We start from the raw sequence: 65,906 nt of genomic DNA, 5'->3' as shown, positions 1-65,906 counted from the left end.
CCGGTTTTCATAAATTACTACTTCATATGTGTAAAAGTCCCATCTGAGGCTACAGAATCAAAGATCCTTGGGCAGAAGATCAAGCCAGATCTGTGCTTCCCCAGGGAAGAGTGCCCTAGGGCACTTCTGTCACATGGGTCCCAGAGTCTGCCTAGCAGGCTTCTGGCAGAATCACGTGCATACCACTTTGCTTCTTGGGGAGGCCCTTGCTAGGGCAGCCATCTTTTTCCAGGCCTCCAGCTGGGAGAAGTTATGCAGGGTCTGGCAACAGGCACAGTGTCTGTAGGTCACAAGGTTTTCCTCTGGGCCTTTTAGTACTTGTTCCAGCTTCACTTTGTGAACATCAGATTTCTCCCTATACCTGCTTTTCCCACTTTCTCTGCCAACATACAAAGCAATTTTCTGCATTTTTATTGGTGCCCACACTGTTCATTCCACTTGTCCTCTGATCATATAGCACCTTGCCCACCCTCTAAAGCACTGTCAAATGTGATTCCCTGTTGTACTCGATTTCCTTTTTCTATCTGCAGACTAGGTGAAATCTGTGAAGGCAGGGGCTGGGTCTTCTCCAGGGCTCAATGTGGCCGACATATACTATGGAGGTTAGTATTTAAGTAAATGCAAATCTTTTGATGCCTACACATGGGCTCCAAGGAGCTTCAAGTCCTGAATTCTAAGTGTCACCTCTAAATCCCTGTGTAATCTTGGTTGCTGAGCCTCAATAATCATGGCCTTTGGTTTTTCCAGAGATCAAAGCTTAGTGAACTTAGTGAAATTCCTTTCTGCTTTGTAAAGTACAGAGTTATTTCTAAATATGCTGTGAACACTTGTGCATTTGAGCTGAGTTCCTGAGTCTTAACCAACTGCCTGGCTCCAGCTGGACTTCTTACTGAATCTCAAACATACTAAGTTCACTCCTGGGTTAGGGCCTTCTACTTGCTACCTCTTCTGAGAAGGCAGATATCAGCCTTAATTTTCAGGGTCTAGAGCAGAGTCAAAGTAGTGGATTGCAAGGAAACAACAGTTTCCAGGACAGTTAAGAAGAGATTTCACTGTTCTATTACTTCTTTTGATTCTCTTTATCCTGATAGGTATGTACTATTATTATCCCCATTTTATAGTTCAGGAAATTCAGGTCCACAGGAATTAACTAGCCAAAGGTCTTACAACTAATGTGTAGCAGGACCAGGATATGAATACAGGCAGATTTGGATCCAGCATCCATCTAATTAACCACAGCTTCTCCTATGATTTTTTTAAATACCTTTATTTTTATGTGGTGCTGAGAATCGAATGTAGTGCCTCACATGTGCCAGGCAAGTGCTCCATCACTAAGCCACATCCCCAGCCCCCTCCTATGATTCTTGGGCTATATTAAAGTTTAGCATAGAGTCTGGCATGGACTGGATGTTCAATAAGTAATAATTATTTCTCCACTTTCTAGACAATTAACTCTACAAATCCTGCAATTCAACCCTCAGAACCAAGCTGACAACCCATCCTATTCCACCCTGCCAGAGCCTGGTGCTGCCACACCCTGACTGAATGTAAATTTGAGGACTTTGGAGTAGGATTCTCTGTGTTCCCTTCCAGGCTCCACCATTTTCTGGCTCTGTAAATACAGAAACGTTATATAGAATCTCTCCCTGGCTTTCAGTTTCTTCACTTATAAAATGGGGACAGTGACAATTCCTATGTACTAAAATTATTATGGGAAATCAGTGAGATAATACAATGCATTATACTTTCTACCTTACTTACTCTACAAAAATAGGGTTCAATAAACTAGAAATTATCATTAGGGCTTCTCAATGAGAAGCCATTGTAAATACACCCTCAAACACCTTTAGGGCCAAAATTGGGACCACATGAACTCAGTTTATAAATAAGCTTGACTGGGTTAGAACTCAACTGATTCCACTTAGGATCTATCAGACAGGTACTTCCTGGAAGTATGGTGGCTCAGGGGATGATCAATTGAGTCAGAAAAATCTGGAGTTGCATTCCAGCTAATTTCTTCTCAGGGTTCTCAATCCCTAGCCCTATTTTGTCACTCAGGTCTCACCTAGTTGCTTAGTGCTTAGCTAAATTGCTGAGACAGGCTTTCAACTCGTGATCCTCCTGCCTCTGCCTCTGAAACCGCTGGGATTACAGGTGTGTGCTAGGGCGCCCTGCCAGGGTGTGTTTCTTTATCTGTCTAATGGGAAGTAGGAGAAGTGATTAAAACCTCAGGTTTGGATTCAGAAGGTCATGTGACATTCTACTCCTTGCTCAGCCTTAGATGAACTATATGACCCAGCTGACGTTATCTTGGTGAGCCCAAAGAGTCTTATCAGCACTTCTCAGGGTGGCTGTGAGTATTCCCCAGAAGCATGTGTGTCTGCACTCTGGACACTGTAGCTGTTAGGATATTATATATGAACGGTTAGGAGCTGAGGTCTGGAGTAAGAAAAATAGGCCTTTTCAAATTCGAGCTCTGACATTCCTCTTAGTGAGATCTTAGGAACAATCAGTTTCTTCTCTCAGCCTCAGTTTTCATAACTGCAAAATGAGAATAATAACAGTAAATACCTGTTAGAATTTGCTACAAGGATTCAGTCAGACGATGTAGGTAAAGCATTTAAACCCGGCCTGGTTCAGTTTAAGTGTAGAATAAGTGACAAAGATATTATACAGTCGACCCCCCCCCCCCGCCCGGGCCTTGCACAAATTAGACAGGAATTCTACCACTGAGCTATTCTTCCAGCCTTGATTTTTTAAAATAATCTTTTTTACAATGCCAATTAATTTTCTCAAATATTTGAGGACTTGAAAATATGCAGACTCTTCAGGTTCAGATCCAAATCCAAAAGACAAAAACAGAAAACCTTTCATTTGTAGATGAAGCAAACCAGGCAGGAACCATGTGACCACATCAGACCCACAAGATCAACCCTACTCAATAGTGTGGCTCAAAGGCTGGACTCTTATCAGAACAGGGTTCAAGCAATGCTCATATTCGCTGTGTGACCTGAGACAAATGACTTCAGCTTTCTGAGCCTCCGAGGTTAAACCCGCATAGCAATAGTCTCCCTTGCGGGTTTTTTTGGAAAGATTCAACGAGATGACGCGCAAAGGGCGGCGCGTGGGAAGGGCTCCATAAAGCGAGTTGCGGGTGCTACTACTACCACCGCGACGATCGCGACGAAGGTTGTACTCATTGAGGTTTTTGCTCCCTCTCGGGCTGGGAACTCCTCTCGGGTGTCTCTGTCGCCACTCAAGGCTCTGGCTACTGACCCAGGTCCTTACGGTGTTGCCCTCCTCAAGGGGGTCTTCTTGCCCGTTCCCATTCCTCCTAACCCTAGTTCCTCTAGCAGCCGCCCGCAGGGAGGCGCCCGCAACCCTTTGCTGAGCCCCTAGCAGAGCTCTAAAAACGGCCTGAAACCGTTGGGCCCACCTCCCGCTCCCTCCTACACGCTGATCAATCAAGAGAGAAGAGTGAGCCTTCGGACCAATCAGAAGTGGCACCGGCAGAGCAATGCCCGCCTCTTTAAAGCGCCCTCGCGTCTCATTGGATGTGTCGGAGGGCAAACTCTAGACGGAGCCACTTAGAAGAGACTGGTGCCAGCCAATCAGCGGTGCAACCGCAGCTGGCTGGTGCAAGAAAAGTGCAGTCAGCTGGCAGCGGGAGATTGGCGTGGTGCGAGCTAGAGACTTGACAGCATCAAAAGCTATGGCTAGGCGGAAGTCCTCTGGCCATTTAATGTTGGGGCAGCACAGCGGGCTACGGTGTGGTGGACGGCTGGTACCTGCAGTACATAGTTAATCCTGGCTCTGCAGAGAGTCGAGTCAGGGAGAATTGTAGTGAGAGTATCTAAGTCAATCACCGGTCAAGGTGCTGTCCAGTCTTGTGTCTTTCCTGCTCCCGAATACTTCCGGGTGAGGCAGGGTGAGTTGTGCAGCCAATCGCCAGTGGGGCAGGGGAAGAGGCGGGAAACGGGAGCCACCACCGGCTTCTGAATCCTGGCCTCCCAGCCAATCAAACGTGGAAGCAGCCTACACACCCCCTCACGCTTATATAGAGTGTAAATCTCCACAGATTGTAGGAGGTTGAGAGAAAACTGAAAGGGTTTGCAAACAAGAGCCACGTAGGCCTGTAATCCCAGCGGCTCAGCAAGCTGAGACAGGAGGATCGCGAGTTCAAAGCCAGCCTCAGCAACAGCGAGGCTCTAAGCAACTCGGTGAGATCTTGTCTCTAAATAAAATACAAATTAGGGCTGGGGATGTGGCTCAGTGATTGAGTGGCCCTGAGTTCAATCCCCGGTACCCACCCCCCCACCTCCCGCCGCCGCCAATAACAAAGCCACTCAGGATAGCAGGATAAAAGCAAGAAAGGTGGTGGTTTCTCTAAGCTCTTGCCCAAAGAGCCTCAAGGTTAGTCTGGTGAAGGGGGTTCAGGGCCCAATTCACAGACGGTGGCAAAGGGCAAACTCATAGCCCATCAACTCTAGCGATGGGCTGGAAGACAAAAGAGATCTCAGTCTTAGAGTCGCGAAGCTTAAGCCCCTGGACCAGTCAGAGTCAAGGATCTGCTTATCCGCCTGAGCTCCACAGCCAATCAGCTTCGAAGAAGTGGCGCCGTCCTAGGTGCCTCCCAACTGTTTAGTGCTCTCTTCCCGCACGAGCCAAGAAAGAGAGCGCGGCTGACGCTGCAACCAATCAGCGCCCGCTTCGGGATCCAGGCTCCTAGAGTCTGGGCACTAGCTCTTGGCCTCGCGCTGCTCAGCTCTTCCTAACGGTCACTCGGTCACTCGGGCTTACGCTGCCCTGAATGGGGAGAAGGAACAGGGTCTCACTCAGTTGGTGAGTGCCGTGGATTTAAAAAAAAGCAAAAAATCCTTTTTCTTTGGCCTTGGACCTGGCACTTGGCAAAGCTGGAGTCAGGGGACTTAAGTGTCCCCTTTAAGGATCGGAAGTGAGGGTAGAGAAAGTTGGTTCCTTTGGGCCTTCCTCTGTCCTGGAAAGGCTCAACGTGGGGGGTTCTGGGCACTTTGGGACCTAGGCTGGGCCAAAGTCAAGCTAGCATGCCCTCTTGGTCCATGGTCCCTGAGGCCAGCCTGCATTTGTAAGTGTGTTCTGGGGGTTCTTGACTTTGAAGTATGGTGTCTGGACAGTGAGGAGTTGTCTGGAGTCTCTGGACTGAATGTGGACCTAGCAACTGAGAGTGAAGGCCTGTGGTTTTTCGAAGATTATGTAGTCACTGGCCAAAAGATGAAACTAGTGTGTACTTGGGAGGTTTTCTGGGGTTTGGGGGCCCAGCCTGGGCAGGGAATGAATGTTAGTGAGGTTGACAGTCCACTGGGAAATTGTCAAGGGTCATTATTGCGCCCAGGCTGTGCTGGGAACCTGTGGTCCCAAGGATTTCTAGAGGGTTTCTGGACTGTGATTTGAGGTTCTCTTGGCAGACTTTCCAATATTGGGTCTGGGTTGAACAATGTAGCCAGGAGATTAGGGAAGAGATCCTCTGCAGGTTCTGGGAAGGAAGCCTCTGAATCCCAGCCAAGCTGGTTGCCCTGAATGAATTATTATTGCCCTGTGGTAGCTCTAGATACAATGGGAATAGGTATTGTTTGGGGCTTTTCAGTCTCATCCCCACTCTTCCCCAAGTTCTTTCTGGTCATTTCCAGAAGATATCAGGTTGTAAGAAGAGGCAGGTGCAGGGGTATTGTCCTAGAAGATAATAAGTGTGTGAGATAGTCTGATCTTCAGGAAATCACCCAGGTTGTCTGTATTAATCATCTTTTTATACTCATGGGGCATTATGTCAGTATCTAATTTCATTCAGCTTTTCAATGGTGGTATAGCTTTCAGAGTACTTTTGTATACATGGATGGGAATGCAGGGGGTAGGTAGTATATGAGTGGACTTCAGGGATCTGTTGGTCCCTGGAAATTAGAGGAAAATTTGTATAATGTGTGTATGGGGGGTGCAAAAAAGGGTTCTAAGGATAAGCTAAAGGAATATTTATCCCATTCAGGCATGGGCTTCAGAACGATCTGGAATTTCTTATCATTTGTTCATATGTAAAATGGTATGAATGTCAACACTTTTCTAATGTAATGGGTTGGTCCTATGGCTTACATTCTCAATTGGATGGAGCCCCCACCCCAAGAGTTTAAGACCAATTTGAATAAAATAGGTTCCCGTATTATTTATGGGGAATGGGCAAAACTGTAAATATTCCCCTATTCTTCCCACATTTGATATTGGCTTACACCTCATGGTGTCTCATATACTAGTTTGCACATCCAAGCTTGCTCTACATCCCCCATCACACACAATCAGAACCCAAGGTGCGAATGTCAGACACACAGTTCTCTCCTGAATGGACCTGAGTTGAGGCCCGTGTAGGCCATGAATGCCCACTTTAGTGTCAAATTTCAGGCCCTGGATACCCAGATCATGATCTCACGGCTGGTGGGGGATGCTTTCAGTTTCCATGTGGACACTTCCTAGATGCCCTTGAATTTTTCAGCTTATGGGAAAGGACAAAACCAAAAGATATCAGAGCTGGGCTTTCTGCCTGAGTTTAAGTACTGGTACCAAGTACTGGGTACAATACTACTACTAAAGAATAGCCATCCACTATGAGAATGCAGTGGACCCTAAGTTTCTGGCTTCAAGTCTAGTTTGTTTTCCATTTAATCCACAAAAGGTGCGCTATGGTCTCTATGACCTAGATTCAATTTGCCTGGGTATGACTATATATGTGGTTCTTGGGTAATGTAGTGCACCTGTTTAAAGGAAGGAACAAATTCACCCCATTGTGTGTCTTCTCTGATACATGTTGAGCACACTTATCTAGAAAGAGCAAATATCTTGAAAGTTCATGTTGGATTTGAATAATTGGCCTTTATCTATATAAAAGGCCTTTCATCACCTTGAATTGTGGAAAGAGGTGTGTTTCTGAGAAGAATTTTTCCTAGTAGAGTTTTTCTAAATTGAATCTTGTTCAGCTTGGTTTGGGGAGTGGGATCAATATTTAAAATAAGTGAGATAAAGGGAGAACATTTGGCTGGGGATATGGCTCATGGGTAGAGTGCTTGCCTAGCACACATGAAGTCCTGGGTTTGATACCCAGCTCTGGAAAAAAAAAAGGTGGGGGAGAACATTTTCATAAAACAAATAATTATCCAGGGCATTTATTTATTTATTTGGTAATGGGAATTGAACCCAGGGGAGCTCTGCACTGAGCTATATCCCCAGGCCTTTTTATTTTTTTGTTTTGAGACAGGGTCTCACTACATTGCCCAGGGCTGGCCTCAAATTTGCCATACTCCTGCCTCAGCCTCCTGAGTTGCTGGGATTACAGGCAGGTGCCACCATGCTCAGCTCCAGGGCTTAGTCTGATGATCTAATTTTAATTATAGTATTTAAATAGAATCAATATTTTTATTGCTGTGTTGACATTGTTACATCAAGCTGGGTTGTGCCTGAACAAGCTTATGATCCAAGATTTCTGGAAAGTTCTGATTTTGCAGCCAGGCGAGCACTGAGCACTTCACACATTTTCCCCTATTGTCTCATTGGTCAAATCTATCAGAATAAAAACTACCAGACTTAAAACTTGACTTGGTCATCTGAATATTGAAAAGAACAGAAGCAAAAACCATACCCCTTTTCCACAAGTTCTTTTCCAACATGACCTACCCTAATATTTCCTATCTACTCTGCCATGATACGGGCTCATGTCCTCCTAACCTGCAGTTTCCTTCCTCTATCCCAAGGGGACAATACATTCTTGTGATATCTCTTGAGTGTCACCTACTGAGTCAGCCTGGGAAATGGAAGGTGGGCAAGGTTTTTGAGACCAGAGAGTGGAGAACATCCAAGAATAATAAATCAGCAGTGTCCCTACCAAGTCAAAGTGCTATTTGCATCTGTTGTCACTACTTAGTGCAGGATGGCTTAGACTGCATTACCAAGAATGTAGGGGGGAGAAGCTGGGCATGGTGCCACATGCCTGTAATTCCATCTACTCAGGAGGCTGAGGCAGGAGGATTGCAAGTTTGAGGTCAACCCTGGGCACCTTAGTGAGACCCCGTATCAAAATACAAAATAAATAAATAAAAGGACTGGGGTTATTGCTTGTCAGCAAAGCACCCCTGGATTCAATTCCCAGTAAATGTAGTAAGAGGTCAGAGAAGGGCCTAGAGTATCACAAGCATGAGGTGCAGAGGGCCCCGAGGATTCCTCTAAGGAGGTGCTAAGGGGATATCCTTAGATGGGGTAAACCCTAAACGGGAGGCAAGATGGGGTTTCCCATTCTTGGGGGTTTATGTTCACCCAGTGGGGAGTCCCCTTCCCTTTCTCTCCCCCCTTTTAGTTTCCCTTGAAAGCCCACTGACACTCCGTGTCAACTGCATTTGGTTTTACAGAGGTTGCTGCCCTTTGAACACAGTCTCCAACTCTTGATCATCAATGAGCAAACAGTGCTAGTAGGGCAGCTGAGTCACCGGCACATGATGGAGGGGACCACATGGTCATGAGTTCATCTCCCAGACCCCTGAACCTTTCCTGTTGAACTTGGGGGCTTCTTCCTAGTGGTTTTCTCCACTTTTTCCCGGACTTTAAGAACTTGTATTTCTGTGTTGGAAGAAGGGTGTTTCCCTGTCTTCATATACATATCAGAAGGATGTTTTATGTCTTTTACATGGGTGTCTAATGTGTCCCTGGGTGTGGTGGTGATATGAGCTCGGAAATGGAAAATACTCAAGCTTCAGAGTAGCAGGTGAATACCACATGCCCATTTGCATGTTCCCTTTCACTCTGACTCATCTTCCCCTCTCCCCACCCTGGTGCCCCTCCACCAGCCTCACCCACTGACACACCCTGTCTGATCTAGGAAGAATTAATACCTGCCTGTACCCAAGCTAGAATGAGATGGAAGGTATTTTAGATATTGAGAAAGAGAGAATAGGAGGGTACTCTGAACATTTTAGGATCCTGGAGCCAAAGGGAAAAAGGGGACCTTAGAGACAGTATTTGGGAGGAGGGGGCCAGGATCTAAAGGAGATGTTAGGGGGAATCAGACTATGTCTTGTCACTAGAGCAATCTACCAATGCCTGACTTATTTATCTTCTACTTATTTATTGCATGTATATGATATGCCAGACACACACCATAAATATTTTACCAACATTTGTTTGTTGAATGAATGAAAAATTTGCTATGGGATCAGGGATAATGGAGTTGTAGGAAACAAACTAAAAAGAAATTTGAACCTCAGGCCTTTTTCTCTTCCCCACACTAAAAAGTGCTTAAGTATGAAAGGAGGGGAAATCTCCAGGGACCTTGACCTCTAGGGCAGGAAATGAAAGAGGGTTCTGATTTCAGAGAAATGTCATTTGTCATCAGCCCAAGAAAAGAAGATTTTCTCTTCGAAGACCACCACAGGCTGTTCCTGGGGTTACCCCTTTGCAGAGCTTTGTGGGAGGATCTGAGTCACACACACATCAAGTCCCCAGTGGTGGCCCAGATGACAAGAGTTCATTCCCATAGAGCAAGTGAGGCTTCCCAATACTAAGCCAGGGAGAGGGAAGAGGCATGCTTTTGGCCCTCCTTCCTTCTCTCCTTGAAATCCAGATGTTTCCATCCCTTTTTTATTTCTGAGATAGAAGAGTTTTCAGCTACTATGCCACCTCCAAGAAAGGGAACTAATATCATCTGAATGGTGCTATTACCTATAAACCACTTTCATATTCAAGCCATTTCATCTTCAAATGAGGCAAGCAGAGATTATCCTTCTTTCACAGATGAGGTAACTGAGGCTCAAAAGAGGTGACTTGCCCAAGTTGACTCAACTAGTAAAGGGCAGAGATGATACTTAAATGCAAATCAGATTATTCCAAAGTCCTCATTGCCAGAGATTCACTTCTGTGACTCTTAAGAGTTCAGAAATGAAGAGACAGGAGGTTAAGAGGCTGGGTTCTGGAAGTACAAGGGCCATCTCTCCCCTGCAGGGTAAAGCAGAGGCATAAAGCCACACCCTCTTGGGGGACTATGGCAGACTGATACTTGGGGCATCCAATGGAGGACTGAAGTCAGGGGCGGGGCTAACTCAGGGATGGGGGGGGCAGCATCCCCAACAGCATTTCAGAGCATGTGGTGTCAGGAGGCAGCTACAACCGGTGAGTGGATACCTTTCCCCAGCTGAGGCTTTCCTCTCATTACACCCCTCTTCCTGTCTACTTCTTACCAACCTGTAACTTCCCTGAGGCATCCAAGTCATAACTCTCTCTTCTACAAGGGTCCTTATGGAGAACCTGCACCCAGGACTGGTGTCTTGGTTGGCCTCTAAGCTGTGTTTCTGTTTGTATCTGAGTTCTCAGTTCTCTTCTTAAAAGTCAATATGATGGAACCAGGAGCCTCATCGCATGCCTGTAATCCCAGCTACTTGGGAGGATGAGTCAGGAGATCACAAATTCAAAGCCAGCTTGGGCAACTTAGTGAGATTCTGCCTCAAAATTTAAAAATAAAAGTGGGGGAGATGTAGCTCAGTTGATAGTGCACCCCTGGATTCAATCCCTAGTATGGCAAAAAAGAGAAAAGAGCCCATGTGGTGGTTTTGATGTGACTTGTACAGTTCTTTCTATTCTTCACTTTTTGGCTTATGAGAAACAAAATGAAACCATCTCCTTACCCTCATGTTGGGAGAGAATATCCTCCTCTCTCTATAGTTTCCATTCCCTTTCTCTCACTTTCTCAGGCACCAAAGTCTTCTCCAAAACCCTACTCTATCACTGGGTCAGGAGCCTTCTCTCTATGGCTCCTGAATCTGCATTCTTAACCCACTGGATGGGAGTCTTTAGTCTCTTCCAGTTCCTCCTCCAAAGATGTATTCTAGAAGCTTCAGCCTCAGGGAGATGATTGAGGAGGGATGTCTTTGATCCTTCTGCAGCCATGACCACTGTCTTGCTGCCCTCTCTGGCTTTCAGGTATGTCTGGGGAGGACCTATTAGCTTTCTAAGCTCTCCTGTGAAATTGTGTCTTTGTATTCCTAAATGCCAGGGTTGACTGTTCTTTGGTGATCCCTTTGTCTAGAATGAGGAAAGCTCAGTCAGCTTGGAGGTCTTCCTCTGCAGAAGTATCCATGATGACTATTCTTAAGCCAGAGATTGCTTCCTATACTAGTCTTAAACCCACAACTGTTAATTCTCTGGCTCTCTCTCTTTTTTAATATTTATTTTTTGCTTGTAGTTGGACACAATACCTTTATTATCTTTTTTTATGTGGTGCTGAGGATCGAATCCAGGGCCCTACACACACTAGGTGAGCACTCTACCACTGAGCCACAATCCCAGCCCTGGTTCTTACTGTTTAAAACTTGAATTTGATCTAATTTCCGTTCTCTTACCACCACTGGCTCCTGTTATGACTTTGGATAAGTTTAGGTCCTCTCTTGGGTTAGCTTATTTGGTCTATTCAGAAGAGAGAACTCTGATCAAAGACCAAAAACTCATTCTTTTCCCCCTCCCCTCCACAGGTTTGAGAATATGCCGTATCTCCCTCCCCTTTCTGCCAAGGACCCCACATTGTGGTCTTTCTCTAAGAATCCCTAAGATTGGTATCCAAGGCAAGGCAAAATGCCCCTCCCCCCAACAAGACTGTTCAGCCCATATGGCTCTGATCGGTTGGTCCAGCTAGCAGCCAGGCTCCGGCCAGCACTATGTGATACCATGATCACCGTAGGAGACCAGGAGTTCCCTGCACACAGCCTGGTACTAGCAGGTGTGAGCCAGCAGCTGGGCTGCAGGGGCCAGTGGGCTCTGGTAGAAGGCATCAGCCCTTCCACCTTTGCCCAGCTTTTGAGCTTTGTTTATGGGGAGAATGTAGAGCTGCAGCCTGGGGAGCTGAGGCCTCTTGAGGAAGCAGCCAGGGCTTTGGGGGTGCAGGCCCTGGAAGAGGCATGCAGGAGGGCTCGAAGGGACAAGGCTGAAGAACTGGATGAAGGGCTGAAGAAACATCAGGAGGAGCCAGAGAAACCCACAAGGGATTCAGAAAGAGGACTGTGGGGGCTCAGAGAGATGCAAAAACCAAATAAATTTTTTAGAATTGGTTGGAGGGAACAGGAGACATTGCACGGGCACAAACCACCAATAGAGTACTCTGAGATGACAAGAGCAATACCAGAAGGTCAGGGGGAGATGAGATCAGAGAAGAAACTCAGCCAAATCCCTGTTGACTACCAGGGAGCAGAGAGAAAGCAAGGAGTGGTCGTGAGGGTGACAGAGAGAACAGGGGGCTCTGAGGAAAGTCTTCGGTGGTTCCCTAGTCCCCTTCCCCCAGCAGGTTCCCTCCAAACCAGCATTATCCCCAAGCCTTGGTGGGCCGAGGCCCCTTGGTTGGGGGAGGACCAGCCTGGCCTGTGGAGCATCTTGCTGTGGCCTCCCAGATATGGCACTCCCTTCTCCCATAGCACACCCAGCACTGGAACCTGGCAGGAGGTCTGGCCTTGGAATCAGAGGTGAGTGAAGGGCCTAGTGGAAGACTCTAGTCTGGGAGGGAGTGGTGTAAGAAAGGTAGCAGTGATGGATGAGGGGTACCACACCTCTTATCTCTACATTTCCTAAGCTGGTGTTGGGCCAAGAAATTCCCACCACAGGGGCAACCAGGGCCAAGCCGTGAGGGTTCGGGAAGGGGCCAGTGTTGACCAGGCTCCCAGGTCTTTCTATGGCTATAATTCTTCCCTGCCCTGTCCCCCAGGATCCCTCTGACCCTGAACAGCCCTAAAGGGTTCTGGAGTCAGAATCAGTTGGCTTCCTCCAGCCCTACCCCAGGTAAGCCCCTCACTGTCCTGCACACATGGTCTCTTCCCCCAGGGCTAGGTCCCAGGCCTGACCTGAGCAGGGACCCCCACCTCACTCTGCTCCCTTTAGGTTCCCTCCCCCAGGGCCCTGTGCAGGTCAGCCCTGGGGAGATGGAAGACTCTGGGCAGGAGCGCACAGGTGAGTAGGGTGAGGGCATTTTTGCTTCAGCCCCACTGGACCTACTGATTTCTTGCCCAGGTGTTAAGACTGTGGGATTCCTGGCCCTGCCCCGCTTTGACTTCTCTGTCCACACAGGCTCCCGGACAACCTGTATGGGTCAAGAGGGCACAGCAGGCTGCTCATCTCGCCAACACCCTCCCCCGCCTCCTGCTCGGTCTCGGCCCTATTCTTGCTCTGTCTGTGGAAAGAGGTTTGCACTCAAGCATCAGATGGAGACGCACTACAGAGTCCACACAGGTATGGGCGCCCAGCCCAGTGTGAAGCTGTCGGCATCCTTCCCTACCAGCGGTCTACCCACTCCTGGGTCCCTCTCTCCGGCTCCGGCGCAATTTCCTAGTCTCGTCGCCCAATGTACCCCAGGCTTGGTCAGCCTTCGTCCCCTGTTCCTTCCTTAAATGGCCTACCCCTCCCTCTGCCCTAGGAGAGAAACCCTTCTCCTGTAGCCTCTGTCCTCAGCGCTCCCGGGACTTCTCTGCCATGACCAAGCACCTGCGGACACACGGGGCTGCTCCCTACCGCTGCCCTCTGTGCGGGGCCGGCTGCCCTAGCCTGGCCTCCATGCAGGCGCACATGCGCGGCCACTCGCCCAGCCAGCTCCCGCCCGGATGGACCATACGCTCCACCTTCCTCTACTCTTCCTCCTCCTCCTCGAGGCCGTCCCAGGCCTCCACCTCTCCTGGTAGTGCGCCCTCCACCACCACCTGACGGTGTGTTGGTAGGTCCTTTGGCCTCAGACGAATCCAATTAGATTTAGCAAATTTGACTTCAGAAGCGCCGCAGGACAGGCGCCGAGAGCCCTCTCCCGGATGACCGCGGGTTACAGAAGCCTGGGTCAGCGAGCTCCTGTGGGCTGAAATTCGCACGAGTGAGGACTAACTGTATGGGAACTGTTGATTTTATCACCATAATAAAAGAGTTTCCTGTGCTCTCTGGTCTGGACAGGAAAGCCGAGCGCAGGCTTTAGTCCGTGTTTCGGCCCCCCGCCCCGCCCTCCCCAGTTAGCCCCTTGTCTTGTAGCGCCCCCTGGTGGCTGTGCTAACCAGCGGGACCGACACTTTCCCCATCTCTCCGGGTTCCTGGGCCTCCCACAGAGGCCATTGGCCATGAGGGCTCGGCATCCCGGCAAACTTCACGTCACGTCTTGCAGGGGTCGGGGTGAACTGTGAGATCGGAGGCACTGGCTCCATCCACAGCAATGCATGGTGCGCTGACTGATCTGGGCGCGCCCGGCCCAGAACTGGAAAGAAGCGCATGCTCCGGCTCTGCTTTCGGTTACTCGTCTCCTCTCCCTGAGCGCACAACCATCGTGCCTCAACACGCGACGGAACGGCTCCCGAGTCGCTCCTAGACCTGAAACTAATCCTCTGCTGCCGCCCCTTCCCCAGCCCACGCCTCCCGTACTGGCTAACTTCATTTGCCAGCGTCTGCCGGGTTCCCAGGATCTGAAGCCCGCGGCACCCTGGGAGTGGTAGTCCATTCGGACCGCTGGCTCCGACAAGAACAATGGGAGGAGTCTGGGGCGCGGACCACACCTCCCGGAGACGGGGAACTGGTTTTCCGGGTCCCAGTCGGGAACCCCGTATTCTCAGCTCTCGCGTCCGAGCCGCCGGCGGAAGGAGCAAGGCGTTTGGACTACATTTCCCGGAGGCCCCTGCGCCTCGCCCCTCTACGGCCCGGACGCAGGGTCTGTGCTCTCTTCAGGTGCGGTCTGAGGGTGACGGCCGCCCGGCCCCGGACTCCCGCTCCCGTGGTGCCCTGCGCGTGGCCGGCCCAGCCCCCGGCTCCCGCCAGCCCCGCGGCGGCGCTGGTTGTTGTCGTGAGCCGCAGCCGCCCCGCTTCGCCCCTCCTCCGCTCCCCTCCCCCCGACCCTGCGCACGGGCCGCCCCTCCCCCCGCCTCCCCGGCCCCTCTCACGGTGCCAAGATGGCGGCGGCGGCGGGCGGCGGCAGTTGCCCGGGGCCTGGCTCCGCGCGGGGCCGCTTCCCGGGCCGGCCGCGGGGCTCCGGCGGGGGCGGGGGCCGCGGCGGACGGGGCAGCGGGGCCGAAAGAGTGCGGGTAGCTCTGCGGCGCGGCGGCGGCGCGGCGGGGCCGGGCGGAGCCGAGCTTGGGGAAGATACGGCCCTGCTCCGTTTGCTGGGGTTCCGCCGGGGCCTGCGCCGGCTCCGCCGCCTGTGGGCCGGCCCGCGCGTTCAGCGGGGCCGGGGCCGGGGCCGGGGCCGAGGCTGGGGCCCGGGGCCGGGCCGAGGCTGCGTGCCAGAGGAGGAGAGCAGTGACGGGGATTCCGACGATGAGGTGAGGTAGTCGGAGGCGTCCCCCGCGCCGGGTGGGGCGGAGGCCGGGGGGCTTACAGGACCTGGGTGCCCCCTTGGGGTGGCGTGGGCAAGTGGGATCCTCAGAGCTTCTGTGGAGGAAAGGCTTCTGGGAACAAGCATGGAAGGAGGTAGTCTGCAGAGAGCTTTGGGTGGATAGGGCCTCTGAAAGTGGATAGAGAAGCCCTGTCTGCAGCTAGCCTCTTGGGCCCCAGACAGGTCTTGCCAAAGTGTGTTGGGCTGATCCTTCTTGGTAGCAAGACTAGGGGAGTAGAAGTGTGGGCGAGAAGGCCATGAGGACTGCACGCCTAATCAGTGGTGGTTGACAGCAGCGACGGCAGCAACAGCAGCAGCATGGCTTTAGTGGACTAGAGACTAGAGCAGTCAGAGCTCTTAGCTGTAGGCTTTCCCCCAGGACCTCAATCTCTGACACATCCCTAGTTTCACCAGTGCTCCAGTTCTTCTGCTGATCTTAAGGTAGAGTGGTGGAGGGCTTCTTGGGACAGGGTTTGAAGAAGAATGAAAGGGAGGCTGAGACTGGGCACTCTGCCTGGTCTGAGTTCAGCTCAGGATTTATTCCCCTAACCTTTCAGAAAAAGCAAGAGAGTGTCGACTGTATTGCTGGGACCCCTATTAATCACCTGAGGACTCAGTGGAGCCTGATATGATAAACCATTTGATGCTTGCTCCTTCCCCTCCTTGGGTGTCCCTACTCCCATCTTCAGGAAGAAAGTGGCCTGAAAGGGTGTAAATGGAGGTTCCAATTTGTTTTGAGTTGAAGATGGCCATTGGTGTAGGGCTTACTTGCCTAACCTGAGGTGACACTGTTGTGTTTTCTTCTGGGCCAGGAACCCCTGGTGGCTGTGCTTGTCTGGCCTGGCACTGGGGAGGGGAGTTTAGAAACACCTTGTGCCTCCATTTGTAGGGAAAGACCTTCTTGTCCATTTATTTTATAAATAGGCAGAGGTACATTAAGGGGTAAGCTGGGGATGTTTCTCCATACCTTGAGTCCCAGGTGGAACCAGGGCTTTGGCACTGACTGCTGTTTCTCCCCTCCACCCGGTCCCCTAAATCAGGAGTTTCAGGGTTTTCATTCAGATGAAGATGTGGCCCCCAGTTCCCTGCGCTCTGCGCTCCGATCCCAGCGAGGTGAGTGATGGGGGAAACTCTACCTCTGTAGCTTTACAAAAATGTTATTCTTGCCCTTTGTGTCAGTTCTTCCCTGTTCTGCTAGTCTCCGTCAGTTACTGAGTATGTCCTGTGTTCAGAGTCCAAGATAGACTGGGCTGTGGGGGAAACTGATAAGTAGGACTTAGTTTCTGCCCTTCTGGAGTACCTTCCTCAGTCTGCAGGGCCAGTTTGACCTATCTCCCCACACCTATTCTCCTTTTAGGTCGAGCCCCCCGAGGTCGGGGCCGCAAACATAAGACGACCCTTCTTCCTCCTCCTCGCCTATCAGATGTGACACCTACCCCCCCAAAGACCCCTGCCCGGAAACGGGGTGAGGAGGGCACAGAACGGATGGTACAGGCACTGACTGAACTTCTCCGGCGGGCCCAGGCACCCCCAGCCCCCCGAAGCCGGGCATGTGAGCCCTCCACCCCACGTCGGTCTCGGGGACGGCCCCCAGGAAGGCCAGCAGGCCCCTGCCGGAAGAAGCAGCAAGCAGTAGTGGTAGCAGAAGCGGCTGTGACAATCCCTAAACCTGAACCCCCACCTCCTGTGGTTCCAGTAAAACACCGAACTGGCAGTTGGAAGTGCAAGGAGGGGCCTGGCCCAGGACCTGGGACCCCCAAACGTGGAGGACAGTCTGGGAGAGGAGGCCGTGGAGGCAGGGGCAGAGGCCGAGGTGGGCTCCCCCTCGTGATCAAGTTTGTTTCAAAGGCCAAAAAAGTGAAGATGGGACAGTTGTCCTTGGGACTTGAATCAGGTCAGGGTCAAGGTCGACATGGGGAAAGTTGGCAGGATGATCCCCAAAGAAGAGTTGAATCTGGACAAGGAGGGGGCCCTTGTTGCAAAAAGCAGGAGCAGAAGCTAGAGGAGGAAGGAGAGAAGAAGAAAGAAGAAGAAAAGGATGAGGAGGAAGAGGAGAAGGAAGAGAAAGCTGAGGCTGAGGAAGAGGTGATGCTAGCTGAGGAAAAGGAGGAGGCAAAACCACCATCACCACCTTTAACTCCTCCAGCCCCTCCACCCCCTCCTCCTCTCCCACCCCCGTCAACATCTCCTCCCCCTCAACCTTGCCCTCCACCAACCCCGGTCCCAGTGTCTCCCCCTCCACCACCAACCCCTCCACCACCTCTGGTCCCAGAGGAGCGAGAAGAGTCCCCACCTCCTGCAGTCCCAGCTACATGCTCCAGGAAGAGGGGCCGGCCTCCCCTGACTCCCAGCCAACGAGCAGAGCGGGAAGCTGCTCGGGCAGGACCAGAGGGTACTTCTCCTCCCACTCCAAACCCCACTACCACCATGGGAGGCCCTTCAGAAGACAGTCCCACAGTGGCCCCCAAAAGTACCACCTTCCTGAAGAATATCCGGCAGTTTATTATGCCTGTGGTGAGTGCCCGCTCCTCCCGTGTCATCAAGACACCCCGACGATTTATGGATGAAGACCCTCCCAAGCCCCCAAAGGTGGAGGTTTCACCTATTTTACGACCTCCCATCGCCACCTCCCCACCTGTTCCCCAGGAACCAGCACCAGCTCCCTCTCCACCACGTGCTCCAACTCCCCCATCTACCCCAGTCCCACTCCCTGAGAAGAGGCGGTCCATCTTAAGGGAACCCACATTTCGATGGACCTCACTAACCCGGGAGCCGCCTCCTCCTCCCCCCGCCCCTCCACCAGCCCCATCTCCACCACCTGCCCCTGCCACACCTTCCCGGAGGCCCCTACTTCTTCGGGCCCCACAGTTTACCCCCAGCGAAGCCCACCTGAAGATCTATGAATCGGTGCTTACTACTCCTCTTGGGGCTCCTGAAGCCCCTGAGCCAGAGCCACCTCCTGCCGATGATTCTCCAGCTGAGCCTGAGCCACGGGCAGTGGGCCGAACCAACCACCTCAGCCTGCCTCGATTTGCCCCTGTGGTCACCACTCCTGTTAAGGCTGAGGTGCCCCCCAGTGGGGCTCCACCTCTAAGCAATGGGCAGCAGCCTCAGCCTCAGGCTCAGCTACAACAGCCCCTGCAGGCCATGCAGACCCAGCTACTGCCCCAGGCACTACCACCCCAGCAGCCACAAGTGCAGCCGCAGCCATCACCACAGCATACACCACCACTGGAAAAGGCCCGCATGACCAGCCTGAGTTCCCTACCACTGTCTGGGGTGGAGGAGAAAATGTTCAGCCTTCTCAAGAGAGCCAAGGTACAGCTCTTCAAGATTGACCAACAGCAGCAGCAGAAGGTGGCAGCGGCCATGCCGGTGAGCAAGGTGCTGTGGCCAGGCCCTTTTCCCTAGTTCATCCAGCTGCCTCCTTAGACACTATTCAGCACTGTCAGCAGCCTTCAGAACCAGTTCTTCCCTTATCCTCTAGTGTCCTGTTTTGTCCTCGATCCTATTCCTTCCCTATGGCTATTCCCCTGTCCCCATCTGTCTTTACTTCCCAGATCCTGACCCTGTTTATTCCCCTACCAGCTGAGCCCTGGAGGGCAAATGGAAGAGGCTATGGGGACTGTCAAGCAGACCCCAGACAGAGGCTGTGTCAGGTCTGAAGATGAGTCCGTGGAAGTCAAGAGAGAGCGCGCCTCGGTACGCAGTTGGAGGAGGGTTCTCAGAAGTAGGCTAGTTACGGAACACAGGGAACCATTGCCCACACTTATTTCTGGTTGCTCCTCTCCCAGGGCCCTGAGTCACCTGTGCAAGGCCCCCGTATCAAACACGTGTGCCGTCATGCTGCTGTAGCCCTTGGTCAGGCCCGGGCCATGGTACCTGAAGATGTTCCCCGCCTCAGTGCCCTCCCTCTCCGGGACCGGCAAGATCTCGCCACAGAGGGTAGGGGGGTTAATTTGGGGGGTGAGTTCTTGACAGCCACCTCAGGTTTGTGTATGATCAAGCATACCAGGAAGCTAGAAGAGAGGGAGCCTAGTTGGGGGGCTTGGAGTTAGATGGCCAATGAACTGAAATGCTGGATCTTTGACAAAGCAGGTTGACTCGGGAGCATCTAGAACCTATCAGCATGGGAAAGTAGAGGCCAGAGGGCCAGCTGAATGGAACTTGAGGGAGAACAGGAAAATGAGGCAGGATGCCTGGTGGCTTTGTGGCTCCATTTCCACTCTACCTTTTGCAATAGATACGTCATCAGCATCTGAGACTGAGAGTGTCCCATCCCGGTCCCGGCGGGGGAAAGTGGAATCAGCTGGACCTGGGGGAGACTTGGAGCCTACAGGGTCTGGAGGGACCCTGACCCACACACCCCGGCGCTCACTGCCCTCCCACCACGGCAAGAAGATGCGGATGGCCCGGTGTGGACACTGTCGGGGCTGCCTGCGTGTGCAGGACTGTGGGTCCTGTGTCAACTGCCTGGATAAGCCCAAATTTGGGGGCCCCAACACCAAGAAGCAGTGCTGTGTGTGAGTAGCTGGGGGTGGCCTTGTTCCCACCTGGGGTTGTTCGTGATCCAGACCTCCTACCCCAGCCCCTTTTCTGCCCAGCCAGAGCAGTGGGATTGGCATCCTTGTGGAGAGCTTCCTCTCTTCCCCCAGACCACCAGTCCCCTACCCTGGTGACGTGCTGCTCCCCTCCCCAGATACCGAAAGTGTGACAAGATAGAGGCTCGTAAGATGGAACGGCTGGCCAAAAAAGGTAACCAGGTTTGAGGAGCATTTTTTTTCACGAAACCTTATGTAGATTTGTGGTGTGGAGGAAGCCACGTTTTATTTGCTCTTCCTCGTTATCTTTGCAGTTCTCTGCCTTTGTCTGTCTTCTTCCCCATCAAATGTATCATAACTCCTCCTATATTCATTCTGTCTGCCCCACTTCTTTCTTGTCTTTTTTCTATCTCATTGTCCCATGTCCCCAGCTAAGCTCAAATCCTACTAAGTCCCCTGTTCCCACAGGCCGGACGATAGTGAAGACGCTGTTGCCCTGGGATTCGGATGAATCTCCTGAGGCCTCCCCGGGTCCTCCAGGCCCACGTCGGGGGGCGGGAACTGGGGGGCCCCGGGAGGAGGTGGTGGCCCCCCCAGGACCCGAGGAGCAGGACTCCCTCCTACTGCAGCGCAAGTCAGCCCGGCGCTGCGTCAAACAGCGACCTTCCTATGATATCTTCGAGGACTCGGATGACTCAGAGCCCGGGGGTCCTCCTGCTCCTCGGCGTCGGACCCCCAGAGAAAATGGTATGGACTACTTTATGTTTTCTCCATCAAGCAATCGGTTGTTTCTTTTTCTCTTTTTTTTTTGGCCATGTTGGGGATGGAACTAAGGGCTTAGCGTATGGTAGGCAAGTGCTCCATTTCTGGGCTACGTGCAAGCGGCAAGGCATTCAGCACCAGGGCTCTTATCAGTCTGCTTGAGAGGGTGGCTGAGAACAGAGGAGGAGGTAGTTTTAGGAGAATATACAGAAGTGGTATGTGAGGATCTCACTGAACTTACTGAGCAGGGCCTCAGGGTCATCCTTGTGGGTCTTAGTTAAAGAAGGCCTTGGTAATCTAGGTAACATTGGGGTTGTAGAAGACGATCATGGGGTATAGATGGGGAAGTCTCACTGCTCCCGTGTCCTGCCTAGAGCTGCCAGCACCAGAACCTGAGGAGCAGAGCCGGCCCCGCAAACCCACCCTGCAGCCTGTGTTGCAGCTCAAGGCTCGAAGGCGCCTGGACAAGGTCAGCACGGCCCGCTTCGAGAACCCCGAGCCCTGTGTGAGGCATGGCTCCTGCCCTCCAGGAGCTACCTGGCAAGTCAGGGTGACGGGCACACCGGAGTACTGTGGTGTGTCCACACCAGAGGACAGGCCTTAAGGGATGAGTCAGGCCTTGCCTATATGGAAAGCAGAGTGGAGTCTGGGCAAAGGTCAGGGTTTGGCAGGCTAGGGGAAGGGCATTGAGGAGGGGAGTCTGCAGAGAGGGTGAGATGGGCAGCCTCTGACCAGTTCTTTATCCCTCTTTAGGATGCTTTGGGCCCTAGCCACTTTGCTTCTTTTCCCAATGGCTGGACGGGAAAACAGAAGTCCCCAGATGGTGTGCACCGGGTCCGTGTGGATTTTAAGGTATGTCAGCGAGGGGGGCTGGTTGTAGGGTTTGTAGTTGGAAGAAGCTTTTTGCTTGTGTCAGAGTAGCCAGGGCTTAAAGGATGGATCTGACCTAGGTTCCTGGCTATTCTGCAATCCTGTGTCCCCTCTTCCCCCAGGAGGATTGTGACCTAGAGAACGTGTGGCTGATGGGTGGCCTGAGCGTGCTCACTTCTGTCCCAGGGGGGCCCCCAATGGTGTGCTTGCTGTGTGCCAGCAAAGGCCTACATGAGGTTGGTGTTCTCCCTCTTTTCACAGACCCCCCCCAAGTCTTCATTGGCCCTTCCTGATTATTGGGGCCATCTCATCTCCTGGCCTTCTAACCTCACACTGTGCCCATCATTTGCTCTTTCTCACCCCACCTCCAGTTGGTGTTTTGCCAAGTCTGTTGTGACCCTTTCCACCCATTCTGCCTGGAAGAGGCTGAACGGCCCCTGCCTCAGCATCATGATAGCTGGTGCTGCCGCCGCTGCAAGTTCTGCCATGTCTGTGGGCGCAAAGGCAGGGGATCTAAGGTTGGGCACAGGGGCCAGCCTGGAATAGGTGGAGGCATGCGAGAGGGGTATATCCCTATGCCGATAGGTTTTACCATTGCCATCTTTCTCCAACATTCCGTAGCACCTTCTGGAGTGTGAGCGATGCCGCCATGCTTACCATCCAGCCTGCCTGGGGCCCAGTTATCCAACCCGGGCCACACGTAAAAGACGCCATTGGGTGAGAGATGAGGCTCACAACCCTCACTATGGTAGTGTAATTATGCCACCACCACCCTCGACTCGCCCCAGGGTTCTCAGGAGGAGGGGAGGGCTGGCATCACTTTTGAGAATTTGATTAATATTTTCTCTTTAAATTTTCACAGACAAGATTTAGATGCAGAATTTGATGTAATGGTTTTAGGAGCTGGTGCATTCCACATTCCCAGGCTCAGCATTACCTGCCATAGCCTGATGTCCATTTCTGCCCCTCTCCTCTTCCTCGTTGTTTCCCCCACAAATCTCTTCTCCTCTTATTGTCCTTCCTCATCTGTTCCCTTCACTTCTCCTCACCTATCTTCCCTGTTGTATTGCTTTAGCCCAATGTCTGGTTTCTTCCTAATATCACCCTGCTCTCCCAGATCTGTTCGGCCTGTGTGCGCTGCAAGAGCTGTGGGGCAACTCCAGGGAAAAACTGGGATGTTGAGTGGTCTGGAGATTACAGCCTCTGCCCCAGATGCACCCAGCTCTATGAGAAAGGTGGGACCTGCCAGGAAAATGGGGACTGGAGGACCAGAGGGGAGGAGGCCAGGCTCCTGATATAGGGTCCAACATAGGGCCTCTGCCAGCAAGAGTTGGAACAGATAGTCTAGTGGCTTTCTACCTTCTAGCTACATAACTTTTTCATTCAGAATATCCTCCCACAGAAGTTCATTTAAAAGAGGGACACAGCCCCTCTGAGGGTGGTAGGAATAAAGGGCCTGGGACCCTACTCTTGGTCAGTTTCTGAGATCCTATCTATAAACTTCAATCTCCAGTTGGCAATTCAAAAACTTGGGACTTTTTCCTAATTTGTTCAAGCAGCACATTTAGCAAGACCCTGGTTTCTGAAGGGCATCAGGGCTGCAGAGTTAGAAAAGAGGCTTCATCTTCAGCCAGTGTGGGGGGACTATTAGGGACTTGAGACAGGCATAATGGGTGCCTCCTACATAGCAGTCAAGGTGTGGTTAAGCTCTCCACAGGGACTGTGAGGGGTAGGGAGTAACTCCAGCCTCTCTGACTCTTCCCTGCTTCCCTTTTCCTCTAGGAAACTACTGCCCAATCTGTACACGCTGCTACGAAGACAATGATTATGAGAGCAAAATGATGCAGTGCGCACAATGTGACCACTGGGTGCATGCCAAGTGTGAGGGGCTCTCAGGTGAGTAGGCAGAGTACCTGGGGTGTAGCTTCAGCCCTAGGGGGATCCTTATCCCACCTCAGGTCCTCAGACAACATGTGGCTAAGTGTTCTTCATGGCCTAGGGGCTCCTAGGACCTCTGCCATCCTCCCAAAACATATTCTCCTCTCCTGCCCGGCTGTTCTAGATGAAGACTATGAGATCCTCTCCGGGCTGCCAGACTCGGTGCTGTACACGTGTGGACCATGTGCTGGGGCCACACAGCCCCGCTGGCGAGAGGCCCTGAGTGGGGCTCTACAGGGGGGCCTGCGCCAGGTGCTCCAGGGCCTGCTGAGCTCAAAGGTGGCAGGCCCACTGCTGCTGTGCACCCAGGTCTGGAGGGCCCAGGAGGCAGGATGGGTGGGGCCAGGCCCAGCACCAGCCCTGCTGACTTTTCCTATTTGCAGTGTGGGCAGGATGGGAAACAACTGCACCCAGGTCCCTGTGATCTGCAAGCTGTGGGTCAGCGCTTCGAGGATGGCCACTATAAGTCTGTGGTGAGTGGGACATGGGGAGGAAAGAGGAGAGGGTAGGGCTAGGTCTGTGGGTTAGGGTTGGGGCTCAGACCCTGACAAACCCCCTTACAGCACAGTTTCATGGAGGACATGGTGGGCATCCTGATGAGGCACTCAGAAGAAGGAGAGACCCCAGAGCGCCGGGCAGGAAGCCAGATGAAGGGGCTCCTATTGAAGGTAAGCACTGGGGGATGTTGTTCCTAGGGCGGTTGAATGGTAGTGGGGGGAGAGAGTGGATTCATCAGATCCTGCCCCCACCAACTTTTGGGGAAGCCAGTTCTCATCCTGTTAACCCACTCCCCAGCTGCTAGAATCTGCGTTCGGCTGGTTCGACGCCCACGACCCCAAGTACTGGCGACGGAGTACCCGGCTGCCAAAGTGAGCAAGGCTGGGTAGCAGGAGGGAACCAGGGAGTGAGGGCAAAGACAGGGGCACCTACAAATCCAGGGTCAAGCTGGGCTGAAAATAGATAAGGATCAGAATTAGGGTTGAGGCTAAAGAAGAGGGTGGTGAAACCAGGATGAGATTGCCTGGCGGTTGTGGACTAGCAAAGACTCAGGTTGTGTAAGTTAGCTCTTGCTTTGTTTCTACTTTATATAAGACAGTTGAGGACAGAGCAGTGAGCAAATAAGATTGGACTCTGCTTAAAGAGCTCACGTTTGGGGTGCTGGGCAGGTATTAATGATCTAGATGGGTAGGGTGGCAATGGGGAAATCCAGGGGGCTGTGGGAGCCTAAAGGAGGCACCTGCTGGAGGCTGGGGATCAGAAAGGCTTCCTGGAAGCAGTGATATCTGAGCTGAGAGGTGGAGGAAGATTATTTCAGGCTTGAGGAGAACAGTATTTCTTACATCAAAGGAGGCACAAGAGGACCTGGCTTATTTGGGAGACTAAGAAAACTTCCACATGGAGAGAGGACAAAGAGTGTCATGGCACATTTAGACTGATGTTGTGGGTGGGCCCCAGTCCAGCTGTCCTTGTTAGACATATCAGATGCTAACCTTGCCTGTCCACAGCGGAGTCCTTCCCAATGCGGTGTTGCCCCCATCCCTGGACCATGTGTATGCTCAGTGGAGACAGGAGGAACCTGAGACCCCAGAATCAGGGCAGCCTCCAGGGGATCCTTCAGCAGGTACTGGAATGTGGGTGCTGGAAGCTAGTGCCTTTGAGCTTGAGGGCTAGTCTGCTGATCCTGATTCTTGGACTTCTTTTTCTGCATTCTTTCCAGCTTTCCAGTGCAAGGATCCTGCTGCTTTTTCACACCTGGAGGACCCCCGTCAGTGTGCACTCTGCCTCAAATATGGGGATGCGGACTCCAAGGTGAGGGCTGCTGTATGAAGCCTCAGGTTGTGGGGCCCTGGAAGCTCCCTCCTCCATCATACAATTCCTCTTCTGCCTATAGGAAGCGGGGCGGCTTCTGTACATCGGGCAGAATGAGTGGACACATGTCAACTGTGCTATTTGGTCAGCTGAAGTGTTTGAGGAGAACGATGGCTCCCTCAAGAACGTGCATGCTGCTGTGGCTCGAGGGAGGCAGATGGTGAGGGCTGGGTCCTGGAGAGAAGGGCAGCCCTGGGGTCTCAGATAGGTCCCTGCCTTTAGCGGAAGCAGCTCTTACTTCACATTTTCTACCAGGATGTGTCTTTTGACTGCTATTTCTAGATACCTTTCTTGGTTGTTCCAGGACTCTGATGCTACACTGACAGATCTGGCCATAATTTGAGCCTGAAGCCTTGGGGGACTAAAGTTAGGCTTTAGTCTTTTTAGTCTTGTTGATTGAACCTGTACTAGATGTGCTATACCGTGGCATTTTATGCTCACTCTGCCCCCATGAAGTGATGAGGTAGTACCTGGGTCAGAATTGCCCCCATGGACTGTCTGGCCTGGGGCAGGCCTCAGAGAGTGCCAAGTGCTCATCAGCGCTTGGATGATGGAGATTCTGACTGCAGGGGTTAGTTGTGAAGACCAGATAGAGTAAAGCAGGCTCCACATTCGAACAGTGTGAGGAAAGGAAGATGCTAAATGTCACTCAGTAAGTGTTGCCTATTGTTAATCTTTCTCTTTTTTTTTTTTCAAGTTGTCTAATAATGCTTTGTTTCAAAACCCTGAAATGCAGGGCTAGGGTTGTAGCTCAGAGATAGAGTGCTTGCCTAGCATGCATGAGACACTGGGTTTGATCCTCAGCACCACATAAAAACTAAAACATTAAAAAAAAAAAAAAAAAGGCCCTGAAATGGTTTGGATGTGCTCCTCGCCCTGATCAAGGAAGAGGTTTAGCCTAGTGAGAGCTTTTGTTGAGGGAGGTGCTGGGTTAGGCAGAATCCTAGAATCAGCAGTGCCCGGCATGAGACCCTGGCTCTAGTACCTGGCTTGTCCACTCAACAGCCCTTTCCCTTTGCAGCGCTGTGAGCTCTGCCTGAAGCCTGGCGCCACAGTGGGCTGCTGCCTGTCCTCCTGCCTCAGTAACTTCCACTTCATGTGTGCCCGAGCCAGCTACTGCATCTTCCAGGACGACAAGAAGGTTTTCTGCCAGAAACACACAGACCTCCTAGATGGCAAGGTGGGCCAGGACAGTTGGGGAGACAGCTAGCTGCCCATTGCACTTTCAGTGTCTCCTCCTTGTATGTTCTCTCTCAGTCCTTAGGACAAGCTTCGGACGTGACCATTCAGTCCTGGCCTATATAGCTGTCCCCTCACATACCCCCACATTCCCCTCACTCCCACCAATCAACCTCCATTTGCCTTCCACTTCACAGGAGATTGTGACCCCTGATGGGTTTGATGTTCTCCGCCGAGTCTATGTGGATTTTGAAGGCATCAACTTTAAGCGAAAGTTTTTGACAGGCCTTGAACCTGATGCCATCAATGTGCTCATTGGTAAGCCACTTGGATTCTCCCTACTCTTCTGACCGTGCTTGTCCAACTACCCGTCCTGATCTCTTGTTTGCACCACAGGCTCCATCCGAATTGACTCCCTGGGTACTCTCTCTGATCTCTCGGACTGTGAGGGACGGCTCTTTCCCATTGGCTACCAGTGAGCAATCCAGGGGTGATTAGTGGGTTGGGGAACTTCAGGACTGGATCCCTTTTTTCAAGTTGTCCTAACCCTCTCATCCCACACCCTCCACCTACCAGGTGCTCCCGTCTGTACTGGAGCACAGTGGATGCTCGGAGGCGCTGCTGGTATCGGTGCCGAATTCTAGAGTATCGGCCGTGGGGGCCAAGGGAAGAGCCGGTTCACCTGGAGGCAGCAGAGGAGAACCAGACCATTGCGCACAGCCCTGCCCCTTCCTCAGGTCTGGCTCGGTACTATCCCATTCTTTTCTTTTGATGCTGCCCTCCCTAAATGGTTATCCATCAGCCTCTCTTTCCCTGCTCCCCTGGAGAAACTCCAGGAGGTGCTTATTTGTTTGTAATAAAAATAATAATAATAACTTACTGGCCATGCATTACCTGCCTAGGGCTGTGCTCAGCATTTCCTAGGAAGTGATTGGGGGGAGAACACCCTGTGACTAGCTTTAGAGGAGTGGTGACTTGGGGACAGCCGTAAGAAGCGGAGTGGTTTTAGTTCCTGGATTAGGGCTATATGATATTTAATGCTTCACCAACTCTGGTGAAGGTATGGGTTCTGTGGTATTATATCTCATGGGGGACTTTTGCTATTGCAGTAACATTGGTAGAACTGGAATTTGAACCTGGATCTACTTATTTCCCAACTGGCAACCTCACAGCCATGCTGACAGGGAGGGATTAGAGCTAGATGACTCAAAGAATGTACTTAGAGATTAGTAGAAAAGGGAGAGGTCATTGTGGGCCAAATAGGAGGAAGAAGTGTGGATTGTATTTGTGGGTTAACAGTCTTACTCCAAGTTGGAGCATGATATGAAGTGGAGAGAAGAGGAGGGTGCATCCATCCTGACAGGAGAGAAGGGAGTGTCGAGAAGAGGCAGAGATCATCTTGCAGAGTCTGGGTGGGGCCAGTTAATGGAGAGCCTGAAACACCAGGATGAGGCTTATGTGTTTGATGTGGCATGCATGCTCGGAGCAGGTAGGAAGTGGCAGGACTGGCTATGCTGGAGAGAGGACACTGCAGCTCATGGCAGGTGGTGCCTACTGTAGAGAAAGCAGTGGGCAACTAGGAAGTGGGGAGATAGCAAGGATGGGGAAGAGACATCGTGAAAGGACCCTGATGCAGGTGTTCATAGAGGTTTTACAGGTGTCACAGATGGGGCCCAGTTGATGACAGGAGTCTAGTACATGATGTGACCAGTTCAGGGTTGAGGTCCTGGACGGTGTATTTAGTTTAAATGAAGGGGGTATTGTGATGGGACACTTGGACTGATCACCCCTAATGCAGTTCTCTTACTTCTTCAGAGCCCCCATATCATGAGGATCCCCCACCAGATACAGATACCCTAATCCCTGGAGTTCCTGAGCATCACTCGCCTGTTCAGAGTCTGGATCCCCCACTCCGGCTAGATTCAAGCAACGCTCCTCCTCCAGCCCCCCGCTCCTTCTCAGGGGCTCGAATCAAAGTGCCCAACTACTCGCCATCCCGGAGGCCCTTGGGGGGTGTCTCCTTTGGCCCCCTGCCCTCCCCTGGTGAGCACTTGGGGAGTGTCCAGGGGAGGGTGAAGTTGGGGAGGCTGGAGCCACTGGTTGACGCACTGACCCTTTTCACCACAGGAAGTCCATCTTCTCTGACCCACCACATCCCTACTGTGGGAGACCCGGACTTCCCAGCTCCACCCAGACGTTCCCGTCGTCCTAGCCCCCTGACTCCCAGGCCGCCAGCATCAAGGCGGGCCTCCCCTCCTCTCAGAACGTCCCCTCAGCTCAGGGTGCCCCCTCCTACCTCAGTCATTACAGCCCTCACACCTACCTCAGGGGAGCTGGCTCCCCCTGGCTTGGCCCCATCTCCACCACCACCCCCTGAAGATCTGGGCCCAGACTTTGAGGACATGGAAGTTGTATCAGGACTGAGTGCTGCTGACCTGGACTTTGCAGCCAGCCTACTGGGGACTGAGCCCTTCCAGGAAGAGATTGTGGCTGCAGGGGCAGTGGGGAGCAGCCATGAGGGCCCCGGGGACAGCTCAGAGGAAGAGAACAGCCCCACTACCCGCTATGTCCACTTCCCTGTGACAGTGGTGTCTGGCCCTGCTCTGGCGCCTGGCACCCTCCCGGGAGTCCCCCGAATTGAACAGCTGGATGGAGTGGACGATGGCACAGACAGCGAGGCCGAGGCAGTCCAGCAACCCCGGGGCCAGGGGACTCCTCCTTCAGGGCCTGGAGTGGGCCGATCTGGAGTCCTCGGGGCTGCAGGGGACAGGACCCGACCTCCTGAGGACCTGCCATCAGAAATTGTGGATTTTGTGTTGAAGAACCTAGGGGGGCCTGGGGAGGGGGCTGCTGGTCCCAGAGAGGAGTCACTTCCCCAAGCACCTCCCATGGCAAATGGCAGCCAGCCCTCCCAAGGTTTGCCCCCTAGCCCAGCCGATTCCACCCGGACATTTGCCTGGCTCCCTGGGGCCCCAGGAGTTCGGGTGTTAAGCCTGGGCCCTGCTCCTGAGCCCCCTAAACCTGCTACATCCAAGATCATTCTTGTCAACAAGCTGGGGCAAGTGTTTGTGAAGATGGCTGGGGAGGGTGAACCTGTCCCACCCCCAGTAAAACAGCCACCTTTGCCCCCTACCATTCCTCCCACGACCCCCACCTCCTGGACTCTGCCCCCAGGACCCTTGCTTGGAGTATTGCCAGTGGTAGGGGTAGGCGTAGTTCGCCCTGCCCCACCTCCGCCTCCGCCTCCACTGACGCTGGTGTTTAGCAGTGGGCCCCCCAGCCCACCTCGCCAGGCCATCCGTGTCAAAAGGGTGTCCACCTTTTCTGGCCGTTCCCCACCAGCACCTCCCCCAAACAAAACCCCCCGGCTAGATGAAGATGGGGAGTCCTTGGAGGATGTCCCCCAAGTTCCAGGACTTGGTAGCAGTGGGTAAGTGAGTGTCCTGAGGTTGGGGCAGCAAGCAAGGATGATGGGCAGGAGAAGGCAGCTTGTCCTTTTCATGGATTCTCCCTGCCAGGTTTAGCCGAGTGAGGATGAAAACACCGACGGTGCGAGGAGTTCTCAACCTGGATAATCCTGGGGAGGAAAGCTCTGGGTGAGTGGCTAGGTCCCCTTTTCCTAGAGGCCAGTCTGGGACCTCTGTTCCTTTTTCTAACAGGTCTTTCTTCACAGGCCCCTCCAGGAACGGTCCCTTCTGCTGCCACTTCCAGAAGCAGGTCCTCCCCGGGCCCCTGATGGTACCCCAGACCTGCTGCTTGAGTCCCAGTGGCACCACTATTCAGGTAAGGACCAGTTTTTCCTTTTCATTGCCTTTTTCTTGTGCTCGACTTAACTAGATGACTGACACATCCTGAATTGACCCAATTTTAAAAAGTGCATACCAGTAGCTGAGGGTATAACTAACTTTAGAGGGGCCCTGGGTTCAATTTTTAGCACCCGAAAACAAAGGAGAATATACCTAGTGGTTGTGAGCCCAAGGCTAAGTGCTATGGTCACAGAGATACCCATGGGGATCTCAAGGCCTTGTGGCAGAAACAGACATAAAAATGATATTTTAGCTTTAATAACATTTCAGCAAAGTCCTCAAGTCCTTTGTCTGACCTGCCCAGGGTAGCTTGGTCTGCCAGGGTCAGAGAGATAGGTATCTAGTCAAGCTAAAGATGGACATCTTGGGGATCATCTAGAGAGGATGACCATAGGACCCATAAGGGGGCCAGGAACAAGAGGACCAGAAGAGAGTGGTCAAGGAAAGGGAGTGGTCATTTGGGAATCTACCTGCCATAGGAAGCACCACTGGGAGTCTGGGAACAGTGTATGGTATGAGCAGGTGGAACAGGGGTGAGGAGGATATTGTGTCACCATCCAGAATTAAAAGGTATTGGCTAATGAAGAAGCTAAAAACAGGGCTGGGGATGTGGCTCAAGCGGTAGCACACTCGCCTGGCATGTGTGCGGCCTGGGTTCGATCTTCAGCACCACATACAAAGATGTTGTGTCCGCCGAGAACTAAAAAATAAATTAAAAAAAAAAAAAAAAAAAAGAAGCAGCTAAAATCAACATCAGGCACCTTGCCCAAAAGTTCAGCTAAGGATTAGGAGGGGGAGGAGGTAGGGCAGCTGCTTAGAAGTATTTGGTGTGAGGGTTGAGATGAACCAAAGGATGCTTGTGGAAGGAAAGGCGAGTGGGAGAACTTATGGTGGTTAGCTTCAAACAGGTAACTCCTGAGATGGAGGAGAAGAGGTGAGATAGGTATCAAAGCAGAAATTGGGAGATGATAGGGGCGCTCAGAGTAGTTTTGATTGCAGGATTCAGTGAAGCTGGAAGTGAAGTTCTCTGTTTAAGGGCAGTCTCTCGAGAGTGGGGAGAGTCAAGTCAGTTGGTGGTCAAACAGCCTTGCTTGGGATTTGTGGCCCAATCCTGTCCAGGTGTTTGGATTTTCTCATTACACAGAGATTAACTGTTGAGCACGAAAGTGGAGCAAGGTGGACTGAGACTGCTTAACTGAGAGGCTGCTTAGGGGTCAGAGACAACATGAGGATATGGCAGTAACTGTGACAGGAATTCGTTGCTCTTAGGGACCATACCAAGTTTTGGTAGAGGAAGTAAACACACAATGCAGTACAAGTGCATTGCAGTTTAGATGGGTACTGTGAGGGAAAAATGAAAGAGTAGCTGGGCAAGAGCCCTGCAGTCAGCACTATTGTGCAGAGGTGAGGATGGGGAGCAGGTAAGAGAAGAGCTAGAAGTGGTTAGAGGTGGACCCTGGGGTGCTGAGTCCTGGGATGATACGAGTCACACACACAGCAAGGGTCTGGTTTAGAGTTTCACTTGGAGCTGGGGAGGGTGTGTGGGCAGGATACCCCTGAGAAGTGATATGGCAAGAATGTGTCCATTGGGTTCTGCTGTTCTAAATCATATTCCACTCAGGCTTTTGTGCTCTGACCCTGAACCCCAGATATAATGACCAGCTCTCACCTCTGAGAGGAGAATGTGGGGTCCTAGAAGCCAGGGAAGGAATGTCTCAAGGAGGGAGGGCACACAGCTGTACCAGTGCTAATGCTGGCACCACAGGATACAGACTGAGAGCTAGTCATTATATTTTCCCAACCTGCCAATTTTGGTGTGTCCCAGAGTCCTGCCCTTGATTTGACTATCTATACTCCCAGATGTTCTCTTCTGGCTTTACATATACATCTATAATCTGATAGTCCCCATATTGCTTTCCCAACCCAGACCTAATCTTTGAACTCCTAGTTTGCAATCTGCTGCCTCCTTTCCTTGCCATTTCCACCAGCAAGTTGCAGGGGGAGTTTTCTAAGTGGCAACCCAAAGCCATAATGTCCATATTGAGCCCTTGACCTTCACCCCAAATTTGTTCTTCTTTTTCTTCGCCATTGCAGTCAGTGGCAGTTTTATCCTTTCTCCATTTAAGCTCCAAACCTTGGAATTGTCTTTGGCCACAACTGTCACATCCACTTCTATGTCAGCAAGTCACCTACTCTTATCTCTAAAATCTATTAACCCCTGAGAAGTCTTTTAAATACCTTAATGAATAGTGTACTTGGTTCTATGTGTATGAGTATGTATGCTTGTAATATATATATATATATATATATATATATATATATATATATATATAATTTATTATTATTATTATTATTATTATTATTATTATTTTGGTCCTGGGGATTGAACCCAGGGGCATTTAACTACTGAGCCACATCCCCAGCCCTTTTTTATATTTTATTTAGAGGGTCTCGCTGAGCTACTTAGGGCCTTGCTAAGTTGCTGAGGCTGGCTTTGAACTTGCAATCCTCCTGCCTCAGCCTCCTGAGCCCCTGGGATTATAGGCATGCTCCACCACGCCCAGCTTACTTACAATATTTGTAGAAACTTACTGCATATAGGGCTGGGGCTGTAGACAGTGTTAGAGCACCTGTTTAGCATCTGTAAGGCCCTGGGTTTGATCCCCAACATGGCAAAAAAAAAAAAAAAACCCCAAAAAAAAAACCTGCAAAACATGATTTTCCAGTATTTATAATTTGTGTGAAAAACAATGATGATTGATATATGGGCATTTATGATAGACTGGATTTGAGTGAGCAATCTTGTGTGGCCTGCAGAGTTCAAACACTCCATGCCTCTTTGAAACTGTTCTGATGGTTGAGAAGTCCTATAGAAAAGGAACCGCAGCCGGGCGCGGTGGCGCACACCTGTAATCCCAGCAGCTCAGGAGGCTGAGGCAGGAGGATCGTGAATTCAAAGCCAGCCTCAGCAATGGTGAGGCGCTAAGCAATTCAGTGAGACCCTATCTCTAAATAACATACAAAATAAGACTGGGGGTGTGTGGCTCAGTGGTGGAGTGCCCCTGGGTTCAGTCCCCAGTACCAAAAAAGAAAAGAAAAGGGACTGTAGGCCCCTTAGAAAAACCCATGTTCTGGACTAGGGTGTAGCTCAGTGGTAGAAAGCTTGCCTAGGCATGTGAGACACTGGGCTTGATCCTTAGCACCACATAAAAATAAATAACATAAATAAAAGGTATTGTGTCCATCTACAATTTAAAAAAAAAAAAAATTAAAGAAAAGCCGGGCAGGGTGGCACATGCCTGTAATCCCAGCAGCTCAGGAGGCTGAAGCAGGAGGATGGTGAGTTCAAAGCCAGTCTCAGTTTAGTGAGGCATTTAGCAACTCAGTGAGACCCTCTCTCTAAATAAAATATTTAAAAAGGGTTGGGGATGTAGCTCAGTGGTTGAGCACCCCTGGTTTCAATCCTCCGTACGAAAAAGAAAAGAGAAACTATGTTCTGGGCTGGTGGTGGCATGCTTGCTTAGGGTGTTTGAGGCCAACCTAGAGACAATCCCCAGCACCACCAAAAAAAGAAAGAAATCCTTTATGAATGTCTCATTGAGAAAATTATGTCCATTTTATAGGGCTCACTGGGCAGAAGGAGCAGGAGGAGGGTGATTGGACTCCATAGTCTGTGTGCCTGGGGGAAGGGAAAGTGGTGTCTGCAGGGGGTACAGTGGGATGTTGGAGACTTTTGACTCCAGGAAGGTGATCCTTGCCCTCTTACCTGCTCATTGGGACCAGGTGAGGCCTCCAGTTCTGAAGAAGAACCTCCATCTCCAGAGGACAAAGAGAACCAGGCTCCAAAACGGGCTGGCCCACATCTGCGCTTTGAGATCAGTAGTGAGGATGGCTTCAGTGTGGAGGCAGAGAGCTTGGAGGGTGAGTTGGGAACAGTAGTGGCAGGGAAGAAGAGTGGCCCACAAGACCTCCTCCTGACTCTACTCTGGCACTGCTCTTACTCCAGGGGCGTGGAGAACATTGATTGAGAAAGTGCAAGAGGCCCGAGGGCATGCACGGCTCAGACATCTCTCTTTTAGTGGTAAGTAAGGGGTAGATCCACAGGGACTTGGGGGCTGGGATAACTCCCTGAGGGCAAGGTGGGCCTTCCAGGATTTGATCCATCATCAACCTCTCTCCTCAGGAATGAGTGGGGCCAGGCTCCTGGGCATTCACCATGATGCTGTCATCTTCCTGGCAGAGCAACTGCCTGGGGCCCAGCGCTGCCAGCACTATAAGTTTCGCTACCACCAGCAGGGAGAGGGTCAGGAGGAACCACCCCTGAATCCCCATGGGGCTGCCCGTGCTGAGGTCTATCTCCGGTGAGAGGTCTGGGAGCTCTCAAGGGTGGGAGCTGAGTCTGTAGTATTGAAACCAAGTCCTGGGAAGAAGACACTAGGCTGCTCCAAGAGTGGTGGGGTTTTGTTGTTTGTTTTCTTTTCAGTACTGGGGATTGAACTCAGGGGTACTCTACAAAGCCACACCTCCAGCCCCTCCTCCCATTTTTGAGACAGGCTAAGTTGGACAGTCTGGCCTTGAACTCGTGAACCTCCTATCTCAGGCTCCCAGGTTGCTGGGATTATAGGCCTGCACAATGCCTGACTCCAAGAGTTATTTCTAACATAACATTCACATCAGAAGAATAAAGCCCATCATTTCCCCTTTTGCTGTGTCTTCAACAGCATATTCCTCCTGTGCTGTCAGCAGCAGACCAAGGCCACAGAATCTGTAGGCAGCATGAAGGAATGTATGACCCTCCCTCCCTCCCTCCTTCCCACCTGCAGGAAGTGTACCTTTGATATGTTCAACTTCCTGGCCTCCCAACACCGGGTGCTCCCTGAGGGGGCCACCTGTGACGAGGAAGAGGATGAGGTGCAGCTCAGGTCAACCAGGTATGGAGGGTAAGCTGGGGTGCTGTGGGTGGTCTGAAAGAATCCTAAAGAGGGTGACCAGGGGTAAGAGAGCCCTCTTTTCTGGATTCCACACTTCTGTATCCCACCAGACGTGCCACCAGCCTGGAACTGCCCATGGCCATGCGCTTTCGCCACCTCAAAAAGACGTCCAAAGAGGCTGTGGGTGTCTACAGGTTAGTGGGGTCGGGGGAGGTGCCCCTTGGGTGGATGGACAGGTGCCCTGGTAGGGGGCAATATGGTGTCTGGCCCTCTGCCCCCCTGAGTTTCCCCTTATCCATCCTACACGGCAGATCAGCCATCCATGGGCGAGGCCTGTTCTGTAAGCGCAACATCGATGCCGGCGAGATGGTCATTGAATACTCTGGCATTGTCATTCGCTCTGTGCTGACTGACAAGCGGGAGAAGTTCTACGATGGGAAGGTGGGCTGCACAGGCCATGGGAATGAGGTGGGTGAAGTGGGCCAGTCCTTGGGGACGAGCACCTGATTCTCTCCACCCATCTCTGTAGGGCATCGGGTGCTACATGTTCCGCATGGATGACTTTGATGTGGTGGATGCCACGATGCATGGCAATGCCGCCCGCTTCATCAACCATTCATGTGAGCCCAACTGCTTCTCTCGTGTCATCCATGTGGAGGGCCAGAAGCACATTGTCATCTTTGCCCTGCGCCGCATCCTGCGTGGTGAGGAACTTACCTATGACTACAAGTTCCCCATTGAGGATGCCAGCAACAAGCTGCCCTGCAATTGTGGCGCCAAGCGCTGCCGACGGTTCCTTAACTGAGGCCGTGGCTGCCCACCACGACTCCTCACAACTCCTCTTGCCATCCTGCCCCTAGCCTGAAGGATCCCTAGTCCCTCAGAGCATCTCACTTCCACCCTCCTGTTCAGAGTGGATGTGGACATGCAGGCGGCAAGGGGCCTGCCTCTACCCTTCCAGCAATTGCCCCCTTCCTGCCCTGGGGGCCCAGGATGTAGATATTGTACAAAGGTTTCTAAATCCCTTCTTTTCTATGCACTTTTTTTATTTAAGAGGGTGGGGTCCCAGGTGGGAACCCCCCACAATAAAGTCTGTCAATGTTTGGAGAGGTGGTCTTCCCGTGTGTGGTGTTGGGGGCAGGTAGGAGCTGTTGCTTCTCCATACCCCAGCCCTTCCTGAACCAAAGAAGTACATCAGCCTCAACAGTATGTGAGAGGCCATGTAGGAATTAGGAGTAAATTGTGTGGTCTACGAAGTTTTCAAAGCAAGAAATGCCTCACATTTTCTAATGTAGAATGCAGACTGAATGCCTGTGGATGAGCTGTCTGAGGTGCAGCAGGACTGTTCAGAAAGCAGCACTGAGGTCAGCTCTCCCACATGTGGCCCTTCTGTGGGGAGGAGGCAGTGGCATGTTGGGTCTTCTTTGCCCAATTAGGATTATGCTTCAAGAAGTCCCCTTGATGAGGAATAGACAGCAAGTGTTTAATTCAAGATAAACTATTTTTGAGCAGTAGGCCATGTCAAATCCCAAATCAGCCAAGCTTGGACAGCACCCTTAGTGCATCTTCCCTTCCTAGGTGGGCCAGGTGCACACTTAGCTGGCCCAGGGAGGCAGATGGCTCCCTTGCTACCACCATCTCGATCAGGGCCCGCAATGGTGAGCGACTGGGCCGCAGTGAATAGGCAAAGGTGGACCAAGTAGCAGGCAGCCCATATCTTGCAGCCAGGTGTCGAGTGGTGCCATAGGCCATATATCCAGCAGGCCCAGGCTCAGGATCCAACAGCACTATCAGTTCCTCCAACACCTCCAGTTCATCCAAGAGGCGAGACAGGGGCTGTGACTCCAGACCTGGCAGACCTGGGAAATGGAAAGTAAAAGGGAGGGAGGGGCAGACTTCTAGGTCACCCCTCACCTGTATGTGTCCTGTTTCCAACTAACCTTTGCCTGAGAGTGGAAGCAGAGATACTGTCCCTGTGGTCCTTTTCTCCAGTGCCTCCGGGGCACCTGGGAAAGGTGAGTGTAAGGAGAGGGTGTAGGTGTTGGGGTCTCCACAAACCAAGCCAGGAGAGGGAAGGGAAATGGCTTTTCCATTGCGCGGACAGTAGTATCTTTGTAGGGGGCGCAAGAGGATCACTGCAAAGATCAGGAGTAGGACCAGCAAGGAGATCAATACCAAAGACAGAACAAAATTTGGCAGTGTGCTGGTGCTCTCAGTTGTCCATGAGAGACTGGAACTCACTGGTGAACTAGGGGCTCTGGTTTCTTGAGATGACATAGGGCAGGAGTCCTTGGAAGGGATGGGCTTCTGGGAATAAAGATTTGGGAATAAATAGGGAGTCCATGTGCCACGCCTGCCCTTATATCCTTCCATGGGGATATCCCCTGTTCCATCCTGTCCCCACTCACCCCACACTACCTTAACCCAGTCCACCTTCCCCACATCCCATCAGGCACACCACTTTGAGGTACTGCTTGGCCCTTCTCCGGGGAGGAGACCTTGTCTTACCTGCTGAAGGCCCACGCCTGCCTTTAAACAAGCCTCACAGGCCTGCCCTACAGCCCTCCCTCACCCCTTCCGCGGCTTCCTATCCCCTCCCTGGGTCCAGGCCCTGACCATCGACCCCCAAACCATGCCTCCCGCCCCACCTTGAGCAAGCCCTGACCCAGACCCTGGAGGCCGCCCAGCACCTCTTTACAACGTTGTAAGGTTCTGCTGCCACGGCTTCCCAAGGGAGTGGAGGCTGCGACTCCACTGATGCAGGGACTACATTGCTCTGAGTTGTTGGGGTTGCAGTGTCCAGGAGGACACTTTCTGAACGGGTGCGTTAAGAAATCGCCGAAGTCGTTGAGCCCGCAGTTTTCCACGAACTCGAAGTCTAGTGGGAAACAAACGCACGATCCTGAGCGGCTGAGCGAGCCCCCAAACCTCTGCTCTATTAACTTCTCTCCTTTGCCCCATCCCAGTAAGTCCCGCCCCTTCAGCACGCACCCAGCCCGTCAGTGCCCGCCCTCGCCTTCCCTTCTTTTCACACTGATCCCGCCCCTTTCACCACTTTATATTGGCCTCTCCCCTTTTTCCTCCACCCACTCTGCACCAGGCACTGCCCATACCCGAATTCACCCACAAAAAGGCCAACCTTTCCATACAACCGCTAGCCCCACCCCCACCCCCCACCCCGCCACTAGCGGGCCCCATCTCTGTCCTCCACATAGGCTCTGCCGGCCTTGTCTTACCTGCTGAAGGCCCACGCCTGCCTCTAAACGAGCCTTACAGGCCTGCGCTACAGCCCTCACTCAGCCCTTCCGTGGCTTCCTACCACCTCAAGGATTGATGCGTATACCTAGTCCGCTCCTCACCTGGGCAGGGAGGCGGCCCGAAGCGCTCTAAGCACCTGCTGCAGCACTTGTTGTCAGGGTTCCAGTACTCCAGGTGGCCGCAGTACTGGGAGGCTTCCGGCTGTGGTAAGGCCTGAGCCATAAGCAGCAAGGCGACACGGAGGAAGCATCCGGTCCCCATCTGGGCAGGTCCTGCACACCGAAGGCTGTGGCCACAAGACTTCCAACCACAGCTCTTCTGCCACACTTTCCAGAAATCCCGGGAGAAGAAGGAAGTAGGAGAATTCCTTGCGGGGAAGGAATTCCCTGGCCTCTTTGGAAGTGGGAACCTAACCCCCACCAGAGCCCCCAGGCCAACTCCTGGTCCATTATCAGGACTCAAGAGGCCTCAAGATGGCTAAGGAGAACTCTGAATCTGGTATCCACCCTCCCTTTTCCATAGCACCTGGCTGCTGTGGAGAATATTATGTTATTAGAAGCGCTTAGAGCCAGCCAGGCCCTGGTGCCCTGTAGGCCTGTTACTCAGAAGTTGCCTGGGAGGACTGCTTGAGCCCAGAAGTTGGGAGATCAGCTTGAGCAAAATAGCAAGACCCTGTCTTGAAGGAAGGAAGGAAAATTGCTTAGAAAAGTAAACCCCTTAGGACAACACTTGGCATATACCAAATTCAATTTAAGTGTTAAGTATTACCACCATCTCAAGAGTGGTGGTCTTCAAGAACCCAGCCCTAACTCACTAGAGACTCCCACTGAACTACCAACCACCTCTTCCCTCCTGACCTAATCTCTTCCATATTAGGAATCCTCCAACCTGCCATAAACAGATACCTCCCACTTGAGGATGTCTCAAATGGAGAAGCTGAGGTTTCCAGGACAAAGGTATCCCCACCCCACCAGTACAGACCTGAGCCCAAGCCTCTCTCACATTAGTAGTTCGAAGTGCTTCTGCTGAGCGTGTGGCTGGAAGCCAGCAGTTTTTTCTCTCTCTTTTTTTATCGGAAGTGTGGAAGGAAACTGCAAACCACAGATGACGTTCTAAACCCTCAGTGTGGAACTTTATTAGGTGAGGCACAGTAGAGAAAATCCTTGTTATAAAGATTACTTAATGGGGGCTGGGGATGTGGCTCAAGCGGTAGCGCGCTCGCCTGGCATACGTGCGGCCCGGGTTCGATCCTCAGCACCACATACAAACAAAGATGTTGTGTCTGCCGAAAACTGAAAAAATAAATGTCAAAATTCTCTCTCTCTCTCTCTCTCTCTCTCTCTCTCAAAAAAAAAAAAAAAAATACTTAATGGACTTCTGGAGCCTGGGGAAGATGGGGCTAAAGTGAAGGGGAGTTTGAGGAGGGGTCCTTGCCAGAAACATCTGTGACTGTCAGGGGTGAAGGGCAAGGGGGCCAGTCTTAGAAGCGGTATGCCGATGGTCTGGGGAATGGAGACAGTTCCATTCTCCGGGACGGTGGCCAGTATGGGACTTCAGGGGTGATCTGGGGATAGGAAGGGAGAGAACTGGGTTAGAGCCATTGGGAGTGGTGCAAAGATCCCCCACGCCTCTCTGCTCTAGGATGGGCAGGGTGGTCATTAATATAACTAGTGTTTCACAAGGTGGTCTCAGGAAAGGTACTCAGGGATCAATCTCAGGGTTGGAGATCTAGGCTGGTCTTGGATTTGAGGTTCAAGCTGGTTTGGGGATTGAGACTGAGGTGCTAGTTTTCAGACAGAGCTCACGACTATTCTTAGGGTACAAGAGTCTTGGGACACTGACTGGGATTTAGGATAAGGCTCATCTCAGGGTCCTTAGGTATAAGAAATCTTGACAGACTGGTCCCGAGTTACCTGTGCCTAGGTCCCTGCCCATAGAGCTGCCACCTGAGGTTCCGTGATATGGGTCGCAGGTGCATGAAGTTGCAAAAGCCACCTTGGGTACATTCCCTGAGATGGATACAGGAAACTTTCCTCACTGAGTGTGTTTGAGCCTTCCAGCACACATTCAAGAGTCTGGGACTTTGAGTGTCTGTCCCACCCTTAAATTACCATACCCCATTTCATACTGCCGACAGCATGACTCCTGAAAGTCGGTGACAGGAGACAGCTCAGCATGCACAGCCTGACCGTTGAACCAGGGGTTATTGACTTCAGCCACTGCCCGCTCTGCATCTTCATCCTGCCAAAACTGGAGAAAGTGGGTGGCTGTCAGCAGCAGAACTTGTGATCTTCAGGGAACTAGATAGTAGCTCTGAGGCTAGACAGGATTTAACTTAGTAATGGACCTCAAACTGTGAAGTTTCAGTGATGGTTACCAGGCATTGAAATGCTTCCATTTCAGGGCTGGGGAAAGGGGGGCTGGCAGCAAGCCTTGACATAGACATTGTCCACGAGATGGTCCCCCAGGCTGTCACACACATTCATCTCTTCAATCTCCCCATACTTCTCCTGCAATTCTGTGAACACTTCCTGCAGAAGACAAGGAGTAACTCAGTTAAGCTGGCAGAGGAAACCCAACCTACCTTTGCTAACTCTCACCTCAAAGAAATTATCATAGTGTTCCTGCACCTCTACATCGCTCATGTGACCTGGAGGTGGGGAGCCGGGTGAAATCAGGAGATGTCCTTCCTGCAAGGCTGTCTGCTCTGCTCCTGTCCTGTCTAGTCCCTCACTCACAATGAGATCCATCTGCCGTTTGGGCGGTGTTCTGTGATTCCGAAATAGGTTGAGCAGCACTATGGTCTGAACAGAATTTAAAGGGGGAGGGACCTGAGCTCGGAGGACAGGGCTTCATGCAGAGAGGGAAGTACCCAAGTTTGGGAGTGCAACCCTGCACCAGAGAAGAACTCTAAGCATCTTCAGTGCATCAGCGGTGCTTACCCCTTAGAAAGAGGTGGGGGAGGACCTAGAGACAATAGACGGCCCAGGGGCACAGTCTGTCATAGGGGGTGTGGCCAAGTCTCAGGAAGCGGGCGTTGAAAGCTAAGGGGAGGAACCTGCAGAGAGGGCCTACCAGAAAATAGCAATAGCCCGGCGGTAGGCTGGACCTTAGAAATACGGAAAAGGTGGAACCTAGTGATGATGGACAGCAGAAGGGGAAGAGCCTGAAGGTGTTAGCCAGCGGGGATCCGAGTCCGGACTCATCTGGCTGAAAAGTCGGTTTATTGTGAAGCCGGGAGCGTCGGTCCCCGTGCCGGCGGGCCCCGATCTTAAAGTAAAAAGAGCAGTTAACCCTGGAAGACGTGCAAAGACAGTGGTGAATTAGGGGCCGGGAAGGTCGGACACCCCAGAAACACCGTCCCCAACCGTCCGGCTACCAAAGACCAAAGCCCTAGCCCCCAATTCTCGAGAGGACACTCCCTGCGCCTGTTCTCACTTGTCCTTCTCAGTCCCGAGTATCGAAGCTAAATATTCAGCCATTTTCACTTGAACCCTCTAGCTTGCCCGATCCTTACGTCACTTCCGTTACTTAGGAGCGTTGGGAAGTGTAGTTCGTCTCTGCCTCTGCACGCTTATCACGCGCTCACAAACTCCATAGTGCGCTTGCGCATTGGAGGTCCGCGCCCCCCTCCCACAAACACCGCCGGGAGGTTCCTGATGCGCATGCGTACAGCGTTGCCTCTACCAAAAGAAAGAACTACAAACTCCAGCGAAACCTGCGGCACCTCTCGCAAACGTCCGTAGTTGAAAATACCAAAGGCATCCAAGGTAAAGGAAATAAATTCCACTGGTGAGTTTTGAGTCGCTTCGCGAACCCCAATAAATATAAAGAGCTTCTTTCACTCGTCCTGCTTGTTAATAGGAGCTGTGTTTCCTTCTTTCATCAAACCCACCTCTGCATTTGTCTCTGATTTGTCGTAATAGGGGCGTGGCTGTTCGTGATCTCTGCATCTGTTACTTGGGTCTTTCCCCGCAGACCCTTAAGAGGACCCGGGTCTAGCGCAAATATGAACTTGGAGCGGGTGTCCAATGAGGAGAAGTTGAACCTGTGCCGGAAGTACTACTTGGGTAAGGGCCAATCCCCGAGGGTCTCGAGAGAAAAGAGGGGACTGAATTAGAGCGCTTGAGGGATAGAGGGCCTAGGGGCTTGGATTCGTGGGTCCCTAGGGGTAAAGCAGCTGGAAACTCCGACTCCTGGATCTGAGGGAAGGGAGCACCAGGGTCCTGAGGAAGGAGGAAGTTGAGACCTCGTCCTATAAGAAGTTGAAGAATCAGATTCCTGGATCCCAGGGAGGAGCCAGGATCCCTGAGCCCCTGACAGCAGCGATCTCCCGTTGAACTAGATCTTCTGTGTGGGCTTTGGTAGAGATCCTTATTGCTTTATAACCCAGTGTGGATTGTCTTCCTAGGTGGGTTCGCGTTCCTGCCTTTTCTGTGGCTGGTCAACATCTTCTGGTTTTTCCGAGAGGCGTTCCTCGCCCCAGCCTACACAGAGCAGAGCCAAATCAAAGGCTGTAAGTCTAGGGCACAGAAGAAAGGGGGAAGGGGCGTGGGGGGTGGATGCTCCAGAATTCGGGGATCTGTGAAAGAGAAGAGAGGGATGGTCAGGGTGAGTCCAAAGAGCATCTGGAGGCCAACCCTCCTCATTCCTGTTCCCCATTATAGATGTCTGGCGCTCAGCTGTGGGCTTCCTCTTTTGGGTGATTGTGCTCACCACCTGGATCACCATCTTCCAGATCTACCGGCCCCGCTGGGGGGCCCTTGGAGACTACCTGTCCTTTACTATACCCTTGGGCACCCCCTGACAACTTCTCCACAGACTGGGGGCCTGATTTCTCCCTGGATGGGCTCCTCTGCTTTAAGTTCACTTTCAAGCCCCAAAGACATGTGTCCATCACCTGTCATCTCTGTTGACATCCCCAATAAATAACCCTACCTTTTGATATTGACTTCCTGAGATCTTTGGATGTTGAAGCATAAAATGATCATTAACATTCAAAAACATTTAGTGAGTGCTTACTTTGAATCAGGTTTAGGGCTTCACACATTTTTTCCCCCCACTGAAAACTAATAACCCTCTGGAATAGTAACTTTCCTGTTCATGAACCCTATTTTACAGATGAGGAGCCAAGAAACAAATAAGATGTCCACTTCTAGAGGGTGCTATCCTGTAATGGTGGTTGTGAATTAAAAAACATGACTTTCTGGCCCAGTGGTAGAGCATAAGCCTAGAGTGCATGAGGACCTGGGTTTGATTCTTGGCATCACAAAACTAAACAAAAATATGAATTTCCTACTCTGGGTGCCATCATTCTCATTAGAATACAAATCAGGATGCTACCTCCTAGGAGTTTATCTAGGCCAAGACATGTGCTAAGTGGAGATTTTTCATTCTATGATGGAAGTGTTGTCTGCAGCAACAGAGGTGTTCAAGAACTTTCTCAGAGAAGCCTTCTTTGAGCTTCCTATTTAAAATTTAAATTCCTGTCCTGCTCCCTGTTACCATTTCAAGCTATATTCTTTCTCTTATCATCAATCATTTGGAATATGTTTGTTTATTGCCTATCTTCCATCCTCCAAAAGATAAGCTCCATTAGGGCAAGGATTTTTGTTCACTGCAGTTTCCCCAGTGCCTAGATGAATACCTGGCACACTAATAATTATTTGCTAAATGAATGTGATTGTACCTGAAATTAACACGTAGCTGGCATCTAACTAGTGCTCCGTAAGAGGCCACTCTAATTTAAGACTAGTTTTCCTTTTAGGAACCAGAGGGACTCCTACGGTTAGTTAAACCCTGTAAATAGGTAAATCGGTGTTCCCCAAACCTAACACTACAACTCCCCAAAACCCTTGCGATGCCGGAGCTTTTGTTTCCCACCGCGCTTCGCGTGGCGAGGGCGGCGTTACAGATTGAGTCTCGGGAGCTAGGACTACACCTCCCAGGAAGCACCCGGGGTTGTCGTTGGTTTGTTTCCGGAAGCGGCAGCCCAAAAGGTGGGACCTAAGGCTGGGAGCCGTGGGGGGGCAGCTGTCAATTGGCCAGCGAACGAAATTGACGACTTGGCTGACTAATGGGAACAAGAGACTGTGGAAGGGGCCCACCCACAGAAGGGGAAGAAGGGAGGCGGCGGCCACTGCTGCAGTCGCGGCTGGACACTGCTCAAGCTGGAGGGCCTTCCGTACACGGAGTTTACCTTTGACCTCTCCCCGCTCGCCTCTTGCCTTGATTTGTGACACTAGGCACTTTTGGGGTTTTTGTGACCCAGCTAGCCAGACTCCGAAGCCAAACCATGTTCCCGGTGAAGGTGAAAGTGGAGAAATCAGGTGAGAACCCGGAGATCGGGGGCCTGAAAGGGAGCACTGTGCTGTTCAGGGTATTGGAGGTCTGCTAGGCAGGAGTATCGCGAAAAGGCGACCTAGATGACTTCTGCTTGCAGCCCATCTGACAATCGCAATATCAGGCATCGATCATTACATCCGCGTCTGTGCTGACAGTAGCTTTGAGATTGAATGGTGGTGGTTCAGAGAGCGTGGTTTGGTAAGAGGAGGGGATTTTCAGCCGGTAACTGAGAAGGGCCCTTTTCTTGTCCCCACCTCAGTGTCTCCGATCCCAGCAGTGATCATGTGTCAGGCGTTGTGCTGTGAATTTGAAAAATAAGGACTCTTAACCCTCACAGTCACTATATTCCAATAATCCTAGGAATAAGGAAGTGCATTGGATAGGGAAACAAGCTCAGATAGAAGAAGTCATTTTGGGTTGGGGCAGAGCTGATGGGAATCCAAGACTGGCCTGGTAAAACCAATGGGGAGGCAAAGAATTCAAACCAAAACATAATAGTCGAATGACATCCGATGAATATTATTAAATATAGAAGACAGAAGCTGAGTTTGGTGGTGTAGTTCTTATCCTGTGGAGGATAAGAGAATCACTTGAGCCTGGGAGTTCAGGGCCTGCCTGGGCAACATAGCAGACTTTGCCTTTTAAATCTTAGAGAGAGAGAGAAGTTAAGGAGATCAGGAGTGGGAGTGAGGCAAGGTACAGCAGAATGCTATGAAAATGATATTAGAGGGAACTGCCAAACAAAGGAAGTAGTTTTGAAGAAGGCCCGAAAAAGGCCCAGAAATAGAAGCCTTACCTGGTGAGTTGGGGGGACAGCAGGGAGACCAAGGAGGCTGAAGCAGAGTGAGGTCGAGAGGAGGTTGAAGCAAAGAGGTGTTCAGGGTTGACAGATCTTGTGGGTCCAGGTGAGGACTTAGGCTTTTGCTTTGAGAGAAATAAGGATCCAAGGGAGGGTTTTGAACTCAAGTGACTTAATAAAAGACCTTCCCAATGCCAGAAAATATTCAGACCCCTTAGGAGTCTGAACACAAATGATGGTAGGGGCTAGAGATAGACCTGTGAACTCCAGACTGAGTGAAGACTCCACCCTCTGGGGGGTGCTGTGGAGTCCTGGAGGATTCTAAGCTGGGGAAAATCAGGGTCTTGTTTTTGATTTTGATTTTGGAAGTTCCCCTGGCTACCCTGAGATACTGAGGTTAGGATCCCAAGGAAAAGAGAAGAAGGACCAGGATGGGCAGGATAGAAAGGGTGAAGGAGGGAAGACACTCAGGAGGCCAAGTGGTCAAGCCATGGGGTTAGAGGGCTGAGATGGGGGAGGGACAGGCGTCCATGATGAGACTAATGAAGGGACTGGGAGACAGTGGGGTCACCCTTCATGGTGGGATCCAGGAAGAGGGGTAAGATGAGAGAGACACCGAGGCCAGTGTAGAGCCCGGTGCATAAAAAGCACAGGGGATGTCCAAGGGGAGGTGTCTAAGTTGTAGGATCTACAAGTTGGGGTTCAGGAGAGAAGCCAAGACTGGTACAGAGATGTGAACATGATGCAAGGCTCTTTGCTACAGTCTCAGCTGCCCCAACCCCCATCTTCAAACTGTCTCTCCTCTAAGGGATGTTGGGAATCCCTGTATTTCTCAGTCTCTGCCGGCAGTACCCTTTTAGCATGCCTGGACCAGGCAATAAGATTGGCCCTGGTGGAGATATACATACAGAGCTGACTCCTGCTTGGTACCCTTTGCCCCCAGAGTTGGAGATGGCCAAAGCCCGGAACCAACTGGATGCTGTTCTGCAGTGTCTGCTGGAGAAGAGTCACTTGGACAGGTTGGAACCTGGTCCAGGGTGGGATCATGGGGCTGGAGCTCTGGCAAATTGAAACTCCTGAGCCTGGGTGGATCTGGGTGGGACCCCAGAGGCTAATTTTGGGAGAAAGGTGTCCCATGGGGAAGCCACTTGGTGCAGTCACACACACACCAGGCCCTGGGAACCTTGAGCCAATAGTTCTCTTCTGCTATTAGGGAGCGTCTGGACGAGGAAGCTGGGAAAACCCCCTCAGACACCCATAACAAGTAAGCTGTTTTATAGGATCTGGATCTGAGAATGTGGTGGGTAACTCCTTTCCTCATCTAGTCCCTGGCCACTCTGCCTGCGCTTTCTCTGCTACACTCCTAACCACACTACATATACAAAAACTGTGGCAGAAGCAGTTTAGGTCCCCTCATGGTTGGCATCTAGAACCCCAGGGTATGAGGAGGACATAAGACTCAAGGGGTCCCAGGGTGCCCTTTCAGGGGGTTTGGAGCAGGCATTTGTTTGAAGGTCAGCCTGCTAATGCCCTGTTTTTCCCCACAGAGATTGCTCCATCGCAGCCACTGGCAAAAGGTAAGGTGGCAGGGGCCCTAGCCACTGGATGTGGTTTCCAGCCCTCACCCCTGTCTTGACATTTCCCTTCCTCACACAGGCCATCTGCCCGCTTCCCCCACCAGCGGAGGAAGAAGAGGAGGGAGATGGATGATGGGCTAGCTGAGGGAGGGCCTCAGCGATCCAGTGAGTAGGCAACCCCTAGAGGGTGGGTGGGCAGGGAGTCAGGGGCTACATAAGGATGCTCACTTACCTCCCACCCCCACCACCCCAGACACATATGTGATCAAGCTGTTTGACCGGAGTGTGGACTTGGCCCAGTTCAGTGAGAATACACCGTTGTACCCAATCTGCCGAGCCTGGATGCGCAACAGCCCCTCAGTGCGCGAGCGTGAACACTCACCCAGCTCACCACTGCCCCCACTGCCCGAAGATGAGGAGGTGGGATGGGTGGTGGGCCCCAGCCCAGCAGCCAGGGAGGGCAATGGGTAGACAGGCTCAAGGGACCCTCTCCTTAAACTAGTGGTTGCCAAGTATAGGTCCCTAAGTCTCCCAAATGAATGTTGGACCTTGTAAGGCACACAGATGTACATCCTCAGGCTAGGGGTATGGACAGAGGTCTCCTGAGGCAGACAGACATGGCAATGTGGCCTTAGGAGAAAGGCAACAGGGCTCTCTCGGGCCAAGAAATGACCTCCATTATTGAGTTCCCAAGGGCTAAAGGGCTGAACATGGATCCTTAGTACAGATAGGTGAGGCTACTAGGTATAGCATGGACCCTCTGGGCTATGGAGGGATAGATGGGGATCCATTAGTCACCTGGCCTGAGAGGGTAGACAGGGGTCCCCAGGACATACATATGACCCTTTGAACTATTAAGATGCAAGCAGAGTTGGGCATGGTGGCACACGCCTGTAATCCCAGCAACTCAGGAGGCTGAGGCAGGAGGATTGCGAGTTCAAAGCCAGCGTCAGCAACTTAGAGAGGCCCTAAAGTAACTCAGTGAGACCCTGTCTCTAAATAAAATACCAAAAAAAAAAAAAAAAAAAGATCAGAGCAGAAATGATGACTACCTGACCACCAGTAATAGTGGAAGAGGGTTCCTAGGTGACACAAATGTGACCTCCCACCCCAGGATGACAGGTATAAATGGGGTTTCCTGGGCTGGGCAAAGGTAGACAAGGGTTCTTAAGCTGACAGGAGAAGACAGATATCCCTGGAGCAGACAGAGCTGACTTCCAGGCTGTTTAAGGTATCTGTCCTTCAGATATGAGTCCTTCAAGTATAGATTTCCCAGTGAGCCCCTTAAGTCTATTGTCTGGGAAAGGCAAGAAGAATAAAACATGTACTCCCAGCTCTTTGCTCTGATTCTCTTGGGCCTGGTATGGGGTATTATATCTCTAGGGTTCAGAGGTCGCCAACAGCAAAAGTCGTGATGTGTACAAGCTGCCTCCACCTACAGCCCCTGGGCCGCCTGGAGATGCCTGCAGATCACGCATTCCATCCCCACTACAGCCTGAGACCCAGGGCACCACCGATGATGAGGTGGGTATAGGAGGCTGGCCTGAGGCTGTGGGTCTTGTTGTGGGGCTCCAGTATGTACACCTGATCTCTATCCACACAGCCCTCTGAGCCCGAACCTTCACCCTCCACACTCATCTATCGTAACATGCAGCGCTGGAAACGCATCCGCCAGAGGTGAGGTTCCCCCAGCGGGCTTCCCCCCATGATCTCTTTTTCCATTTACTGAATCCTCACTCTACCTCACCAGGTGGAAGGAGGCATCCCATCGGAATCAGCTTCGTTATTCAGAAAGCATGAAGATCCTACGGGAGATGTACGATCGACAGTGACATTCCCAGCTCCTCTAATAAATATCCCCCAACCGTACACTAGACTGTGTTCCAGCCCTTTCTTCCCAGCCCAAACAAAGCAGTTAACAGTGCTGTAGCACATTTATTGGGGAGTGAGCCTAGGAAAGAATGGGGGCATGGGGTGACGGGTCATTTGGTGAGGGAATGAAAGAGTGGCCACTTGGTTGTGTCCTGGAGGATGAGGTGTGGAGGGTGGATTGGAGGTCAAGACAAAGGGACTGGAGAGTTCTAGTTAACTGAAGAGGGGGACGGACACATCTTTGTCTAGGGAGGTTGGGGGGCAACCTATACAGTTTTGAGTTTGCAGGTCCTAGTTGGCCTGGGATAGGTGTCCCAAAGGTTGGGAATCAGAAAAGAGCTCAAGAGTCTGGGTGGCTAGATGAGGTATCAAGTCAAAAAATGGGGTGTGGACAGTGGAGTGTCTGCTTTTAGGAAAAGATCCAGAGTATTGGGGAGGTTTGCAGTCTGGGCCATTTGGGGAGGGGTTATGCCTGACCAAGCAGGGCTACATACATCATAATCCGGTGTCAGAGTGTGTGTATGTGGATAAAAATTTTTTCAGCAGTTAGAGGGAAGTACAGGAGGGAATCTTGAGGGGATATAAGACAAGAAAGTGGAGTCATTGCTAATGGAGTCAAGGCTGGGATCTAAAAGCTGGACGGGGGTGTCATTGGAAGGGTCTAGGCTATAAAGGTTGGGTCTAGGGTGAAGGGGTCAGGACGGAATCTTGATTTGGATGGAGGGACTGTCTTGGCGCTGGGACTTCTGGCTGGGCGGAGTCAGATCGGCTTTAAGAAAAGGAGCCTAAAGCGGCACCCCTCGCAACCACGGGGTTCAGGCGTGCCTGGACCTCTATTTGGCGGCAGGCGGTGGCGGCAGAGGGGCCTGGGACGACGAAGGTGCAGCCTGGATGGAGAGGACGCCCTCAGGGGACAGAGCCGAGGTCACGGCGGCAGGATCCACGCCCGGTGGCAAGCGGTAGCGACGGTGGAACTCGCGAGCGATGAATCCGTGCTCGTCCTAGAGGGCAGCGAGGCTTCAGCTGGCCCGCCCCTTCCCGCAGGCGCCCCACCCCTCGCGCCTGCGCACGCCTTCCGCCCCAACCCGCCCGCGCTCACCGGGCGCTCTTCATGGCGCGCGTGCACCTCCACGTGTTCGCCCACCACCTTGACAGCTATTTCCTCCGGCGAGAAGTGCTTCACATCCAGCAGCACCGAGAAATGACCGGGGTCTGTCGGCACCTGCGAACAGCGGGGCCGGGCGGGACTGTCATCAGAAGGGGCCGGGATCCCCAGACCCGGCGAGGCCCCACCCCTGTCTGCTCCATAACTACAGCTGACTCTGGGGAGTCCAGTTCCCTAATGAGAGTCAGTGAGGACCTCGTAACCCACTATAACGGGTATCCTCCTATCCCCTCTAATCACTGGATTCCCCTCACACAGAGAGTGATAAGGTTCCCTTCTCCTGCAAGGTCAGGTCCGAAGCCATCCTAGGGCGAGAAAGCCTGTCCCTTCCCCCAGTGTCAAACTCCATAGTCACTCTGCCTCCGCCCCAGCAGTCCTAACTCCCCACCCCCGCCAGAAATTGTCAAGATGCCTCTAACCACAAGTTTCCAGAGACCTTCTAAACCCTCCAACTCGGGTCACCTAACCTCCTGCGCCCTCAGCAGTTTCTGGTACCCTTCCCCTGCTTCAGGGTGGCCAAGATGCCCTTCATCAAATCACAGGATCCTTTCTCTCCTTTACTTCTCCAGGAGACATCCGGGGAAGCACACACAACCTCCAAACTAACAACAAGACTGACAACAACCCTACAACCATTCAAGAATCACTGCCTGCCCTTTCCCCCAGATTCCCTGGGTCACCGGCATCCTTCAGAGCCAACACTCCCCTCTGAGCGACCCAGCCCTTCCACTCCCCTTAGAACTAGAAGTCAATCCCCCCACCCCCACCCCCGCCCCTTCTGAGTGATGGGGACCTCGAACTCTCTTCAGCAACCCGATTCCAAACTGAGGGAACTCCAGAAACCCTAGGTGGTCGCACTCTCCACTACGCTCAAAGTCATCCCAGCACCCCCTCGGGGTGACCCAGACCTCTGGCTTTGAAAGTGGTCGAGTTGCCCCCTCCCCCGTGCCTGGCACCTGGGCGGTGGGCAGCGCCACACTGGGGGCGCGCAGGTAGTAAGGGGCGAATGCAGCAGGACAGAGCGCAGCCAGCTCCGCCTCCAGCAGCCCCTCGCCGAAACGCTGGTCAAAGAGGCGTCCGGGAGTGGAAATTCCCGGCAAGGGGGCCGAAGCGCGACGTAGCCAAGACGGCTGCACAGGCACCGGGATTTCCATCCTGTTCCTCCACCGCCGCCCTGGATTCCGCAGTACCCCTGCATGCACAGGCGCTGATTTATAGTGCGTCTTGTGCCGGCCCCTCCGCGGGCCTCTCGGGGACACTGGGACCGTGGCCAGATTCGGCCATTAAGAGCCTTATTTAGAAACCCCAATAATGACTTGGCTATTTATTAAGCGCCTGCTGGATGCTTGGAAAGGACGCCAGGAAAATGTCATTAAGATTCTTCAATATCTTGAAAGGGAAACTAAGGCTAAGACGGCGGAGCCTTGAAGAGTATGGAGAACACAAAGTAGCAGTTGGGACCGAGAGACGAAAAGTCCACCAAAGAGTTCTCAGTTCTCTTAACCCACCACCACCCAGCTGGCAGCTCTGAGGATGACGCAGATGGAGGTCTTAGGAGCAGATTGCTGGAGAATGCAGTAGCCGGGCCAGGCTGTCAGAAGGACACAAAACAGACCCTACCCCCATCTTCAGCCCTGCCTTGGGCCCAGCCCCCCAGCAGGCTGGGCCTAATTCTGTGCCTCTGACTCAGCTTCGGGTACACAGAGGCCCGGGGGCGTGAGCCTAACACTCCAGTCTGGCCCCCCAGGGGCCTCGCGCTGGGGCCCGAAATAGCTCATTTTGATCCCGCTACCTGGGCCAGGAGCCCGGGCCTGGCAAGAGGTGCAACAGCTGCTCTGCAGCAAGAGGGAAATTGTTGGATGACCATCAGGGCGGTCTGACTGGCCTGGTGGAGGTTGGCCTGGTGGAGAAAGAGTACCCGATTACCCTTTCAACGGGTAGAACACATTGGACTCGGGCGGGGAAGAACTTTCGGCTTCCAACAAGAAGAGGCGGCGTGACAGCAGGACTGCAGGAAAATAAGAATCCTTTAGAGCGCCTCCAACTCCAAGCCCATTCCATTGGTCCACAGTCTTGCCAATTATTGCTGTACGCTCCAGGTTCTCCAATCAAACGCGCTCTCTCAAGCATGCCAGCGTTATAGACAGTCAGTGAAACACCTCCCATTAGCCCCTTTCCAACTTTTATTTTCCTGTCTCTCATTGGTCGCCTTGGAGGCCGCTCTCTTCCGGAGCGGGCACTCCCAAAGAGGGGCGGGGCTGATGGAGCATTGCTAAGCGACAAGATGCGCACTGGGTTTGTCGGGTGAAGAAGCGGAGCTGGCACAAGCGCCCCAGAGTAGCTGCAGGATGGACCGTGGGTGAGGCTGATTACTCTTCCCGAGATCACAGGAGGTTTAGGAAGGGCCGAGGGTGAGGTTTGCACCAGTTTATGCTAGAGTCCAGAGTGTCGGGTTCAACCGCATTAAAACTACAACTTCCAAGATGCTCCACAGCCTCTGGCCGCCCCAGCCTTGGACTTCACAGTCCCCGGTATCCCTAAACGCCTTATGTTCTTTTCGCTGAGTACCTGTAAAGGATTCTTTCCCTTAAGGTCTTCTAAGAAGACATGGAAATTGAGTTTTTAAATTTTGAAATTGCCCTAGACACCAAGGGTGTTGTGGTTGAACTTTCTTAGTTAGGCGGAGCTAGTGAATCATGGGAATTGTAGTCCATTTCCTAGTGTCCCCCAAGGGTTTATGGGAAATGTACAGTGTACGGTCTAGTCCCGGGTCTTTTGTTGTTGTTGTTCGTCTTTTGTTTGTGTTTTTCTTTACCAAGTATGGAGTGGTTTGGGGGGAGAACTCAGGTGTTTTAACCACCTGAGTTACATTACCCAGTCTTTCTTTTCTTTTCTTTTCTTTTTGGAGACAGGGTTTTGCTAAGTTGCAGAGCCTGGACTGGAACTTGCGGTCCTCCTGCCTGTAAGCACCACCATTCCCAGCCTAATCACGGTTCTTTTTTTTTTTTTTTTTTTAAGAAAGAGTGAGAGAGAGAGGGAGAGAGAGAGAGAAATTTTTTAATATTTATTTTTTAGTACTTGGCGGACACAGCATCTTTGTTTGTACGTGGTGCTAGGATCGAACCCGGGCCGCACGCATGCCAGGCGAGCTCGCTACCGCTTGAGTCACATCCCCAGCCCCTAATCACGGTTCTCAATCTGAGCCCCTCTTAAAAATCACCTAGGAAATGTTTAAGGAGATAGAAATTATAATTATCCTGATATGATCATTATACATTGTCTACTTGTGTTCAGTTATCACACTGTACCTCATAATGTGTACAATTAGTGTGTGTCAAAAAAAATTAAACAGGCCGCAGACCACATTTTGCCTTTGGGCTGCAGTTTTTAAAAAATTCACCTGGGACAATGGGGAAAAGATAGGATGCCTAGCCCTACTTCCTGATATTCTGATTCTGTCAGGAGTAGGAACGACTTGTTTGTAATTTTAAACATGCCCCCACCCCACCCTCCCACCCCCACCAAAAAAGTGGATCCAGAATTGAGAACCACCAACTACTGGTTCCTAGGTTTTTCTGTGGCTCTCAAGGGCTCATGGGACTCGTGGCTCCACTATCATTATCTTAAATGTGCATCAGTGCTTCAGGGGAATTATAGTCCATCTCTTCCAGGAATCCAGGAGAATTGTCTGTTCTGCCCTCTTCTTCCGTGCTCTGCCTTCCAATCCCATTCTTTCCTTGCAGCCTGTCAGTTTTCTCCATCCAAGAAAGCCCCTTTGGAGATGCTTCCCTGGGTGGAGGCCACGATTGGCCATCCCAAAGCCAGACCTGGCAATGCAAGGTGAGGACTGCCCACAGAGAGTAGTACCTCTAGTAGCGAGGGAAGGAAGGCTTATATTGAGAGATGGGGATGAGACATTAGGAGAAAGACCCTCCTTACCTCCCCATAGCCTTCCCTTGCACAGCTCTCTACTGCTTATTTCCCCCATCGTTCCCCCAATCGCCTGAGGTTGCTAACAGGGATAACATTCTGGGATTTGCTTCCTCCCCTCTGAACTGAGACTTCACGTGTATCTTTGTTCCCTACAGGAAGGACCCTTCAGACCTCACTTTTTTCTTTTTGTGTCCTCCCCTATCTTAGACTCTGAGCCCATCCAGGTCCCAGAGATCCAAGCTCCCACAAGCTCCCAAGGCTGCAGCCAACTCCCCTGAACTGTTTGAAGAGTCCTGGCCATCCAGTTCAGGGACCCCTTCCCCATCCAGTACCACTGAGAAGGCCTCCCCACCGCCTACCCTGATTGACAGTGGGGACTCCGTGATGGCCAAGTAAGTACCAGAAACCCTGAAGGGAAAGGAGAGTTTGGGTCAGGGGGAGGGAGAAGGCAATAATCATCTCAGGCAGACTGTTTATACAGTGCTCTTATAGGGCCAGGTGCTTCATGTGTGTTATGGAGGGCTCTGAAGTTCAGCTGTGTGGGTTCAAGTCCCATCTCTGTCACTTACTCTCTGTATGATCTTGGCCTCAGTTTTTTTTTTTAATCTTTAAATTGGGGATATTAATAGCATATACCCCTAGGGCTATTTTGAGCTTTCAGTTAGTTACTGTATCAAATGAACACTTGAATTTGTAGGTTAAGGATCAGCTGCTGTAATAAAGAGTCTAAATTAATTATGACTTAAACAACTTTGCATTTATTTCTCCCTCATCTGTTGGTCCAGGCAGAAGCAACAGGGCTGATATGGCAGCCTCTGCTTGAGATGTCAGAGATACGGGTCCTCCTGTCTTACTGCTGTTCCATCCCTGGACTGTGTTCTTTCCTTCATGGACCAAAATGGCTCCCAACTGAATCGACTTTCTAGAGTTGCGTCTCTTTATTTCATGTTTGTCAAGCATCTAGTCATGAGATCACAAGTCACATGGCAAATGTAGTCCTTAGAAGAAGTAACTATGTGTCCAACAAAAAATTGCATGACTGGGCCCAGTGTATTGAAACTCAGTGGTAGTGCAGGAGACCCTGGATTTGATTCCCAGCACTGCCAAATAAGTAGTAGATAGATAAAATAAAATTAACACATAAGAAAGGAAAACAACTATTGAAAGACAGCTATTTGCTTTTATTGGTTAGATGGAAAGCAGGGTTTTGTTGGTTCTGTGTTGTTTGGGGGTTTTTATGTGTGTATGTGGTACTGGAGGTTGAATCCAGGTGTCATGCATACAAGGCAAGTTCTCTGTCACTGAGATATACGCCAGTCCCTTCTTTATTTTATTTTGAGACAGGGTGGCCTCAAACTTGGGATCCTCTTACCAGATCCTCCCAAATAGCTGGGATTAAGGTGTGTGCCACCACCATGCCTAGCAAAAAGCAGGTTTGGTTTTTGTTTTTATGCTGGGGATTGAACCCAGAGGCACTGCACCACTGAGCTACATCTCCAGCCCTTTTTATTTTTATTCTTATTTTTATTTTGAGACAGGGTCTCAATAAATTGCTGAGTCTAGCCTCAAACTTGAAATTCTCCTGCCTCAGCCTTCCAAGTCACTAGGATTAGGCATGTGCCGCATGCTTAGCAGCTACCACTTGATTTTAGAATGAACATAGCTTAATCATATTTTCTTTCTTTTCCTTTTTTTATGTGTTCTTCCTAGTTATACATGACAGTAGAATGTATTTTGACATATCATACATACATGGGAGTCTAACTTCCCATTCTGTGGCTGTACATGATGTACAACCAGTTACTCTGGTTGTGTATTCATAAAGGAACATGGGAAAGTTTTGTCTGATTCATTCTACTCTTTCCCGTTTCCATCCCCTCTCTCTTCTTCTCACTCACCACACACACACACACACACACACACACACACACCCCTATTGTGAGTCAGCATCCTCATATCGGAGAGAACATCCCGCTTTTGATTTTTTGGTATTGGCTTATTTCATTTATTGGGATAGTCTCCAATTCCATCCATTTACCAGCAGATACTATAATTTTATTCTTATTTGTGACTGAGTAATATTCCATTGTATATATGTACCACATTTTCTTTATCCATTCATCTGTTGAAGGACACCTAGGTTTCATAGTTTAGCTATTGTGAATTGAGCTGCTATAACATTGATGTGTCTGTGTTGCTGTAGTGTGCTGATTTTAATCCTTTGAGTACAAACTGAGGTATGGGATAGCTGGGTCAAATGGTGGTTCCATTCAAGTTTTCTCAGGAATCTCCATACTACTCTCATAGTGGTTGCACCAATTTGAAGTCCCACCAGCAGTGTATGAGTGTACCTTTTCCTCCACATTCGACATTTATTGTTACTTGTGTTCTTGATAATTGCCATTCTGACTGGAGTGAGATGAAATCTCAATGTAGTTTTAATTTGCATTTCTCTAATTGCTAGGGTTGTTGAACATTTTCTTCATACATTTGTTGATCGATCTTATTTCTTCTATGAAGTGTCTGTTCAGTTCCTTAGCCCTTTTATTGATTGGGTTGTTTAGTTTTTTTGGTGTTCTTTTTTAGTCCTTTATACACACTGGAGATTAATGGTCTGTCTGAGATGCAGGTGGCAAAGATTTTCTCCCATTCTGTAGGCTCTGACTTCATATTCTTGATTGTGTCTCTTGCTGTGAAGAAGTTTGATACCATCCCATTTATTGGTAATTGATTTTATTTCTTGGGCTTTAGGAGTCTTGTTGAGGACTACAGTTCCTAAGCTGACATGATGAAGATTTGGGCCTACTTTTTCTTCTATTAGGCGCATTGCCTACGTCCTTGATCCACTTTGAATTTTGTGTAGGGTGAGAGTCAGGGTTCTAATTTCATTTTGTTACATATGGATTTCCAGTTTTCCCAGCACCATTTGTTGAAGAGGCTATCTTTTCTCCAATGTATGTTTATGGTGCCTTTCCAGTGTGAGATAACTGTATTTTTGTGGGTGTTTCTCTGTGTCCTTGATTTTGTACCATTGACCTTCATGTCTGTTTTGGTGCCAATACCATGCTGTTTTGTTACTATAGCTCTGTTGTATAGTTTAAGGTCTGGCATTGTGGTGCCTCTGAAAGAAGTTATTTTTTAATTTTTAATATTGTGGTACTGGAGATTTCACCCAGGGGTATTACCACCGTTGTTTAGCTCTCCTCACGTCCCCTGCCTCCCATCCTCTAATGCTTGCAGGTATATAAACAGGTTCCGCCAAGCTCAGCCCACAAGTCGAGAGGAACGCCAGCCTGTAGGCCCAACCCCAGATGACTTTTGGTGGCTTCGGCCAGAGTCTCCAGATCTCAGCAGTCAGCATGCAGCAGGTACCTCCTTGCGCCCGTCCACCCCCAGCCTAAAATCCTTCCTGATCAATGACCCCAGCAACCACTCCTTCTGGCCCCTTCACTCAGTTGAGGTTTTTCAGCAGGAGCCCGTGAACGGAAAGGAAAACTCAAAACAGCAATTCTTGCTCCCAAGGTGGCCAGCGCATCCCAGGCTGAGGCTCCACTTCAGGAAATAAAGCAGGTAACCTCCTCATCTACTCCCTCTTCTGTGTGCCTCAACTATCAGCACCAGTCCTGAGATAGAATTAAAGCCATTCCCAAATCAAGGAAACTTACACCTTAAAAGGAAGATTTTTTTAAAAAATTTTATTTTGTTGAGTGTAATTGCAACCTCCAAAAGTGGATATTTTCAGGTGTGGCCAGATCAAGGTGTTTTGGACAATATTAGGAGGAACTCAGCTTTTCTTGGTTCTGTGTTCCTCCTATCTCAGGCAGGCTTTCCCCTCACAGTAGCCAACATAGCCTCCAGCAGCTTAGGCTTCTGAGTACTAACTCAGCGACTTTAATGGAGAGTGGAGCTTTTCCATTAGCTCCATCCCAAATCCCAGGACTCACTCTTATTCACCCATCCTAAGTCAGTGTCTGTGAACCAGAGGATAGAATGCTTTATTTAGTCGGGTTCCCTCAGGAAAGTTGGTTCAATCCTTCAACAGCAGAGACTTGCAAATGAAGGGTGTGGATCCTAAGAGGAAAACTGGATCTCATTCCCTGAGGAAATTGTAAGCTGCCGCGTGAGGTACCAGGTGGAGTAGAAACCTGCACTTGAGGCCCTCTGTCCAGAGCCCTTTTCCCAGCAGCCTTTGCAGTGGGGGGTAGCCTCTGACCCCTCTCATCCCACAGAGGCTCAACACATGGAGCTCGTCGCTGCTGGACCTGGAGACGCTAAGCCTGCAGAGCAGAGCTACCAGGCTGCTCAAACGCAGGTGCTTCCCCTACCTCCTCACCCTTCCCACTGCTCCAGCCACAGCCCAGCGCACTGCCTCGGAGACATCCAGTGCCTCACTTCTGCCTTCCCCTTGCAGCAAGGCCTCCATCTCCTCCTCCTCCTCCTCCCTCAGCCCCAGTGATGCCAGCAGTTCCTCCTTCCCAGTCAGCTCAGATGGCGTCTCTCCCTTTTCCATGACCTTCACCCCTGACGCCAGCAAGAGCTCTGGCTCCAGAGCACCTGGTAAGTGGTGAGAGGCAAGGATTGAGGGCAGCCTGGGTTCAAATCCCATCTCTGCTGCTTACCAGCTGTGTGACCTTGTCCTCTCTGGGCCTCATTTCCCCAAGTATGAAACAGTAGTAACAGTTCAATCCCTCTCCTCCAGGTGTGGTGAGGATGAAATGAGTTCACTTAGCACAAGTCTGTCAACAGGAGCTGTCATAGCTGGGTACAGGGGCGCACACCTGTAATCCCAGCAACCTGGGAAACTGAGACAAGAGAATTGCAGGTTCAAGGCCAACCTGGGCAATTTAGTTGAGACTCTGTTTCAAAATTTTAAAAAGGGATGGGGATATAGCTCAATATAAAGCACCCCTGAGTTCCATCTCCAGTACCAAAAACAACAAAACAAAGCAGGAGTTGTCATGAGTGTGAGAGGCCTAACGTTCTTTCTGCAGTTCTGAACACAAACTCCAATATCAGAAGGCTTTTTGCAGATTCAGTACGACATTGCGCCCATCCACCCCCAGCCTAAAATCTGGGGGTGCTAGCTAAGTGGAAACCTAGATGATTTAACAGCAGAATCTGACCTATGAAGCTATTTGTAGTCTATATTGATCTCATTTAGGGTTAATATTATACATAATTCTTGGTGTATAAATATTACATTGAACCATGTTGAATTTTCATTTTTATAAGTAAAAGGTGAATATTAGTCATTTTGTATGATTTCACTATATTTCTTTTTTTTTTTAGGGGGAGGGAGGGTACAAGGGATTTAACCCAGGGATGCTTTACCCCACTGAGTTAAATTCCCAACCCTTTTTATTTTTTTATTTTGAGACAGTGTCTTGACAAAGCCTAGGTAGGTCTAAGTTGCCAAGGCTGGCCTCAAACTCAATCCTCCTGCCTCAGCCTCCCCAAGTCACGCACCAGTGTCTGGCTTGGTTCCACTATGTGTCAATATGTTTGAGTCTGATGTATTGCCTCAGACCCATGTCTATGCTGTATATACCATGCAATTTGGCTAAAGTATGCAAACTTTGGAACTCCAGATCAATTTCAGAGATGGGATGATAGACCTAGGTTACTATTGTTACTGTTACTTTGTGCTCAGAGTGCTATCCTGGTCTCACAGGGATCCCCTGATTGGGTACAAGTAAGCAGAAGTTAACAGAGGTGTTCATGCATGTTCCATGATCCTACCCAAGGACTCACCTATCCAGTTCTTCACTCTTTCTAAGCTTTGTCTTTTATTCATCTCTCCCTCCTGAGCCTCAGTTTTCTCATTTGTAAAATGGGGATAAAATTAGTACCTACTTCATAAGTTATTTTGCAGTTAAATTTATTCAACTCATTTACATATTGAATCCTACCATGTTTGTGGCCCTGTGAATAGGATTGAGGATTTCACAACAAACTATGAATACATGGTCCCTCCTTCAAAGCCTTCATGGCATAGTGGATGTGGGACAGAGAATTTACCATATAACCCTCCCATATATAAGTAAAACAAGCAGAAATGAAGGATAGGCAGGAGAGTACTGTGGAGCTAGAAGTCAGGGAGGGCTTCCAGAGGTGCTAGCTAAGTGGAAACCTAGATGAGGAGGGTGGGATGAACAGAGCCTTCTAGCATATACAACTGACTGAAGTGGGAGGGAGCGTGGTGCAGACAATAGACCAGAAAAGGCAAGAGCCAGGATCAGACTAGCATAGGAGGGACAGATTGGCAGGGCACCTCGTACGCTGGGCCGTGGAGGCATGGGGAGGCGTCTGGTTGTAATGTTTAGACTGGGATCCTCAAGAGAGGTCGGAGCATGGAGAGGATGGACTTTCTTGGGTGTTAGCAGACTCCCTCTGGCTTCTGTCTACATCCAGTGAGAGGAACTGCTGGTTTGAACTGGGCCAGAACTGAAGAGTGGAGGGAAGTGTCCAGGTTAAAAGTAGAATTGCAGGATGTAGCAGGGGTGATGGGGGTGGTCCCCTCTGTGCAGCATCAAATGGTAGGGCTTCTGAGAGATCATGGTAGCTCTACTGATAGGACAAATGAAATGATGCCCAGGGTGGTAGAAATAATGTATGCCCAGTGCAACAAAAATAGCCCCTGCCCCCCCCCCCCCTTTTTAGGTATAATTAGCTTGCTGGCAGGTAAATCTTTTTATTTATTTATTTATTTATTTATTTATTTACTGTAGTTGTAGATGGACACAATACCTTTATTTTATTTTTATGTGGTGCTGAGGATCGAACTTGGTGCCAGGCAAGTGCTCTACCACTGAGCCCCAGCCCCAGCCCCAGCCCCAGCCCCAGCCCCCTGGCCCTGTCCTTAATCATTACCATTTCCCCAGTACAGAGTTGGGGACTGGGACAGGGCACAATAAACAGTTCTTTTTGCGTCGTGTCTCAAATATTGATTGCACTGAGCTCTATTCTTCACACTAGGGCAAGGGTAATGGACAAGACAGACAAAAATCGCTCTCCTTGCATAGCTGGCATTGTGGAAGGAGAGACAAACCATAATTAAGCCAGGAAATACCATTTAGTATGTTAGAAGCGGGTAAGTGAAAGGAGAAAAGTGAAATAGGACAGAGGACAGGGAATAATAGGGCTGGTGGTTGTTGCACTTTTGAATTGGGTAGTTGGGGAAGGTCTCACTAAGAAGGTAATATTTGGACAAGACACAGAACAGGAGAGGGAATGAAGCATGTGATACATGAGGGAAGATCAGTCCAGACAGAGGGAACCACCGGCACACAGTGGCCTTTGCCTTTGACCAATAGGGAGGTACAGCCAGGGGAGTGTTCATAACCAGGAAGGCCCTGGACACTCAGGTATTCACAACCTGCCTCTGGCTGTGAGTCGGGCACAGATTGGGAGGACAGGAGAGCAGGGGGTCCCAGGCAGGAGCCCGTGACAGTCACGATGATAGACCAGGTGGGTGAGTGGGGCTGGACCAGGGTGAGGGCAAAGGAACTGTTCAGTGCTGTAACCCCCATATCCAGAACACATCTGCGTGGCATGTAGTAAAAGCTCAGTAAATATCCATTGGATGATTGAAGAACTGAAAAATGATAGATCGCTCTCTCCTCTGACCTTGCCCCCTCCCCTCTTCCCACTCCAGAGAGGAGCTGGCGTTACTGAGCAGCCTGTCTGAACAATCTTCTGGCACAGAGAAGAGTGTCTGCACAGGCTGTTGTTTGGTGGCTGATCACCTGACTCCTACCTCTCCTCTGTTTCTCTCACAGCAGCCCCGGTACCAGCCCAGGCCCCTACCCCTGCTCCAGCCCCAGCCCCAGCCCCAGCCCCAGCCCTGGCCTCCCCCCAAGAACCCCTTCGGCCAGAGGATGACATTTTGTACCAGTGGCGGCAGCGGCGGAAGCTTGAACAGGCCCGAGGAGGTGAGGGGGATGGAACCTGGGTGCTGCGCCGGACCCAAGCTCTGGGCACTCAGGTGAGTTGGAGGAAGGGGGAGCCTGAGGGGAGTTGAAGGAAGGGGGAGTCAGGGGAATGCAGGACCCTCTACCCTCTCCCCCCCCACATACACCCCTCTTCCCATCTGCCTACAGCCCTCTCCTACCCCTGCTGTGATGACCCAGCCTAACTGTGTCCCCATGAGAGGCAGTGTGGCCCAGCCTGGTCCCCAAGAGGCCTTGTATGTGGAGAGGCCTCCTGTTCCCCCAGGGTCCTCTCCACACATCATCTGGGCCCCCAGCCCCTATGGCTTCTTCTGGGCTCCACAGTCCAGCCCCTGGGTGTCTGTTGCGACTGTTCCTCCTACGCTGCTGGCTTCCACACAGGCTCCCTTGGCCTCTACCCTAGCTACCCCCGTTCCCACTCTGGTACCCTCAGCCTCCATCCCAGTGCCCTCAGCCTCCACCTTGGCTCCCCTGGCCTCCACTCCCACGCCCCCCACTACCCTCCAGGGCCCAGGCCCTCCCTCCCCTGAACCAAGCAGCCCTGCCCAGCAAGAGAAGCTGGGCCCCAAACCTCGGAGGTCCAGAGCTCTGCGCCCAGAAGACTCTGGCGAGGGGCCTGACCTGCAGCTCAGGGGCGCCTTGGGTCAAGTAGTGACAGCTCGGCTGTTCCCTGACTTCCTGGAAGACACACCCCCTCGCCTTGAGGGCCCGCCTCCAGCGGTCACTGAATCTCGAAAAATCAAAGTCACACACCCACAAGCCAAGGTTTCGCCCCCTTGCCCAGAGGTCACGCCTGCTCCCTCTGACCCTCACTGTCGGTCAAGGGCCCAGGCTCACAAAGCCAAGGCCACACCCGCTCCAGCGGGGTCAGTGCTTCAGAAAGTTAAAGCCACTTGCTCTGCTGAAGCCGAGTGTCCACAGCCCAAGGCCCCACCGCCTCCAGCTGAGGAGGCGTCCACACTCCCCAAGGCTCCACCGCCAGAATTCAAGGCGGGGCCTCTTGAGGCCGTGGCCACGCCCCCGCCAGGGGACCCTCAGCCCCCAGCAGAGGACTTGCTCTCCCAGGCTGCGCGACTTCTGGAGGCTGCAGAAGGTGAGCGCGTTGCTGGGGCCTCTGGGATCTTGGCGTCTGCCTCCTTGGAGTCCTGCGCCCTGGAACTCACTCTTTACCCACCCACCCAGACTCCGATGGCAGCGAGTTCCAGGACGACCCCGTGCTGCGCGTGCTAAGAGCTCAGAGGGCAGAGCTGAGGCTGCAGAAGAGGTAACCCTCCGTCACCGGGATCTGTGACACTGAATCCCCGAGTCCTCTGAGACCGGGGCTGGGCACCCGACCCCCACCCCATCTACATTCCCAGAACCCCATCCACTCCCAGACCTGATCCTGAGCTGCCTCTACTTCACCTTCTCCAGGAAAGTGGATGCCCGATTATCCATCCTGTTGGACCATGCTGAGGACCCAGGATCGTGGTTGCCTCCAGCCAGGTCACCCACAACATCGTCCCCACGGAGGCGGCTGCGCAGGGAAGGAGTCTCTCTTGAAGCTAGACGACTTTGAATTGTATACGATCTATTTTTCCCAATGAAACTTGTTTTTCCAGGTTCCTCTTTGTCTCTGAGAAATGGATTATTGTGGAATGGCCAAGGGTTGTGCCAATTTAAGGAAACGTCCCTCCCTCTCTATTCTGACCACTGAATCAAAATTTATTTTCTGGTTTCATCTGGGCTGGGGAAGTCTGGGCAAGTCTGAGACCTAATTTATCTGACTTCAACTCAGGAGTGGATCTTTCTGTCTCAGATGGACAAAGGGACTGTCCTCTAGGTATGAAGCTAACTAGGGTCACCCAAGCATTGACCAGTAGTCGATATCCTGCTTGTGTCAGCCACAGCCTTTGATGCAAGTGATCCTTCCCTCCTTGAAGCACTTCTTCCTCTGCTTCCAGAACCTTCTCATTACCTGTTGGCTCTTGCCTCTTTATTGCCCCAACGTGTCAACTTTGGTGTCTCCCAAGGCCCTGGCTTTGACTTACCTATCTACACTCTCTCCTAGGTGCTCTTGTCTAGCCTAATGGCTATAAACTCCATCAATATTCTGATAGGCCCTAAATTTCTATCTCTGGCCTAGAGTTGAGTTTCTACATTGCGTTGCCTGCTCAACATCTCCACCCAAAGATCTAAGAGACTTCTCAAATTCCATAGGTCCTCAAATTCCTGAGCTCCCAGCCTCCCCGCTAAACTTGCCTGTCTTTTTCCTCAGCTCTGTCCTTTTAGTTGACAAGCCAAAGCCTTATAGTTGACCTTAACTCTTCTTTCCCTTCCACCTACAGTCAGTCAGAAAATTCTGTCATTTCTAGCTTTAAAATTGTCCAAAATTTAACCCTCTTCTTCCACTGCCCTCACCTCAATCCAAGCTGTTACCACCTCCTACCTGGACTATTAAAAACTTATTATTAAACATGTTGGGGCTGAGGTTGTGGCTCAGTGGTAGAGCACTCACCTAGTACCTGTGAGGCACTGGGGTCAATCCTCAGCACCACATGAAAATAAACAAAAGTATACATACATAGAGTATAACTTTTAAGAAAATGTATGTGTATTTTGGGGGGGGGCAGGTACCAGGGATTGAACTGAGGGGCACTTAACGACTGAACAACATCCCCACCCCCTTTTTATGTTTTTATTTTGAGATAGGGTCTCGCTAAGTCCTTAGAGCTTTGCTTAAGTTGCTGAGGTTGGTCTGGAACTTGTGATCCTCCTGCCTCAGCCTTCTGAGTCACTGAGATTATAGGCATGTGCCACCACATCTGGCTTATGTGTTCTTTGATACACTTGCCAGGAGGTAGTCTACATTCCTTCCCTTTGAAACAGCCACTCAACCAATAGAGTACAGAGGAAGGGATGCAGCTTAACTTCCAAAACTCAGAAAAGATGATATCATCCATTTGGTTTCCTTTGGCTGCCTCTCTGATCCTTGTTTTAGAGTCCATGTTTAAAAAAAATAAACCAAACTGATTTACCATGCTGAGGATGGATTACACACTTATCAAACTCAGTGAATTTTATTGTAGGTACAGATTTACCACAAAAGAAAAATAAAGATATGCATGCTTAAAGATTTAGGGGACAGTATACCAACCTGTGCAATTTATTTTAAAATGCATTAAAGATTAATTGGGTTGATGAATGAAAAAAGTAACAGATGTGAGGTAAGACAAATAAAATGAAATTTTAATGGCAAGATCTAACTGGATATGTGGATGTCCTCTAAAATTTTTCAACTTGCTATAAAAAACTTTATAATAAAATTATGGAGAATATATGACCAAGATTGTTATACCTGTCTATAAAAAATAAAAGATGGGTTAGGATGGATTTCTAACAGCAGCTCTGTGTGTCAGAAACATGGTTTCCTGACTTTTTGAACAAACCATACATTTAAGAGAAATAAACAAGAAGATAATAGCTGTTTAGACATAAGGAGAAATAAAGAAATAAATAATGTTTATAGTAGCAGAACCTGGTCTAGTTGAGCAAGAGAGCTGATTCGTAAAGAAATACACTTAAGTTGAGCCACTTAAGAATTAGCTAATTCACAAGGGACCACCATAATTACTACTGCTGGGTAAAAAACTAACCCCAAATCTTAGTGGCATAACACAATCATTTCATTATGCTCATGTATTCTGTGAGTCTGGAAATTTGGAGAGGAAAAGCTGGGAATAGTTTATCTCTGCTCTCT

The 65,906-nt window shown here is 51.1% G+C and overlaps 7 protein-coding genes across 19 annotated transcripts; 5 read left to right on the top strand and 2 right to left on the bottom strand.

Annotated features, from left to right (window-relative positions):
* The first annotated feature begins 11,625 nt into the window (after positions 1-11,625).
* On the top strand, positions 11,626-13,734 carry Zbtb32 (zinc finger and BTB domain containing 32). 2 transcript variants are annotated; one of them, XM_076839186.2, is made up of 6 exons: positions 11,626-12,175; positions 12,251-12,506; positions 12,746-12,819; positions 12,919-12,987; positions 13,105-13,266; positions 13,451-13,734. In XM_076839186.2, exons 1-6 carry the CDS (start codon positions 11,626-11,628, stop codon positions 13,732-13,734), a joined length of 1,395 nt encoding a protein of 464 aa, XP_076695301.2. The 2 variants fall into 2 exon arrangements, with proteins under 2 accessions (XP_076695301.2, XP_076695300.2); XM_076839185.2 differs by having other exon boundaries at positions 11,626-12,506.
* Positions 13,735-14,951: 1,217 nt separating this feature from the next.
* Positions 14,952-36,359, top strand: Kmt2b (lysine methyltransferase 2B). 3 transcript variants are annotated; one of them, XM_076839655.2, is made up of 37 exons: positions 14,952-15,320; positions 16,414-16,486; positions 16,731-18,748; positions 18,962-19,075; positions 19,168-19,318; positions 19,617-19,896; positions 20,073-20,128; positions 20,383-20,661; positions 21,051-21,145; positions 21,430-21,528; positions 21,669-21,782; positions 21,918-22,064; positions 22,168-22,263; positions 22,664-22,781; positions 23,329-23,442; positions 23,609-23,793; positions 23,868-23,957; positions 24,048-24,152; positions 24,280-24,353; positions 24,990-25,105; positions 25,202-25,293; positions 25,376-25,513; positions 26,375-26,533; positions 26,730-26,850; positions 26,929-27,007; positions 27,109-27,269; positions 28,348-28,575; positions 28,660-29,962; positions 30,051-30,128; positions 30,206-30,315; positions 34,122-34,259; positions 34,345-34,419; positions 34,522-34,699; positions 35,162-35,269; positions 35,380-35,463; positions 35,581-35,710; positions 35,799-36,359. In XM_076839655.2, exons 1-37 carry the CDS (start codon positions 14,952-14,954, stop codon positions 36,072-36,074), a joined length of 8,151 nt encoding a protein of 2,716 aa, XP_076695770.2. In that variant the 3' UTR covers positions 36,075-36,359. The 3 variants fall into 3 exon arrangements, with proteins under 3 accessions (XP_076695770.2, XP_076695769.2, XP_076695771.2); XM_076839654.2 differs by having other exon boundaries at positions 35,162-35,278; XM_076839656.2 differs by lacking the exon at positions 16,414-16,486 and having other exon boundaries at positions 15,257-15,320; positions 16,731-18,757; positions 35,162-35,278.
* A 164-nt stretch (positions 36,360-36,523) lies between these two features.
* On the bottom strand, positions 36,524-42,034 carry Igflr1 (IGF like family receptor 1). Its single transcript, XM_076838963.2, has 6 exons — positions 41,128-42,034; positions 40,875-41,058; positions 40,644-40,777; positions 40,441-40,536; positions 38,629-40,091; positions 36,524-37,128 (listed from the first exon to the last, which is right to left on the bottom strand). The coding sequence occupies exons 5-6, from the start codon at positions 38,786-38,788 to the stop codon at positions 36,803-36,805; spliced, it is 486 nt and encodes a 161-aa protein (XP_076695078.1). The 5' UTR covers positions 38,789-40,091; positions 40,441-40,536; positions 40,644-40,777; positions 40,875-41,058; positions 41,128-42,034; the 3' UTR covers positions 36,524-36,802.
* A 121-nt stretch (positions 42,035-42,155) lies between these two features.
* Psenen (presenilin enhancer, gamma-secretase subunit) lies at positions 42,156-43,472 on the top strand. 3 transcript variants are annotated; one of them, XM_076838966.1, is made up of 4 exons: positions 42,156-42,297; positions 42,506-42,597; positions 42,939-43,043; positions 43,195-43,472. In XM_076838966.1, the coding sequence occupies exons 2-4, from the start codon at positions 42,537-42,539 to the stop codon at positions 43,332-43,334; spliced, it is 306 nt and encodes a 101-aa protein (XP_076695081.1). In that variant the 5' UTR covers positions 42,156-42,297; positions 42,506-42,536; the 3' UTR covers positions 43,335-43,472. The 3 variants fall into 3 exon arrangements, with proteins under 3 accessions (XP_076695081.1, XP_076695079.1, XP_076695080.1); XM_076838964.1 differs by having other exon boundaries at positions 42,157-42,297; positions 42,454-42,597; XM_076838965.1 differs by having other exon boundaries at positions 42,157-42,319; positions 42,454-42,597.
* A 1,189-nt stretch (positions 43,473-44,661) lies between these two features.
* Positions 44,662-49,109, top strand: Lin37 (lin-37 DREAM MuvB core complex component). 2 transcript variants are annotated; one of them, XM_076838569.2, is made up of 9 exons: positions 44,662-44,856; positions 46,615-46,690; positions 46,885-46,935; positions 47,219-47,248; positions 47,328-47,413; positions 47,502-47,668; positions 48,632-48,772; positions 48,852-48,925; positions 48,999-49,109. In XM_076838569.2, exons 1-9 carry the CDS (start codon positions 44,823-44,825, stop codon positions 49,078-49,080), a joined length of 741 nt encoding a protein of 246 aa, XP_076694684.1. In that variant the 5' UTR covers positions 44,662-44,822; the 3' UTR covers positions 49,081-49,109. The 2 variants fall into 2 exon arrangements, with proteins under 2 accessions (XP_076694684.1, XP_076694685.1); XM_076838570.2 differs by lacking the exon at positions 44,662-44,856 and adding an exon at positions 44,897-45,070.
* A 54-nt stretch (positions 49,110-49,163) lies between these two features.
* Positions 49,164-51,958, bottom strand: Hspb6 (heat shock protein family B (small) member 6). 2 transcript variants are annotated; one of them, XM_076838571.1, is made up of 3 exons: positions 51,194-51,958; positions 50,220-50,342; positions 49,164-50,121 (listed from the first exon to the last, which is right to left on the bottom strand). In XM_076838571.1, exons 1-3 carry the CDS (start codon positions 51,437-51,439, stop codon positions 49,954-49,956), a joined length of 537 nt encoding a protein of 178 aa, XP_076694686.1. In that variant the 5' UTR covers positions 51,440-51,958; the 3' UTR covers positions 49,164-49,953. The 2 variants fall into 2 exon arrangements, with proteins under 2 accessions (XP_076694686.1, XP_076694687.1); XM_076838572.2 differs by having other exon boundaries at positions 51,242-51,936.
* Positions 51,959-52,547: 589 nt separating this feature from the next.
* On the top strand, positions 52,548-65,467 carry Proser3 (proline and serine rich 3). 6 transcript variants are annotated; one of them, XM_076837872.2, is made up of 11 exons: positions 52,548-52,644; positions 54,029-54,125; positions 54,426-54,610; positions 57,471-57,586; positions 57,688-57,788; positions 58,448-58,530; positions 58,630-58,775; positions 61,997-62,202; positions 62,318-63,260; positions 63,350-63,431; positions 63,581-65,467. In XM_076837872.2, exons 1-11 carry the CDS (start codon positions 52,634-52,636, stop codon positions 63,723-63,725), a joined length of 2,115 nt encoding a protein of 704 aa, XP_076693987.2. In that variant the 5' UTR covers positions 52,548-52,633; the 3' UTR covers positions 63,726-65,467. The 6 variants fall into 6 exon arrangements, with proteins under 6 accessions (XP_076693987.2, XP_076693986.2, XP_076693990.2 ...); XM_076837871.2 differs by having other exon boundaries at positions 57,459-57,586; positions 57,691-57,788; XM_076837875.2 differs by having other exon boundaries at positions 57,459-57,586; positions 63,233-63,260.
* Positions 65,468-65,906: the final 439 nt, after the last annotated feature.

Source organism: Callospermophilus lateralis, chromosome 18, assembly GCF_048772815.1.
Source record: "Callospermophilus lateralis isolate mCalLat2 chromosome 18, mCalLat2.hap1, whole genome shotgun sequence".
Lineage (NCBI taxonomy): Eukaryota > Metazoa > Chordata > Mammalia > Rodentia > Sciuridae > Callospermophilus > Callospermophilus lateralis.
This window is presented reverse-complemented; position numbering and strand designations above follow the sequence as displayed.

Bases quoted from the DNA above. Each gene is read 5' to 3' on its own strand.
- Zbtb32 (XM_076839185.2), top strand. From the start codon at position 11,626: ATGCCCCTCCCCCCAACAAGACTGTTCAGCCCATATGGCTCTGATCGG. The intron at 12,988-13,104 runs GTGAGTAGGGTG...CTGTCCACACAG, and splicing joins CTCTGGGCAGGAGCGCACAG to GCTCCCGGACAACCTGTATG. The intron at 13,267-13,450 runs GTATGGGCGCCC...CCTCTGCCCTAG, and splicing joins GCACTACAGAGTCCACACAG to GAGAGAAACCCTTCTCCTGT.
- Kmt2b (XM_076839654.2), top strand. From the start codon at position 14,952: ATGGCGGCGGCGGCGGGCGGCGGCAGTTGCCCGGGGCCTGGCTCCGCG. The intron at 18,749-18,961 runs GTGAGCAAGGTG...TTCCCCTACCAG, and splicing joins AGGTGGCAGCGGCCATGCCG to CTGAGCCCTGGAGGGCAAAT. The intron at 21,529-21,668 runs GTATGTCAGCGA...CTCTTCCCCCAG, and splicing joins GGGTCCGTGTGGATTTTAAG to GAGGATTGTGACCTAGAGAA.
- Igflr1 (XM_076838963.2), bottom strand. From the start codon at position 38,788: ATGGGGACCGGATGCTTCCTCCGTGTCGCCTTGCTGCTTATGGCTCAG. The intron at 37,129-38,628 runs GTGAGGAGCGGA...TCCATTTCCCAG, and splicing joins CGGGCCGCCTCCCTGCCCAG to GTCTGCCAGGTCTGGAGTCA.
- Psenen (XM_076838966.1), top strand. From the start codon at position 42,537: ATGAACTTGGAGCGGGTGTCCAATGAGGAGAAGTTGAACCTGTGCCGG. The intron at 42,598-42,938 runs GTAAGGGCCAAT...TTGTCTTCCTAG, and splicing joins GTGCCGGAAGTACTACTTGG to GTGGGTTCGCGTTCCTGCCT. The intron at 43,044-43,194 runs GTAAGTCTAGGG...TCCCCATTATAG, and splicing joins GCAGAGCCAAATCAAAGGCT to ATGTCTGGCGCTCAGCTGTG.
- Lin37 (XM_076838569.2), top strand. From the start codon at position 44,823: ATGTTCCCGGTGAAGGTGAAAGTGGAGAAATCAG. The intron at 46,936-47,218 runs GTAAGCTGTTTT...TTTTCCCCACAG, and splicing joins CCCTCAGACACCCATAACAA to AGATTGCTCCATCGCAGCCA. The intron at 48,773-48,851 runs GTGGGTATAGGA...CTATCCACACAG, and splicing joins AGGGCACCACCGATGATGAG to CCCTCTGAGCCCGAACCTTC.
- Hspb6 (XM_076838571.1), bottom strand. From the start codon at position 51,439: ATGGAAATCCCGGTGCCTGTGCAGCCGTCTTGGCTACGTCGCGCTTCG. The intron at 50,343-51,193 runs GTCTGGGTCACC...CGCTGTTCGCAG, and splicing joins GACCACTTTCAAAGCCAGAG to GTGCCGACAGACCCCGGTCA. The intron at 50,122-50,219 runs GTGAGCGCGGGC...GCTGCCCTCTAG, and splicing joins CGCGCCATGAAGAGCGCCCG to GACGAGCACGGATTCATCGC.
- Proser3 (XM_076837870.2), top strand. The intron at 62,203-62,317 runs GTGAGTTGGAGG...ATCTGCCTACAG, and splicing joins CCCAAGCTCTGGGCACTCAG to CCCTCTCCTACCCCTGCTGT. The intron at 63,432-63,580 runs GTAACCCTCCGT...CACCTTCTCCAG, and splicing joins GAGCTGAGGCTGCAGAAGAG to GAAAGTGGATGCCCGATTAT.